General features: G+C 41.3%; 4 protein-coding genes across 5 annotated transcripts; 3 read left to right on the forward strand and 1 right to left on the reverse strand.

Annotated features, from left to right (window-relative positions):
- Positions 1–5,481: 5,481 nt before the first annotated feature.
- TMEM9B (TMEM9 domain family, member B) lies at positions 5,482–21,261 on the forward strand. The gene is made up of 5 exons (XM_004683063.2): positions 5,482–5,684; positions 7,635–7,726; positions 13,465–13,573; positions 15,635–15,769; positions 20,077–21,261. The coding sequence occupies exons 1-5, from the start codon at positions 5,580–5,582 to the stop codon at positions 20,230–20,232; spliced, it is 597 nt and encodes a 198-aa protein (XP_004683120.1). The 5' UTR covers positions 5,482–5,579; the 3' UTR covers positions 20,233–21,261.
- A 6,188-nt stretch (positions 21,262–27,449) lies between these two features.
- ASCL3 (achaete-scute family bHLH transcription factor 3) lies at positions 27,450–28,121 on the forward strand. Its single transcript, XM_012725272.1, has one exon. The coding sequence runs from the start codon at positions 27,456–27,458 to the stop codon at positions 27,999–28,001; it is 546 nt and encodes a 181-aa protein (XP_012580726.1). The 5' UTR covers positions 27,450–27,455; the 3' UTR covers positions 28,002–28,121.
- Positions 28,122–30,759: 2,638 nt separating this feature from the next.
- Positions 30,760–36,919, forward strand: LOC101629764 (chromosome unknown open reading frame, human C11orf16). Its single transcript, XM_012725274.1, has 5 exons — positions 30,760–30,926; positions 32,113–32,266; positions 34,583–34,826; positions 35,401–36,057; positions 36,690–36,919. The coding sequence occupies exons 1-5, from the start codon at positions 30,760–30,762 to the stop codon at positions 36,884–36,886; spliced, it is 1,419 nt and encodes a 472-aa protein (XP_012580728.1). The 3' UTR covers positions 36,887–36,919.
- Positions 36,920–37,803: 884 nt separating this feature from the next.
- Positions 37,804–45,122, reverse strand: AKIP1 (A kinase (PRKA) interacting protein 1). 2 transcript variants are annotated; one of them, XM_012725085.1, is made up of 6 exons: positions 45,034–45,122; positions 44,578–44,808; positions 44,156–44,236; positions 40,910–41,014; positions 40,040–40,111; positions 37,804–38,234 (listed from the first exon to the last, which is right to left on the reverse strand). In XM_012725085.1, exons 2-6 carry the CDS (start codon positions 44,800–44,802, stop codon positions 38,091–38,093), a joined length of 627 nt encoding a protein of 208 aa, XP_012580539.1. In that variant the 5' UTR covers positions 44,803–44,808; positions 45,034–45,122; the 3' UTR covers positions 37,804–38,090. The 2 variants fall into 2 exon arrangements, with proteins under 2 accessions (XP_012580539.1, XP_004683122.2); XM_004683065.2 differs by lacking the exon at positions 45,034–45,122 and having other exon boundaries at positions 44,578–45,002.
- Positions 45,123–50,637: the final 5,515 nt, after the last annotated feature.

Raw genomic sequence — 50,637 nt, forward strand, 5'->3', positions numbered from 1 at the left:
TTTGAAAGTTCTACAGAAACTGCCCCTAACATGTGTGAATTCACAATAGTTACTCTGTGGTGTTAGGAACCAATTGGGGAGTAGGAAGTATATTAAAGTGAATAGGTTTCATAAAGACCTATTAGACCATAGGAGTGTGTGAAGGGAGGCTATTTCTAAGATCAGAGGAAAGACAGCACCAAAAAGGAGGATACAGTTGTGTATATCCCATGGAGAGAATTTCAGAAATATTACATAAGGGTAACAAATATCAGCAAGTGAGAGGTGAGAAGGGCAGAAAAAATGGAGTTGGAATCCCAGCATCAGTTTTGACTCCACCACTGGGATTCAAATCTGTCTCTGTACACCATAAGTGTGGAGGGATGTCAGTCATGAGTCTTTGTGCATTCTGGGATGCACAAGCTAGTCGGACATGCCTGAATCCATAACAAAACTCTTGCTAACAACTTCTTGTTAAAAGGTGAGCTAGAAATACAGTGCCCTCCTAAAACCCCTCTAAAATGATAGTAAAGAAAATTTAAATGACATACACTAATAAGGGCAAAGAAAATGGAATGAAAGATAATAGCAGTCAAAAGCAATGTCAGTAAAGTCTTTGAGTCTGGGAAGTAAAAGACAAGCAACAAATGGAATTAACCAGAGAAAGCAGGTACCTAACTGTTAGGTTAAACTAACCTGACAGTAGTGAGCAAATGTGTGCCACAGGACCCCAGCAGAACATAAGGAATTGGAGATAACAGTTTTCTGAAAAGCAAGTGGTAGGAGAAGAGGGCTAAAAACAAGATTACTGGAAAAACTATAAATTAACTTAGACCTGAGGCCCCCATCCCTTATTCATCCATTTGTTCATTCATCCCCTGAAGAAACTGAACTAATTTGGAGACACTGAGAACTGGGAAGTGAGATGAGACATTAATGCTGAAAATACATGGTTTCAGATTCAGCATATGTAAGTGCCACCTCTTTTCCAGCTTGAATCCCAGAACCTTGGAACTTGGCTATTAGGCCATGCTTTCACTACAGTGCTCTTAAGGGTGGCTTCTTTCAGACCTCTGGTTACTGGTGCTAGAGATAGAGTAGTTGTTCCTCTTTACTATTTCCAGACATTTCTCTGTCTTCCCTTAAAACTCCCCAGCTTTTAGTCTCATGACATCAAATTATATCACTAATTTCCCTTCAATATTGCTGTCTTCTACAAAATCTGTATAGTCCCTGGTATGCTACCTCTCATTTCTCAGTAAGTTTAGCTCTTGGTTTATTTCATGCCAACACTATTCCTGATGTAATTCTTGGCAACTTAATTCCATACCTAGATCCTCTGAACAACTATAAAATTTAAATTTTCTTTATTAAGGTAACATTTACCTTGTCACTTATATTTTGGAAGTACAGGATCTCCATCACCCCCTTTCAGGTATAGTTACATAGTATGCCTATCACCAAAGTGCCCATAGTTCATCACCATAGTGCACTGTGCTCCCTTTTCCACTTAAGAATCACAACTTTAAAGTCAGCTCTTGCCTACTGTTACTATACATGTGCAGCAATCATGGTATTCACTCATTATATAGTATGTATATATGGGTATGTATATGTATAATGTGAAACCAATTTCACAAAATAATTTGTGTGATGTATTCTGATATAGTATTTTCTATTTTATTATCTCTTGATTTCACAAGCTACTAATGGGTTGTAACTAGTTTGAAGATACTGCTGTGTGTTTTACTAATTATATCCCTTGTCTATGTATACAGAATTTCCAATCAGCTTTCTAATGTCTCACTCTTACATATAAATAGCCAGGGATCTCCACATACTAAAGAAAAGCTGTTAACACAAAAGACAGAAACAAAGAGTAAAAACTTAACAATTTAAAGAACAAAACGTTAGCAATATCCTTAGAATCTATGGCCATACCACCATGAATGCGCCTGATCTCATCTGATTTCGGAAGCTAAGCAGTTTTGGGCCTGGTTAGTACTTGGGTGGGAGAAATATCCTTCAAAAAATAAGATATTGTATCTATCCCACAGATGAAACAATGCTAGTGGGGGAGGCACAGAAAATGCTATTATAAATTGAGAATATGAAAACATAAATATAACAATTCAAAATATGCACTGGGAGATAGAACTCTTTAAAAAGTTATAAATATCCTGGGATGAAAGTTTTGCAGTAAGTTTAGAGGACAACAGGGTGGTTGAGAAGGATGAACTCCCAAGGGAGTTAAAAAAAAAAGCAAAAAAACTGGCTACTTGTATTTGAATGTATTGAGAAGAGTTTGAGATAAATTAAGTATTTGCATACAAAGTATTTAAGAAAGCATGGAATAAGAGGCAATAGCTAACTTTAGTCAAAAAATGAATATATTATGCTAATAGGATAAAATATGGTAATATGTACCTAGACAAATTAAAGTCATTGGCCTAAGAAAGGTGACTAGATATATTAGTGTTGAGGATGGAGAAATAAGATATGTCTTATGAGAGGCTATTATGGTGTATTTCCTACAGCAAGAAGTAAAATAATAATCCAAAACAGAGGTGAAGGGGCAGTGAGAGGATTCACCAGAGAGAGTGAGGAGCAGTACAGTCAGATTGATGAAGTACACTGCTGAGCAGTGGGTGCAGGAGAGGTCTGCTGCCCCATGTGGGTCAGCTCCTTGGCTGGGGATTGAACTCATGCTGCAGTGGCTGTGCATAGCTTCATAGAGTTGCACTATGAAGGGAGTTGCACCACTAGGGAGGACCCTATTGTGGGGATTAACAAGCAGTATCATGGCAAGCTTAATATGGCTTTATAGGTAGCAGAGGGCAGAAAAAAAAATCTCACTAAAGGAGACCAAGTAAGAACATTCTAGCAATGGACATGGTAAAGGAGAGAACTTATGTAGTTCCAGCTATGCTCAGGAATAACTGGAAGAAATTGGGGGTAGAGTTGTAACCATGCAAGGCCTGCGGGTGGCAAAATGTATGGTTGATGGGTTCTCACCAGTGTGCCTAGAATTGCAGTTGCAGGATGCAATTCAGGCTCAGGGGTCCATAACAACAGGGTTTATTTATAAAGGGGAAAGAGATGGAGAAGCTGGGAGAGACATAGTGCTAGAGGCAGTGCCAGAAGCAACAGCAACGGTTTGAAGGTTGTGAGGAACTCTATGAAGTAGAACTACAGCAGTCAGCAATAGCAGTCTGAAGGCTGGGCAGAGCAGCATCGGACACCTGAACAATTAGCACCAAAGGCACCAGCACCAGGGGTTGGTGTTGAACATAGCACAGGCAGGGCCATTGTTAAAGCTATGCTAGGCCTAAAGCCAACAGCAACCAGCTTTTTTAGGGACATCTAGCACAGGGCCAATGCTGCATTCAGCACAAAGGTATTCCAGACAAATCTGATTGCCTCTGCAACCACCTCTTCAACTTTCCTACTTTCCTCTTCTTTTCTCAAGCTGGTTGGGTCCTGACTTACATGTTCTCCAGAGTGCCCACCTTTTGAACCTGATTTGCCCTTTTAATTAAGTTCCACTCAGGTCCATTGATAACCCCAGTTTTGTATAATTTGGGGGGTTAGGAAGGGACCCCAATCCCAACTGTTTGGTGCTGTGCATTTCCAAACAAATTGGTCTGTTTTCAAAACCCTGGAGCCTAATGTAAAAGGTGAAAGTCTGGCCCTTGCTTAGACTGGACCTGCATGGAGGTCAGGGCAGGTTCCTGGATTGGAAGGCTCCAAGGAGCCACAGCAGGAGCTGGCCTTAGTGGGGCATGAGGCAAACTGCACCCAATGCCTGTCAGCAGGTCTAAGTTTAATAATTAAGGGGGTCCTGCTTCCAGGGGGAGCATCCTATCAGAACCACTATAGGTCCAATCCAAGGAAACTATCATCACTGATACTGTACATGACTCTACTTGTTCTCCTGGACTGATATGGACCAGGAAAGTGCTGGGTAGATCAGAAAGAAGGGGGTTGGACACCAGACAGCTATCAAGTCACTGGAGGAAAAAGGAGGGTGAGGGAACTGCAGAGAAAACTGGCAAAAACTTGATACCAAATACATTTGTCCCAGATACATAAATTGTCACTTTTGCCCTACCCTTCTGCTTTCCACAACTTAAATATAGAGATGACTTTTATTCACCTGACCACCCCCAGCAGACCACACAGAGGGCCCAAAACAAGTGGGAGGATACACTTGGGCCTTTCTCACTCCTTAGGAGGAATGAAGTAGGTAAATAGTCACAATGAAGCGAAGAGAAAGGAAGGGAAAAAAAACCCTAGGTACTAAAGCCACCCCAGATTGGCCTCTGGTCAGCAGAGGACAAAGATCTGAAAATTTATTAGCTTGGTAGCATATTCACAGGGCAGCCTGGAAAGATCTTGGTGAAAAGCCTAGACCTGTCTGTAGTTTTGGTTGGGACTGAACACTACTTGCCATTTGGGACTGAAAGTAACTAAATGTCTGACATACCTTGAGTTAGATTCTAGCATCAACAAGAATCACATAGAAGTAAAATAAAAATGCTATCAGTTACTTAAAACATTTCCACAGGCTAGGTGGAGGCTGTCTTCCAAATGTGTTTAAGTGAACATGGGTATTCCATGAGACCAGAAATTCACAGATAAAAGTGAGCCAAGAACTTGAGGCCCAGAAAAAGGAAGTGTTCTAGTATCATTCAGTGATTAGCCCCACATTCTTTCCACCACCACCCCTCTCTCCACTAACTGAAAAAAATAATTGTAAAACATACCATCTCCAGAATTTCCCTAAAATTACTGCCAAGAATGATGATCTCTGCATTGGAAAGTGAGATCAGTATTTCGCCGAGTAGGATGTTGGCGCCCAATCCTCCACTTTACCTAGAGTCCTAGGCTGAAGGGGCTAGCATTTGAGCTAGAGCTGTTCTTTCTCTAACACCACTAGCCCCGCTGCTGTGGCCGGTCTGCGTGGCAGGCCGGCCCCGGCGGGACGCCCCCTGCAGTCACACCCACGAGGGCAGCACACTGCGGCTGTAAGAAACCCCACGGACAGCCGTGTCCCGCAAGCACCCGGGGAGTACCCGAAGTGCGGAGACGCCCCCATCACCGGGAGTGGGCTTGCCAGGAAGGGATGGCTGGGCCAGTCTCTTACCTATGTCCATACCTAGCACCCGCCTACCCGCAGCGGCAGGGACGGCCACCCGCACCGCAATTCCTGGGGCTTTTGCTTACTCCGGCTACGGGGTCTGGCAACAGGCAGCTCCAGTTCCCCCCGGCCCTAGAGACCCCATTGCTGGGGGATCTGTGGGTGGGAGGACTTGCCGGCACTACTTCTGTGCCCAGGAAAGACACCCTAGCCTCGGAGTTCTGCTGGGCCGCGGCAGCTCCAGCCAGACCACCCGCCTGGCGGGGCGCCCGCACCGCGCAGCCTCCCTGCCTTTCGCACCGGGAACCGTTTCCGGGGCGGAGGTTTTTTGTAGCTGACCCGGCGCGGTCAGTGACGCCAAGGCCCAGACGGAAGTGCGGGCGGAGGCGCCCGAGCCTGAGCCCCAACCGGGAGTGGGTCTCGGGGCTCCGGGCTGCCGGGACACCTGGGTCTTGCAGCGATGGCGACCCTGTGGGGGGGCTGCGCTCGACTGGGCTTCATGCTCACCCTGTCCTACGTGGTGTTCTCGGTGCTGCTGCTGGTGCAGCTGTCAGACGCCGCCAAGGTGAGTTCCACCCAGCCTTCGCTCCGCACCGGAGCCCCTCCCCTGCCTTGGGCCTGCTGGAATCTGGGCTGTCAACCCGTTCTACCCCCCACTTATCATCTCCTAGCCCTGACAGCCGACCTCTAGCTTCACAGCCCTGACAGCCCCCCACCAAGACCCTCCCGATTGCCTGGTAGCACCCTCGCCTTCCAGCCCAGACAGTCGGACAGTCACCAACCCATCCACAGCCTTGACTGCACCCTCCTGTTTCCAGCCCCCTGCTCCAGCCAGCCCTGACACTGCCCACCTGTAGGGACAGAAGCTCCTTTCATCTTCATATCCCCCCTCTCAGCTTCCACCCCGAACTTCACAACCTTTCTAACTCTCAGAGCCTTTAACTTTCCACTTGTAAGCATTGACAGCCTACTACAGCCCTCCACCAACCTTACAGACCTTCCTGTCCCCCAAACCAAGATGATAGGAAATCCTCTTGCCCCAGAAGTCTTCCCTTAGGGAAGGCTGAATAGATAAATGTTCCATTATGGGAACTTGCCCCTCCTGGCAGCCTTTCTTTCCTACAGAGACTCTCTCCTCACCCTAATATCCTCATCTAACTCCTTCCCATACCTCTTGGTCTCTTTCTTTTGGGTGATTCGTTGGGTAAGGGCCGGAGGGGATCCAAGAAACAGAGAGATGGGATTGTGGCTTTCCCCCATGTCCCATTTCTTGGCTCTTCTAGTTCCCTGTATGGTTCTTAAATTCTAAGCAGCCCCTTACCCTCCACACCTGCCCTGGCTGGGTGCACACTGTGTTTCCTCCTGATGAGTTAGCTCATTATTGGAGAAAACAAAGAATTCACATTAATGTGATGGAAAAGTAGAATGACGTTTACATTAAAAAAAATATGAGCTTTAATCTTTCATAACTTTAAATAGTCACTGGGAATTACAGGGCATTCACATCATGGGTTTTGGTCCAGGGTTCTTTTTGAAATCTTTCCCACTTCCTACCAAAAACAAGAAGGACAAAGAGTATCCTGAATGTCAAGTCTTTGCTGGCACCCTCTGCATATCTCCATCATAGCTTTATGTAACTTGTTATTACCATGTTTGTATTTGTCAGTGTCTTTTAGTAGGGTGTGTCCTAAAAGGAGGCAGGAACCACGTATTATGAACCATGCATGAACCGTGTGTGAGTGTATGTATTATGCTTAGGAATCCACCTTACTGAGCCTAGGGTCTGGCACAGAGCAAATGCTCTCTAAGTGGTTGCTGAAAGAGTGAATGGATTGTAAATAGCTCCGCCAGACATATCACCATCTATAGCAGCAGTGGGCCTGGTCTTCTCAGAGCAAAAGAGTCTCTGTCTTCTCAGATAGACACCCCTTTGTGGAGGAAGCACCTTCCATCCTTCAGCTCATATATTTAGATACCTCTGCCTCCACCTCTTGAAACTTACTTTATTTGTAGTTATCTTCTTGTCTACTAGGGATAAGAAAATTCCCTGGGCAGCCTTGCTAGACTTAATCTACTTCCCTTATGTACTTTATAATGGTCACTGGGTTTTAACATATCAGTACCTTTCTACTGAAGGGTTGAAGGATAGTAGGTAGAGGAATGGTTTTCACGAGTAATTTTTGGTTTGATTCTTCCCATCCTTTTGTAATCAGCATTTTTTGTTTTCAGGAACAGGTCTCTAGTGTGTGTGCTTTATACGGGCTGATAAATGGTGATGGCATTAGCACAGATCATGTTATTAAGTATTATTTCAAAATAATTTTATATAATATGTATGATTCAGTAACTTTACAAAAAGTGTGACTCTTAAAATTGTGTCTCAAAGTTAAAGTTTTAAATGAACAGTTTTAGAATATTTGGCAGATGGTTAGCAAAATACATAAGGCGCAGTTAAAAAAGTCTTGGTCATAACTTTTCAGCAAGCTATATACTAAGTTTCCATTTTTGATTACAGAATTTCGAGGATGTCCGTTGTAAATGTATCTGTCCTCCCTATAAAGAAAATTCTGGGCATATTTATAATAAGAACATATCCCAAAAAGATTGGTAAGTATTTTGGATTATTGAATATCCTGTCAAATTTCTTTCTGTGGTTGTTGCTGTTAATCCAGAGTGTTCATTCAATATTGTTTTAAGTTTTTATTTTTCAGTAAAAGTGTCCTATTCCGTTTTTATTTGAAAAACTGAGACTAAGGTCCCAAAGGAATATAGGCAAACTCCAAACCCCAGGTTGGGTGGGTATTAATAGGAATGGAGCTGAGTTTGTGCCTGAAACTACCCATAACTACTGCCCCATAAATTGTGGTCCCTCCTCTTATTTTTCAGCGGAAGATAAGGAAAGTCTCATTTATCTGGGTTACCATTTCTACCACTGGTTTGACAAATTGCCACAAGATGTATTTTTTTTTACTTTTGATATTTGTATTTTTTTGAGGTAACATTTGTTCTAAACTATATCATTTAGGAGAATAAATTTACCCCTTGTCAGATATATGTATCGCAACACACTCACCTCCAGCACACTCATAGTCCTTTATCATAGGCCATTGGTCCCCTCTGTGTCCCTCTGTGTCTCCACTCCTATCTTCCCTAATAGCCTCAACGCAGTCACATTCCTTGTTTTGGTATAGTTTTGTCAGTTCCTTTATTTTGTTTCTCCGTTTTCCACATGATTGAAATCATCCAGTATTTATTTTTTCTCCTTCTGATTTATTTCATTTAGCATAACCCCTTCCAGTTCTAGCCATGTTGTCAAAAATGGTAGGAGTTCATCATTTTGTATAGCCTAACAGTGTTCCGCTGTGTTTATGTACCACATTTTTTTTTTAAAGGGAGACAGGCCAGAGGTGTGAGGGCAGTGACAGGCTCCACCGAAGACAGAGTGGGGAGCAGAACAGGCAGATCAATGAAGTACACTGCTGAGGGGAGCAGTTGGCAGGTCAAGAGAGGTCTGCCGTGCCATGTGGATCACCTCCAGGGGCAGGGATTGAACTCATGCTGAATTGGCTTTAGCTTCTTAGTGCTGTGGTTTAACCTGATGCGCCACCAGAGAGGGCCCTGTACCACATATTTTTAATCCACTCCTCTGATATTGGTGTTTTAGGTTGCTCTGTAACTTGGCTATTGTAAATAGTGCTTCAATGAACACAGGAAAGCATATATCCTTTCAAGTTAGTGTTTTGCACTCTTTAGGTAGATACCAAGGAGTAGAATTGCCAGATCACATGGTAGAACTATTTTTAGTAATTTGAGGAACAAGCATTTTGTTTTCCATTGAGGCTGGACCAGTCTACATGCCATGAACAGTATATGAGGATTCCTTTTTCTCCGTATTATTGCCAATATTTGTTGTATCTGGCTTTTTTGACATATGTCATACTTATAGGTGTGAGGTGGCATGTTAGTGTGGTTCAGTTTGAGTTTTCCTGATGATACATGATTTTACACATTTTTCATGTTCCTGCTGTCCATCAATATTGTTTTTTGAGAAATGTCTATTTAACACTTCTACCCATTTTTTTGTTAGGTTCTTTGTTTTCTTTTTGTTTAGTTGCCTGAGTACTTTGTAGATCTTGGACATTAGCCCTTTGTTGAAGTATCATGTACAAATATTTTCTTCCATTTTGTAGGTTGTCTTTTCATTTTAATGATAGTTTCTTTTGTTCTGCAGAAGCTTTTTAGTTTGGTATTGTCCCATTCATTTATTGTTGCTTTTGTTTTCCTTGCCATTGCAGGCAAGTCCACAGAGACCTCCATGAAGCCAGTGTCTTTGAGTGTTTTGCCATTGTTTCTTCTGATTATGATATCTGGTCTTACATACAACTTTATCCATTTGAAGTTAGTTTTTATGTTTGCTGTGAGAGAATAGTCTAGTTTCATTTTTCTACATGTTTTCATTAAATTGGCCTTTCACCTCCTTTGGTAGGTTTATTCTTAGCTATTCAATATTTTTTGATGCTCCTATAAAAGGAATTGTTCTAGTTTGTTATTCAAATGTAGCAAAGCAACAGAATTTTGTATGTCGATTTTGTAGCCTGCCATTTGGCTATACTGGTTTATTATTTCTAGTAACTTTTTATTTCTAGTAGCTTTTTAAGAAGACGTTAAAAGTGTCAGAATTTTTTTTATTGTTTTATATATATATTTTAACATCATTTTTCATTTTTGTACAATGTATGCTTTTTCATCTTGGGTGTGGTCCCCATGCAGTTCCCCACCAGTTCACCCGTGCACCATCACCATAGTTTCTTGTGCTCTTCTCACCCATGTTTTGATCCTGCCCCCCTCTCCCCCTCTGCAGAATGTCTTTGGTTTATAGTTGTCTGTTAATTTTTATTTTTAAAAAGTGTCAGAAATCTTAGCAAGGAATGGTAATGAGCCATGTATATCTGAGTTTCCCACTTGGTGTGCCATGAGTAGGTTATGAATGTGTCCAGTTATTGATCCCTTCAGCCCTTGAGGTAAATCAGACAGGTCTGTGATAACTGGGATCCTTACTACTTAACAGTCATTCCTATCCCAATGGACCCTGAAAAATGGCATTTTTTTTCTACACATGCCATGAAATGTTGGGAAGCTGTTATTTCTTACCAGGATGGATGGGATCCTTCCGGTGAAATTGTGGTGTTTTATGGTTTGTAAACACAGTGAAAGTTTGCCGGGGTAGGCCTATAAAGAAAAGAGCTCCCCAAACTATATACTTTCACATGTACATGATTTCACAGCTAAATAGCTACCAAAAGATTATAAGCAAAATTAAATTCATTCAGTCATGTAGCCCAAGCTAACTTGAAAGGTAATCTTTGAAGTTACTTAATTTCTCTGAGGCTGTTGTCTGTTCTTTCCATGACATGCATTTATGTTCAATCTGATGTTTGCTAAGTGTTCTTGAAAACATCGTGAGCTTTGTGTCCCAATTTAAGTTGTCTCATATCACAGAATGATTTAGCTATATTTTTTATAGTTTTTATAACAGCGAGTTACTTTATATGATACAAGAAAGTATAAATATGTTTTTGAGTTACTTCTATAAATTTTCAAAATATATCGAATATTTATGATCAGCTTATTTTATTATCAGTGATAGAATATGATGTCTGTTATTCAAGTAGCAAGTGAACTCATTGTTTAAGTGTCTAGCTCCAGACAGAACCATATGTCATTCATCATTTGTCAAAATAGGGAGCTTTGAAAATAAGACTAACTTGGGATTTTTCTTCCTATTCTTTATTTCCTGTTTGTAGCTTAGCCTTTTACTGAATATCAGTTCACCCAACTGTCACTGAAAATTTTTAACTTGTTTTATATAGAAAGGTAGAAAACTTGTGATTAACCAGGACACTAGGACTTTATAAGTCTCCATATCGATGTGGCCTTCTATTTTGTACAGTTGTTCTTAGTTCTTTGTTGATTTATATTATCTGACCTTAGAAAAGTTTGAGTCCTCTGTTTTGTATCTGAATATAGTTTAAAGCTTATAGCAGAGCCCTGCTTTATAATTCTAATCCTTTCTACAGATGAGCTAGTATAGTGAAAATATTGTCATGTGAACCAAGTAATACACATTGATATTTCATAATTTATTCTAAGATGGCATAATTTGAAATTTGGGACACATAATTAGGCTTATATAAGACTACTTTTTATACTAAAGCAACAAAATACTGAGAATTTTGTTTTCTATTGACATTAAAAAGTTGAAATTTAAAATAAGTAAAGAAACTTAAATTGGAAAAAGCTATTTCAGAATCACTTAGAGTTTGCTGATGGAGTGGGTGTTTAAAATCAAAGTTTCACTAACATTGTGCTTTTTTATGTTTCTTTTTTTCAATTTAATTGAAATTTTATTTTTAATACATGGTTACAGTTTAGAACCATATTTTACCAACAAATTTGTATGAAAGCATTCATGAGGACTAAAAAACAAAACTAAAAAAAAAAGTGGATCATGTGACAAAACATCCTCAAAGTGATAAATGTGCTGTGATCGACTCCTATGCTAACAGTTATTCAAATGCCCTACCCACGTGGTCTATTACTGCCATCATAATGTGAATATTAAATCATAAAGTGATTTATTTTAATAGGGAGAACTTGTGAAGTGATTCAGTCCTTTTTTGAACCCATCCTAGACGTCTAACTGTAATGTCCTCATTTTGGCGCTAGTGGGAGGTATTGTCTAGTTCCTTCAGTGGTTAAATTCTGTATCTGGGTTCTGTTTAATAACTGGCCAGCCAGAACTGACTTTCTTTCCTCTCCATCTTGCACAGTTTTTGCACAGGCTGAATATCTCTTTGTTATTAAACTGTATTTGTACTTCAAAGAAACATTCAGTACTTAGCACTTAAGAGTCCCAATTAATTCTTAGATATTGTTACTCAAAGGCTTCTGAAGCTAAAACAGGAAGCTAAATAGGAGATTTTCTCTTTTTGAGGTTCAGAAAAATACAATAGCACTTGACTAATGGGTCTTTGCAGCCCCTAATTTGCTCTGACCTTGTGTAAGTTGCATCTCAGAGATGGTTGGGTTGGATGACCACTCTGATTCTGAGGTAGATACCCTTGTGATGGGATTCAGCTTCCTCTGCTCATTTATATGTTGGCACCCACCTACATGACATGCCTGGTCTTCTGTATGTTTGGGCAAATAGCAAATACTTGTATGGTGTGAGTTCAGTTTGAAATTCTACTAGTAGAGAGTTTTTTTCCCCCATTACCTTTGTCAAAACTAAATTGTCTATTAATGATAAATGATTACACCTTTATCATTATATCATTTTGGGTTTTCTTCCTATGTCACAGCTCAGAGGAAACAGAACATGAAGGTAAGTTTTGGTAGGACAAAATGAAGGAATCAGCATAGTGCATTGGATGCCTCCAAGAAGGATGCTTGGAGTGAGACAAGATATAACAGTAGAGCTCTTGGGCAGCCAGAAATGCCTGGCAGCTGGCAGAAGGACAGGAAAGCTTTGCCTGCTCTTCTAGATGGTTATCAGAGTAGGCTCTTCCTAAGTAAGGAGCATAATAATTCTAATTATTTTCCAGAATTGACAGATTTCTGAAGAATAGATTTTTTTTCAGATAGGTTTGCTTTTTTTGTCAAAAATAAATAATATCCAATAACAAAAACATTCGGGTTTTTGTTTTTTTAATTTTTAACCACCTTCTTCAAAGTATTGGTTTTATTTAAAAATAATTTTGTTGTCCTAGTGCTACTTGTCCATAGTTTTCAAAAGAGGTTTACTCTTTAAGAGACGTAATTGTTTCCTACTAGTTTTAAGTGTTCAGTTTTCAGAGTTTTAGAATTCACAACTATTGAGTGTGATTAGTCATTGACATACCATACTGTGACAGTTAAGAATGATGTTAGCTAATTTATAAAAAAGATAATCTCCTTTGGACAAGTCTCCTAGATATTTTATTCAAAGCAGTTTTGCAGTAACTGAACAAATCTAAATGTAGCTTGATCTACTAATTAATTTTCAGTCCCACCTGGGCTTTTTCAGGTATGTTCTTAACAGTTAACAATGTCACCTTTGAAAATAGAGAGCTACTATATATATATGTGGTTTTTTATGGTTTCTTAGACTGTTAAAATCTTACCAAAGTGCTAATGTTGAGAGGTGGAAATGATTTCACTTCCCTCACTGATTTTTTTGTTCCATATATTTGTTCATTGGTTAAATTCAGTGATTATTCTGTATTTCAGGAAAGTTTTGTGTGATGCATATAGGAAATCTAGCCAAGCTTAAGCATTATTTTATGTTCCTTTCTTTTTCTTGTCAGTGATTGCCTTCATGTTGTAGAGCCCATGCCAGTGCGGGGGCCTGACGTGGAGGCATACTGTCTACGCTGTGAATGCAAATATGAGGAAAGAAGCTCAGTTACTATCAAGGTAAAAAAACAATTCCATCTGTTCTGTTTCTGAAATAGTTCTTGATGGTATCTAGATAAGAAAGAAAACTTTAGACACCTGATTTATATTTTCGTTACCTAAAGGACTTCTGTCCTCCTCCACTACCTCCTCATCCCTCCCTTCATACCCCTAACCAAACCCCAAAAGGAACAATGGACGTGTTCTCTGCCTGTCTCATTGAGATGCCTTGTGGGTTAATCAGGATACATTAAGGGGTGAGCTGTCAACTAGCACATGGTGGCACTGTGTGTAATTAGAATATCACACAGACTTATCCCAGCTTCCCTGTGTATGCAAAAGGATAGGGAGAAACATAATTAGACCCTCTTCTTCCTGCCCTCCCAACCCTTAGAAAAAAATTATATATTAGTAACTACTGTCTACTAGAAATATAATTTCTGGATTCAAAATTTTCCCTTTTTTATTTCCTGTAGGAAATGTAATATAGATAACTCTTTTATCACCACTTGAACCTCTAATGAGTTCAATTACTTCATTATACAATTCTTCTTCCCAATTTCTTCTATGTGGTGTTTCCCATTCCTTTCCTGAAAATGGCTTCATGGGGAATCTATGGTGGTCAATTATAACAGTTTTAAAGACTTTTGTTGTGATTGCCCCTGTGAACACTGCAGCAGCAGGGTGCTGTTATGTACTATTTTATTTTTAACAGTTCTCAATGTATAATTTATATATCCTAAAAGTAACATTTTGTAAGTGTACAATTTCATAAATTTTGCAAATTTAAAACAACTTTTAAGATTCCCATCAACCCTGGTACCCCCAAAAGATACCTCATGCTAATTTACTTTTTTTTAAAAGATTTATTTATTTATGCATATAGGACTGGGGTGCAGGCCAGAGGTGCAGGGGTTGGTGAGAGGATTCCCCAGAGACAGAGCAGGGAGCAGAACAGGCAAATGGACTAAGCACACTGCTGAGGGGAGCAGTGGGTGGGTCTGAAGAGGTCTGCCACACCATGTGAATCACCTCCAGGGCAGGCGGGAATCGAACTCATGCGGAAGTGGCTCTAGCTTCTTAGTGCTGTGCTTTAACCCGTTGCACCACCAGGGAGGCCCCCAATTTACTTTTAATCCCATTCTTACAATTTGTTCTGCTTTGTATCTCTGTAGATCTGGAAATCTCATATAAATGGAATCATATAATATATGGTCTTCTATGATTTGCTCTTTCACTTAATATAGTGTTTCTGAGGTCTATTCATGTTCTAAAAGGTATCAAAACTCACTTCCTTTTTATTATTAGCATTCTATTATAGGAATAGACCTCACTTAGACTATCCTTTCATTAGACAATGGACATTTGATTACTTTCAGATTATTACTATTATGAATGAATGTAATCATGAATGTCTGCATACAAGTCCTTGTGTGGACATGTGTTTTTCTTCCTCTCAGATAGATTCCTTAGAGGGGAAAGTTTATGTCTAACTTTTTGAGAAACTTGCTGAATTATTTTCCAAATAATGGCTGGCACCATTTTACATTACCACCAACAATGTATGAGGGTTCGGTTTCTCCATAACATTCCCAGCACTTGGGAGGTGTCACACTGTACCTTTTAACAGCACACAAATTAAGATCTTAAAAAAAAAAAATCACTGGCCTGAAAAGTATTTTTGTGTATCTAAATTGATCATAGAGACTATTCTATTCAAATTCATCTGAATTACATTTTACCTTAGGGTTCTTTATGTGGTGTTGATAGTGCTGCTGAATCTAGGACACTATTCAGGTGAAAAAAGAGAACTGCCGTGCCAGTCGTGGTGACAGGTGATTAGCAGTAGATGAAGACAGAGTTTGAAGAAAGATCCCAAAGATACAATGCTTTCTTAACTTCTTTTTTTTTTTTTTAAGCTAATACTTCAGTATGGCATTGAGTTTGTTTCTTATGTTGGAATCTGGTTTGCATCAGAATCCCATAAGCTTAGCAGACAGATCAATCTTCAGCTGTAGTTTTAACTGTTACACAAAATTCTTGGTTTGAACAGAGATATAATTTATATTCCATTTCCTCTAGGTTACCATTATAATTTATCTATCCATTTTGGGCCTTCTACTTCTGTACATGGTATATCTTACTCTGGTTGAGCCCATACTGAAGAGACGCCTCTTTGGACACTCACAATTGATACAGAGTGATGATGATGTTGGGGTAAGTTCCCAGCCTTCCTAGCTGCTGATGGCCAGTCTCTGTTATCAACTGAGATAAAGTGCAAGTGAAAAATGATCACATATTTGCTGGATCTGCTCAGTTACAGAAACTAAAGACAGTTTAACTTTAGGATGTGTCTCTTTATGAGGAAATTGCTCTGTAAAGTGGTCAATATGGTAATTTAAACCAATGATCCTTGGTGAGTACCCTGTACAAGTGCTTACCCTCAGTACCAGGGTATACAGTTTTTATTGCCTTTCCCTGTTTAATTTGAAAAAAAGCATCTGAAATAATTTTCTCTACATGCTCCTTTCTGAACACATTTCTCGTCAGCATCACCAAATTATTTTAAAAGGCAGAGGGTCTTTAGTGAAGGCAAGTATGAAGACCATAATGTTTTGTTTTTCATGAAGAGCAACTTGATATCCTGCTTGGGTGTTTTCTGCTTCCTGTTTTCTCCCTTCTTAAAAACAAAATGAAACTGTTCTTTAGAGAAAAAAGCATCAATTCATATTCTCTTTTCTACCTTTAAGATACATTTTTTTATACATATAGTGGTACTATTAATGTATAAGTTTTTCTGTATTCTTTTTGTGTTAACATTGCTTCATTTAAAACTGTATAGAAATCAACATAATCCACAAGTATGTTTAGTAAAATGTAAACAGTTACATTGTTTTGTTGCTGTCATGTTTGGGCATGTATGTGTGTGTATGAATACATTTTATATGTATATGTGCACACACACATACATTTATATTAGAAATTAATTTTTATTTTGGATAACTTTATTGGACTGTGTTCCTTAAAGTGGATTAAGTTCAGTAGGGTTTCAAGAACCAATTCCAAAAACTAAAACCTAAATGAGCCTTTGCCAGCCAGTCATAAGTTCTTTTACCCTGGGATGGCTTATGGACCTGTCGGTAAAAGATGGTAAAGGAACCCTGACTGTGTGGTTTGAGTTAAAACAACAGCTTGTTTTTTGACCAAAATACTGTTCTCACATGAATATCAATTATGACACTTATTTGGGCAAGATTTCATTTTTCTTTTGTCAAGAACTTTCATAGAACACCTCTTCTTGTCCCTTTTTCCCCTTGTTTCTTTTATTAATTCAACTCACACATAATGAGTAACTTTTCTATACTGTGCTGGGTACCAGAACTGAAAGAACAGAAATAGATACGTAAAGCAAATGACTAATACTAGTCCTTTTTTATTTTTAATCATAGAAGAAATTTTTTAAGAATTCCAGGAGACTTATAGACTGGAAGGTCAAGAGTAGAGATCAGATGTGATCAAAAAAAAAAAAAAAGAAAAAAAAAATCAGACATAATGAGGCTAATGGCATGACAATTGGAACACTAGGTTTGTATTAGAAGCATTAGAATCTTAAATACCATTCCCATGTTAATTTTGTTTCACATAGGACTCAGACTTTTGACTGTGGGAAGCTGTCCTGTTCACTGTAAAATAAATTGCAGCATCCCTGACCTCTGCCTACTAGATGCCAGTAGCATCCTGATAATGACAATCCGAATTTTCCATAGATGTGGTAATATGTTCCTGGAGGGAGTAAAATCACCCCCAGCTAAGAAATACTAACGTGAAAATGCCAAAAACACATAAATTGTCTTATTATTGGATAAAAGAAAGTGTGACATAAACTACATCCTTTATGACATGAAGTATGTGGTTCCTGATTTTAAGAATAGACAAAGTTAATGTAATACACACGTAAGAGAAATGAATGCACAATGTATAAGTGGAAACATGTGGGAAAGACATGTGATTGATAGAGTCATGTGCTTAGTAACCATTTTGTTCATCATTCACCAGGGATTGATTCTCTGTATGTTGACCATTTGAAGACATAGCCTTCAAGGATCCAAGGATTTATTATTTATATATACAGAACTGGGGTACAGACCAAAGGTACAGGGGTGGTGAGAAGAAGATTCACCAGAGACAGAGAGGGGAGCAGAACAGGCAGGGTGACGAAGTACACTGCTGAGGGGAGCAGTGGGAGAGACAGGAGAGTTCTGCTGTGCCCTGTGGGTCACCTCCCTATTGGGGGATGGAACTCATGCTGAAGTGGCTGTGGCCAGCTTTGTAGTGCTATGCATTAACCCATTGTGCCATCAGGGAGGGCTCTCCTAGCTGATTCCTAATAAGCTGATTCTGGGCAGAGAGAGAGCTATGAATTTATGGTAACAACTCTGTACAAAAAGAAGCTAAATTTAAATACCTACAATTGTTCCTTAGAGAGCATTTTAAATCAAGTGAGAACTAGCACAAGAGTTAAGAAGCTCACTGCAAGTAATCACAATATTTACTGTATCATATATCCATGACACATCATTGCTATTTTCAAAGCATCACATTAAAACATGTTTTGTATTTATTGTAATTTTATCAGGTGTAAAAAGGACAAACATATAAAAGGGATAAATCTGTTTGCATTCTCCCAGCATCCATGACCACGAATAGCTAGTTCAATCTTGTTCTTATAGGTGGAGAACCAAAGGATTAACTTCTTTGTTTAGTCCTTTAAATGTATTTCTTATGAAGATTTTTCTCCCCCTACCTTGAAGGACCATGAAATTGAGAGGTGCTTTGCTGATAAAGAACATTCTTATTCCCAGTGCTGTTTATGTAAAAACCTAATAACAAAAAAGTAATAATATTTTATATACAAGTTCATTTAAGCACCATATTCTTATAATGTCATTTTAATCTACCAGAACAAAAGTCAATCTATTGAGATAATATGACAATAAGACAAGATTAGGTGAGCCAAGTTTTAAGGTTAGTGCTGATTTGTTAAGTGACCTTGGATCTATTTATTTCCTCCTGGGAAGTAAATCTCCAGTAACTTGGCCACCTTCTTCTGTCCTGCTTTTCTTTCTTACATCTTTGAAACACAACTTTATGGAGTTGTGTTTATTATTTTCATTTATAAGGTTAAAAATAAAAACAATAACTGGGGTTTGTGTAATCTTACCTAAATTAAGTGTACGTTGAAGGAATTTTGGTAAAGATAGCAGAGGAAGATTCTTTATAGATAATTCTTTGATGTCATCGAAATATAGACATTATATAAAAGTCTTGCTATTAAAAAACATATAGCCATTAGTAGTATAAATAGTTGTGTGTAGCTTTCCAAAGATATGCCAACTCCTGAACTGTATATATAACATTGCTTTTAAAAACAACACACAAAAAACAGCACATTGTTTCTTTCCTAGACGTAAAGTATAGTTTAAGAGGTAGGACTCCTGAGTTGGATCCTATATGGAACATTTCGAAACTTTGCTAACTCAGGGTTCAGGAAAAAGACATCAAGGGAAAGGCAAACAAAAGCAATAAATTAATATTGAATGCTTTTTTTGTCATTTAAGCAGCTGTGTTTATATCACATTCAAAGATAGATTAGCATGGTGGTTTCCTGTGTAATGACTACAAACATCCATTGACGTTGGTTTACTTTGACCAGGATAGGTTGGCTTTTTACACAGATAGCAGGGTAATCCTTTCAATAGCCTTTTTCCTTTCCTAAGGCAGCATTTAATATGGAAGCTACTGGATGCTCACAAATGAAAGATGCATGTCTTACTGAATGGAGATGCTTCCATTATAATAGTAATAATTATTGACTGTCCTTGGTAGTAGAGAATACATGTTAGCCTTGAATTTTGTCTCTTCATCACAGGTTGGGGGAGGGGGAAATGAGAACACTTTTGGAAACCAGTTCATTTAGTGTCTATGTTGAGGGTGCAAGGAAAGATTAAAACCAATCAAGATGAGAACCTGTCCATTCATCTCCCAGAGTGAATATGCCCCCAAGCTGGCAAGTAAATAATTTTAATGCAGTTGGAGTTAGTTTCTATACCTGTAACATGTAGATATTAACATGAAAATAGATTTACTTACCCCTACTGGTCAGGGAGGCCTCCCTTTGAATGACCACTGCCTCTCTTGGTCCTGTACCTTAAGGGAAGTGTCCTTGGAAATGGTGACTCCTGAGAGCATTTTACAAACACCTTCTCATTACTATCCTCCTGGGTCACCTGTTTCTGCAGTTAAATTCATCCCACTGCTGGCAGTTGAGGGCCTGGAAGTACTTGGCCAAATAGATGCTCTGTCACTTGAAAATGACAACTATTCCTGCTCTGATCTATCTGGCTACATAATTGGCCTGTGTGTGTGTGTGTGTGTGTGTGTGTGTGTGTGTTGAGTGCATATACATGTTCGTGCACTTACACTCATCATACCATCCCTGATGTTCTCCATTCTTGGACTTTCAGGATCACCAGCCTTTTGCAAATGCTCACGATGTGCTGGCTCGCTCCCGCAGTCGAGCCAATGTGCTGAACAAAGTAGAGTATGCCCAGCAGCGCTGGAAGCTTCAAGTTCAAGAGCAGCGAAAATCTGTCTTTGACCGTCATGTTGTCCTCAGCTAATGGGGAACTGAACTCAAGGTGAATAGAAAGAAAACAGTCAGATAACTGGAAAAGTTGAGTTTTCCTTTAATACCCTGTTGATTTTACCAAATCTTGCTGGAAAATTCAAAACTGGAAAAAAAATGTGCTTGGTATTTTCTTTTCTTGTTAACATATTGATAGAGACATTTTTAAAAGCAGACCTCAAAGTCAGCCAATGAACCTTTCCTATCTATGACTTTTACTAATAAAAATAAGTCTGCCTGTAAATTATCTTGAAGTCTTTTATCTAGATCAAACACTCTCTTTTTCACCACACAGTTATAACTTGATTTTCAAGATAATTTCCAGGTGTATAGGTTGTGTGTGTAATGTGTGTGTGTGTTGTTTTTGTTTTGGGCAGGTAAGGGGAGGGATGCGTGGGAAATGCTTAACATAACTTTTCTCAAGTCACTTTACTAAACAAATTTTTGTAAATAGACTTTACCTTCTATTTCCAAGTTTCATTTCTACTTTGCAGCATAACCAGCCTCATCAGAGCCCTGACTTACCCATTTGAATTTTGCACTGATGACATTATATAGGTATGTGGCTGGACTGTGGCTGCACTTCATGGTAAACTGGATCGGAAATGTGTGGCAGCTCTTCACAATATGCAGGTTTTCTTCATGCAACTGTGATGTCTGATGCAATGCATCCTAGAACCAACTGGCCATTTGCTAGTTTACTTTAATGACTAAACATAGTCTTGGTGTGTGTGTGGTCTTTCTCATCTTCTAGCATCTTTAAAGATGAATCCTTAGGACTTGGACATTTGCAATAAAGAAATTTTCTCTTAACCCAAATTTTCCTGAATTGATAACATACTTGTATTTTCAAAATTTCTGGTCAGTTTGAGAGGCAGCTGTTTGAGTTCTAGTGTGTACACATTGAACTAGGACTGGAGTTCTGGGAGCCCCCCTCTGAAAGGCATAACAGCTATTGGATAACTGGCTTTTTTCTTCATATGTTCTCTTTGAAATGTAACAATAAAGATAATTTTGAAACACCTCCCAGTATATCTATGTCTTCTAACTTTACTCCCTCTTTTGCTGTAGGATGAAGTTAAAGATACAGAGATATTTTGTACTCTTAATGTGAAATAACTTTTACATCAGATTAGTCATAAAACGTTAGTAAATAATCTCCGTGTGTGTGTGTGTGTGTGTGTATGTAGATAAAGAGAATGTATGTGTACTGGGATGGGTATCTGAAAGTATAAAAATAGCATTTTGATAAATTAAGAGATTACATTGTATGCAGGAGTGCTTGTTCTTTGCAAAAACTATATTAGAATTAAGTTACATCAAATTCATAAGGATGAAGTTTTAGGAACTGTTATTGTATTCTCTAATTAGTGAAAAAATTAGTTAATTTCTTTAATCCACAAATCTAACCCAAAACTATTGGTTTTATTATTAGTATTAAAAAAATGTGAGTTTAAATACAAACAAGTGAAATTTAGTACAGGTATACAAGGCTTATTGAAAATTCAAAAATTCGTTAATGAAATTATTACATCAATGAACAAAAAGAAAAATGATGTGGTTCTAGCAATTAGATATAATTGACAAAATCTAACATCTTCATGATAAAATATCTCAGTAAACTAGGAACAAAGAACTTCTTGACTTGATAAAGACTATCTATAAAAACCTACAGCGTACATACTTAATAGTATGTACATTCCTGTTAACATAAGGAACAAAGCAAGTGTCTCTCAACACTCCTTTTCAACTTTATTCTGCAAGTCCCAGCTAATGCAATGAGAAAAGAAAAAGAAATAAATAACTATAGATTAAAAAAGAAACAAGTCTTCATTTATAAGTGAAGGGATTTGTAGAAAATCTGAAAGAACTGGAGGGGGGAAATTCTGGAGTGGGCGATTATAGCGAAGTTGTGTGATAAAAACATAACAAAAGTTAATTCCTTTCCTAATTTCCAGTAATGAATAAATGAAATTAAAAACAAGCAAACCCCCCCCAATGAAATAAGTGTAAATATGAGGAAAACTACAAAATGGAAGAAATCAACAAACTGACTCAAAGGGCAAAAGACCCAGAAAAGCTGACATCATATTAATGGAGAAAAACACGTCTGACCTTATCTCACCTCAAGATTTATTATAAAGCTACAATAATTATGTATGTCAATGTAGTAGTATTAGCAAAATATTGGAAAATAGATCAATATAGCAGAAAAGAGAGCCCATATATAGACCCAAACAAAGATGGTCATCTGGTTTTTAACAGTGGAACAGAGGCAACACAATGGAGAAAAGATAGTCTCTTGAATAGATGGTGCTGGAACAACTGGAAATTTACATGGGGTAACAATGAAGTTAGACACAGCCCTAACAGTGTGCACAGATTAATGTCAAAATGGATCATATACTTTAAATCTGAAAAAAAAAAAAACAAACTATCAAACTCGCATAAGATGCAGGAGAAAATCTAGGGAAACTTTGGTTTGGCAATGATGTTTTAGATAAAATACCAAAAGCATAAACCATGAAATAAATAATTAAGTTGGACTTGATTTAAAAAAAGAAACCTATGCACTCTGAGAGACACTGTCAACAAAATAAGGCAAGCCACAGAGTAGGAGAAAATATTTGCAAAAGACATCTGATAAAGTACGATTATCACAAATTATATAAGGGATGCTTTAAAACTCAACAAATATGACAAGCAACTTGATTAAAAATGGGCCAAATTGCTGAACAGAGACCTCAACAAAGAAGATAACACAGATGGCAAATAAGAATATGACACCATGTTGGGCATTATATGTCATCAGGGAAATGCAAATTAAAACAGGAAGATACCACTGCACACCTAGTACAACAGCCAAGTCCGGAACACAGTAGCGAATGTGCCACGGATAATGGAGCAATGGGAGCTCTCATTCATTGCGTTGGAAATGCAAAATGGTGCAGCCACGCGGGAAACTAGTTTGGCCATTTCTTATAAAACTAAACATAACACTTACTATATGATTCAGTACTGTCACTACTTGGTCTTTGCCTAAATGAACTGAAATCTTACACCCACACAAAAACACTGCACATCAATATTTATAGCAGCTTTATAATTGCCCAGACTTGGAAGCAACCAAGATGTCCTTCAAAAGATGAGTGAATTAGAGCTATCAAAAGATGTAGAAGAAATTTAAATGGGTGTTACTAAATGAGAGAAGACAATCTATAAAGATTATATACTGCATACAATATTCTGGAAAAGGCAAAACTATGGAAACAATGAAAGGATAAGTGGTAATCAGATACCGGGGGAGAAATGATGAACAGGTGGTGCACAGTGGTTTTTTAGAGCAAGGAAACCATTCTGTATTTTGTTATAATGGCAATGTCATTATAAACCAAGTGAGCCTTAACATTATCTGGATTTTGAGTGATTTGAGATGTGTCAATATTGTTTCATCTATAGTAAAAATTTTTCCCTCGGGGGAGAGGTTTTGGGGGAGGATGCATATGGATAGGGGTGGAGGTCATATGGTATGTGATTTCTGTGCAATTTGGCTGTGTATCTAAAATTGCTCTTAAAAAATCTGTTTAGAAGAAAAAAGGATTTTTAACAGGTAGGGTTTTTTTTTTAAAGATTTATTTATTTGTGCATACAGAACTGGGGTGCAGGCCAGAGGCTCAGGGGCGGCGAGAGGCTTCACCAGAGACAGAGTGGGGACCAGAACAGGCAGATCGATGAGGTACACTGCTGGGGGGAGCAACGGGCGGGTCAGGAGAGGTCTGCCACGCCATGTGGTCACCTCCTGGGCAGGCAGGAATCGAACTCATGCGGAAGCGGCTTTAGATTCTCAGTGCTGTGCTTTAACCCACTGCGCCACCAGGGAGGGCCCCTGGGTGGGGTTTTTAAAAATGTGTTTTTACATTGACCTTGATCCTGACCCTAATAGCTATTTTAAAGAATATTGACTAATATTTGTATATTATAAGATTATTACTTATAGATTTTTCATAAATAATTTTTACATAAAATCATAAAATACAGATGAATGGGGAGCATTTTTTCTACAAGAAAATTTGCTACAAGCATCCCATTTTGTAAGCAAGCCTTTCTATGTAGTATTGTTATGTGTTGTCATACCTACCTACTAGGTAAGAAAAAAACAACCAGACCAGAACCATGCAGTTCTGTTTAACTGTAAGCTACTTTGCATATTGTCACTAAATGACCACCTATAAATCAGGTTAAGTCTGACTCAGCCCAAAATACAGCATCTTGTCAACAAAAGACAGGTAAGAGACTTCTCCAGAGTGAGCCACGGGACAGAATGACATGGTTTTTAAGAAAATACCTAGGCATGTTGTCGAATGATGAATTTGTTGAACTATCAAGTATGTCCTTATAAAGAAAGAATGAGATTTTTGCTTGGGAGTAAGACATTTGGAGTGCAGAGGATTTGTGTTTGGAATTTAGGGGACAGATCTGGAGTCTGCTCTGCTTCTAGCTCTGCTAACCTAGCCAAGACACAACCTATGAGACATCAGTTAGGATTTTTAGGGCTTCTTTCAGACTGACATTTCATAGTTCAGTAACACATGCAGTTGTAGCTTTTTGTTTTTTACATTGTAGATATTTTTTAATATTTCTGAAAGTTGAAGCTTTCATGCTCAGCAGAGCATCCAGAATCTCTTTGGACTTTAATGTTAAAACCTCATTATTTGTTTCCCAGACATGTTCTAAGACAGAAACTGGAGACTTTTCCAAGATGGATGCATTCATTAGCTGTGCATGTTTCTGGAACCATGGAGCCCCAGGACTAAGTGTGTGCAGCTTTTTTAAAAAAGCTTGGACCCAATTTCTATAGACTTGTTCAGCCTCTGCTAGACTGCCTATCTTGATTCTGTTCATTACTGCATTTTTCATTCTATCACTCTGCTGTGGTTAAATTTCTTCTTTGAATAAAACACAATCCCATATCAATGCTATTACATTGATTGGTGAACTTATTGGAAATGCTCATTGGTCTGTCTCCAGAGACACCAGGCTCTTTTTTCCAAGAAGTATGTAGTCTTTTTAAAACCAGAAAATTTTAACTACCTTTGGCATATAAAGTGTATTACTCGGGTTTCATCTGGGTCAAGGTTTAAGATATTATTAAAATAATCTGTCAGGATAAAACATACCAAAAGGAACAGTTGTGTGTAATTAACTTGGATGCTATCTGCTTTAGTTATTTATTTTGGGTGGAACCTGTTGCCTCTCTGTTTCAGCTATGGGCAGAAATAAGTCCCTGATGTTGTAGAAATGTAGTTATGAGACTCTACACTTCTTCTATACATGTCTCATCTCTGGGAATTTCCTAACTTTTTTCTCTCAGCAACCTTTTCTATCTGACAGAATTTTGGCTGGTTTATAATCTTCCAGAGATTTTTATTTTATGATAATTATTTTAGGCCATGAGGTCAATAATTTGGAATCTTTCACTTCTTGTTCCTCTGTTTTGATTTTTAATCGGACTTAACCACATTTATCTCATTCCCCCAACCCAACAGTTTTATTAGGAAGAATTTTTCCTGGCATTTACTCCATTCCCGGCCTGTTCCATGAGTTATCCCCTAACTCCTATCCACTACTGCCCGTTCTGTTTCCATAGTCATTTGTCTTTAGTAACCATGTGAGGTAGGTCAGCCTTCTTCACAAGATTGTAACATGGTTATTTTGGTATTTGAATTCTGGTGCTTAGAAGCTGCTCCCATAGTGCAGCCTACTGAATTTTTCCTCAGCTGGAAAAGCAAGTGCCAGTTTCACCTAATCTTGTTGGTAAACATTCAGGCTTTTTTCTTCTTCTTTTTGGTGAAAAAGGAAGTCATATTTCCTTCTTTTCTGGAGGTCCACAGTTAGATTTCATGTTGCTTTTCCTTTTCTTTTTTTAGATATGCTCCTCTCTCAACAAACAAATGAACTTTGGAAGCTCAGTTTTTTTATTTTCCATTGTTAAGGAAAATAGAAAGCAGGTTTTCTACAAAGTGCAGTTGAGAAAGTGACACTGCTCACATATTCATCTATTAAGGAAGGAAAGAGGAAAGGAACGAATGCCTGTTACATTATTTTTTCATTTAATCCTCACAACCAAGCTGCTGCAGAATAGTTAATAATACTGACTTAGAAAAGAGCTGGCACTCAGAGGGTTTGAGAAGCTTGCTTAAGGACACACAGGTAAGAAGGGGCAAAGCCAAGATTGGAACTTGAATGTATGACTCAAGGGGAAAAGGCTTTTTTCCACAGCACCATGCTGCTCCCCACTAGCTGGCTAAGTGTAATGTCCTTGTAAAGTCTGTTGTGACTCCATTATTACAGTCAAGAGCAAAACAAAACAAAACAAAAAAATGGTTTTTTTTTTTTTTAGATGCAGACCTTATCAGAAAGAGGGAATGTGTTGGAATGGGACCTCTTGGGGTCTTTATCCTTATATTCCATGAAAAAAAAAAAAAAGCTTTTTAAATGTAATAAGAAAGTTTCTCACTTAAAATAATACAGTGAATTTTTATTCCTTTCTTATTTTTGTTTTCAATTTTGCCTCTGGCACAGCAAGCACTATTTAAGAAGATGTTGCTTGTGAAGTTGCTTGATCACTAGTTCATAATTTATGCAATGTGTATTTGAATATTCTGCTGTGTTGGTGTTTCCCAAACTAAAGTATTTGTATAGAATTTATGATCTTCATTATATCAGTGTTCTACCTGTACTATTCTTTATTATTTTTCTTTAAATCAATTCACAATTTTTCCTCATGTAGACTTATTTAAAGAAACTTCGATTTCTTTTAGATTCTATATTTTATTTTGTTATTATCTTAGCTACATACTACTGCTCATGAGGACTTCCATCTGAGAGACTTGGAAGCATTCTAGTAGTATAGAAGACACGCTCCCTAGACTAGAAGTGTGTCTGTCATCACCAGGACCAAAGAACAATGAAAGGCACATGCCTTTTCTCAAGGAGATTCCATAATAATTGATGCTGGATTTGTGTACCATCAAAAATTATCTCTCCTACTACTCATAGAATAGTGGAACTGTCTTTATTTACAGAATGAGCTCAAGAAACTATTCATCAAAGCAGAAAAGTTTTTAAAACACTGATGTCTGAGAAAATTGGTAATATCTGCTCTCTTTTGATCCATCAAATTCATTAACTTGGTTATGTTTTCAGGCTAACGAGAAAATGATGGACAACAGAAGCTACTCTAATCTGCCAGACAAAGTGCCTGTCTTCTCTGATTCTGCCCACTTGCCACTGACCAGGTCCTTCTATCTGGACCCCATGGTCACTTTCCACCTGTATCCTGAGGCCCCAGTGCCATCCCCTTACTCTGAAGATCTGCCATTGCTGCCTTTTTCTAGTGATTCCCTGATCATGGAAAATTATGGTGAACCCTGCCCCTTCTCCTTCCCAATGTCTTATCCAAATTACAGAAGGTGCGATTACTCCTATGGGCCTGCCTTTATCCGGAAAAGGAATGAGCGGGAAAGGCAGCGGGTGAAATGTGTCAATGAAGGCTATGCCCAGCTCCGACATCATCTGCCAGAGGAATATTTGGAGAAACGACTCAGCAAAGTGGAAACCCTCAGAGCTGCAATCAAGTACATTAATTACCTGCAGTCTCTCCTGTACCCTGAGGAGGTTGAGGCCAAGAACAGTCCTGGGAAAGTTTCCTCCACAATGGCGACCACCAACCGCCATCCTGACCCCATTTTTAGAATCATTTGATTCACGTGTTTTCAAAGAGAAACAAATAGTGGGATCTCTCAGAGCACCATGAAAAAGCTTTTCTTTAATGTCACTCTGTGTGAGCAAGGTTATAATTCAAAGGTTAACTTCTGTCGAATATTTCTTGCCAGGGTTTCACATGTATTAAATGCTGTCTTATGTAGATTGAGAAGATGCTTCTCAAACTTTGTGATTTCTTGAGGGGAGTAGGAATCCTTAGGATTCTCTGTAGCTCTCAATTTGCCCTTCTCACACATTTGGCCAGCCTCACAAAAGCAGTGAGAATAACTAACGACTCTTTAATGTTGTCATGCAATTTACAGGTGCTTCATGCTAAGCAAGCACCATGAATTCCTTGATTTGTCAAAGTTTTGTGGGTTTTATTTTCAGGGGTTGACAAGAAATCTGGACCTTATCCAAGTCATGAGAGAAAGTGTCCCAGGGCTAAAGCAAAAGTAATAACAAAGTCTGTTGGCATTTGAAATTATTTCATAGTCATCTTGTTCCCCCTAGCAGAGACTGCCTCAGGCAGCTTAGAGCAGGGAGCAAGAGGGGCAGGCTGTGGAATCCACCTGCCTCAGCTGCAGGTGGATTGGTTCTTCTGCAGGAGATTAGGAATAAGAGCCACCACCTGATTTGTTTATCATGAGTATTAACATATCTGACACATAATGAGTATTCATGACTATCCTTCTTATTTTTATAATTGTGGTCATCTTGACCTCATTCTGACCGCCATTCCCTGGACTCTTTAGGCTGGAAAATGCAGAGCTTATAGTCACTAAGCTCTGCCAGGCTTATACTCACTCCTGGAAAGCACATCCACAACCCATATCTTGCAGTCCACCTGTCTGCATAATGTCTCTAGCTCTTTCTTCTGGCTTAATTTCCAAGTTTCATCTGTCAGTAAACCCAGCCAGGATTTCCTATACACAGCCACACTCACCTCCCTGTGAAGTCTTCCTACCCCAGACATTACTTCTTCCATTGTTTTTAAAACACATTTTCTTGAAGTTCCTAGCCTCTAAGTTAGTATCCTTCCTATAATTCTCCTCTTCAGTGGATCTTAAGTTATTGAAGGAATATAGTCCTTTAAATTCCTAGCATTCAGGAGCTACTTCGGATTAGGAAGGTGTCAATAGGCATTTGGGGTTATTTTCCTAGTCCAGTCCTGTTAGCTGTGTCTGGGTCACTGTTAACAGTCTCCTCCCTGGCCTCTGGACTCTGTTCTTAACTGGCTCCATCCTCAGGCTACTTGCTCTTTCTAAAAACACTTCACACAACTTTACTGTTTAAGCCCCTTGACACTTCCTTTTCACTGCGTTGTTCACATGTATCTGCTTGGTTTTCTAAATTCCCGTTAATCTCAACCCTACTGAAATAGCCACACCCTGATTTTCCCATTATATCCCACCTCCCACCTCAAAAGAAAATCAGTCTTGCAAATGCATTCTTCCCTCTTAGCTCATGCTTCCTATGGACATTGAGATAGTGTCCTGTTTACCCCTTCATTGAAATCCCACCTATTTTATTCCAGAATTGTTCTCTTACTGCCAGGGACTTGGTTGGTCTTTCTTGTGCTTTAACTTTGGGCAACCCTTAACATGGCCTTTAGGTATGTAGTCATTCCAGACTACAAAGCTGCACTTCCCAAGGACAGTCCTCAGATTTAGGTTGTAAGTTACAGAAAATCCCACCCAAAAGTATTATCAATAAGGTGAAATATATTGGTTATGTAACTGAGCTCCTAGCTGTAGGGCTGCCTGCAGGCAGGGCTCAGTACTATCACCAAGAAATTGTTTTCTTTAGGTTTATCCTCTTGTCTTTCTGTATAATATCTCAGTGTCCCCCAAAGTTTGTTAGGACCCTTTCTCCCCAATACTTCCTCCCAGTCCCTTCAAAGCAAAAGATGGGGAAGAATCCCTGCCCCCCCAGCCCCACCCAAAGGTCCCCTCTGCACATGCTCAATACACTCACTTGGCCCACAGCATTCCTACTGGCTAGAATCCAGGGCAACCTGCCTGGCAACCTGCCTGGCAACCAGGAGTCAGTTAGGCTGAGGCCCAGAGCTCCAACTGTCAGAAGGGGTTGAGGCTGCAGAGGAGGCAGGAGTTTGGGACTATGAGTAAGTCCCTTTGAGATCAGGCCTGCAGACTTGGGCAGGAACAGACTCTAACAGGACTCTGGTCACCTCTGGACAGGTCTGGACGGGCATGGTCCTGGGGTCTCAGCTAGGCCTGGGGCCAGAGGTAGTCTATTGGGTAACTGGATTAGGAAGGGAGTCTGTGGCTTGGGGTAGGTATCAGTCTGCCATCAGGATTTGTCAAAGGAAATATGATCTTACTGGGGAGGAGGAAGGAGGAAAAACCTAACAGAGTAAGCTACTTCTGTGCCAGGTGCTTTCCACCTAGTATCTCCTGAGCGGTAAGTGAAGTGCAGAGACGTGAGCACATAGCCAGCAGGCAACAGGGAATTGAAAGCCAGGCCTCTCTAAAAGTCACAGCTCTTTTGATCTCTATTTCCTGACTTGTGGTTCCCTAAGCAGGTGACTCAGAGGATACCCTGAGTATCTATGGAAGACAGTGGGGTGAACAGGGTAAACTAATTGCCAACGCAGTCACATTCTGGGGCACTAACTGTCCCCAGAGCGGTGTGTAACCCTGGAGCTGAGCCCGGCCCTGGCCAGGTGCCCTTGCTGGGCTGTGGGCCGCAGCCCAGGTACGGGTGGCGCTTGTTTTCAGGCGTCTCTCTGAAGGCCATGGAGTCGTCCGCAGAGCCCGGGAAGCCGTTACCCAAATACTGCAGTGTGGCCACAACCATGAAGGTCCCTGCCTGGACGGGCGCTGCTGCTCCCTGGGACCTCTCCTTCACCTGCCCTTTCGGCCTCCAAGTGCCCTGGCTCACCAGCCACAACCCCTTCACCAGGTAGGTATTGGTTTCTGCTCCTCTGGAGGAAGTGGGACGCACCTTCTTTTCTCCTCTGTTCTTGCAGATGAGATGGTGTACTATGAGGGAGAAAACTTGCTTCCTGGGAAGGCTGAGGGGGTTACTTGCTTGGGTTATTATATTATTCTAACCTGAACTGAACTCAAGCCTGGACCTGGTTTTTGTCCCACCTTAGCAGAGTGGCAAATGCCAGAGCTGGGTGTGACAACAGGCAGGCATCACCAGTAATAATTTCACCATCAGCTATGAGACTTTCCCTGGTACCACCTGAGAAATGAGGGTTTCTACAACCAAAGCTATGGAAATTCTCTGTATGCTCAAGTTTTCTCAGTTAGCCTGACTTTTCTGGATAGCTTCAGTCTGCTGCCTAGAGTATGACAACAAAAGGGGAAAGGAAACCCATCCTATAAGCACACATGCCTTGTGGGGTTCTAGGGCTTTGTGTCTGTGCTGTTCGGTTCAGTCTGCCCAGCTAGGGGCTTGCAATTAGCCTCTCGACTCACCAATGAGGACCAGGTCATTTAAAACCAGAGTCAAGCACCCCTGTGCTCAGGTTTGCCCACACAGGAAGCAGTTTCTGCAGAAATCCAAAACCTGATTCAACCCCCTGGCATGGCCCTGCCCACAAATCCTCCTAGAACTAGAATTCCCTGGTTTGTCCCACAGACGTTTAGTCAGCTGCCCTGTGCTTCCCCTACTCCCCTACTTGAAAACTTCCTGCTCCCTGCTCCACAGTGCCAAACCTCCTTACGGTTAAACTCCTTTGGCATTACCGTCCAAGCCTCCATGCCTCATCCTGGAATCCCACATACCACCTTAGGATTGACCCTCCTTGTGCACTTTCGTGGTCTGCTAGCTAGTCTCAGCTGCAGTGTCAAAAAGCTTGGCTCTATCAATGCCATCATGATGACCTTGAAAGAATTTCCAGTTTTCAAGTGAGGGTTCCCTGCAGTGTCTTCTCCTTCCGTCCCTCTGACAGTTTCCCTTGTCTTACTGGAAGCCATAGATCACCACTCTTCACTTGGGGTTGGCTCCACATACCCTGGATATCATACACACGCTGTGGTGCCAATAAACTGAAATTGGATTCTTGGTATTTGAGGGGCCTGGCTTTGATTCTTGGTGTTCTGGGGCCTGGTCTTTAATTGCATTTGTTCTTCCCCAGGTACACTTACCACCCATGTTTCCACATTGCTGACCCGGCATGGCAGGGTCCCAGCTGGCTGGGAAGAGCAGGCAATGCTGCGGGCACATGGGTCCTGGCAAGAAGGGAGGCAGATGGCCTTTACTACCGGGCTCAGATAAAGTCTGCTCCAGAGGTGAGTCCCCAGTTCCCCACATAGCCCCAGCCCACACCTGTCTGGATGTGCTTCAGCTCTGTGGTCTAGCAGTTCAGTTTCTTGGGCAAGCATTTTTTAGACAAGAGCTCGCAGGGTGCAAAAGTGAAAGTGTAGTGTACAGTGAGTGTAGTGGTTTGCTCGGGCTGTGTAACATCACTGAGTGGTTTAAACAACAACAAAAAAATGTGTTGTCTCAGTTGTGGGGACTGCAGCTCCAGCTGTTGAAGTCTGTGAGGGATAACCTGTTCTGTGTGCCCTTCCTAGCTTCTGGTGGTTTGCTGGCAACCTTTGGTATTCACTGGCTGAGAAGAGCACCAGCCTGATCGTTGCCTCATCCTCACAGAGAATTTTCCCTTTGTGAGCATCTATATTCAAGTTCCCCTCTTTTAAGGACATGATCAGGGTTGTGGCCATGCTGCAGTATTTGGGTAAAGACTTCCCAAGCTTGCTGACCTGTCCTCCCTCAAGTTGTCCCACTGGTCGTCAGCAGTGTTGTCCTTCAGACAATGACAGGAGGAGGTTTCTTGCTCCCTCCCTTGCCTGGCCTTTGGAGGGAGCATCTGGAAACAGCGCCACTGCTGCTGGGTTAGGGACCCACACATCTCAGCCGTATTCAGTATGGCCTCGTGGAAATGTTACCGGGCAGGGAGCGGGGCACCTCTGAACGTCCAAACCTGCCTGCTCTAAATAGGTTCTGCCATCTGCCGCATAAAGACAAAACATAAAAGACTTTAATGAAAAGGAACTTTAATACAGTGAGTATACAACACAGAAGACAAAGAATGTAATTTCTAAATCAAACACCTGAAGGTACACATCCCCTCGTGGGTAAAAGTCCCCAAAAGGGATTGGCCCAAAGCAAGGCCTGAAAGCCCACCGTAAGGCTAACGCACCTTCTGGCTGAGACCCACAGAAAAGGATCAGAAATGGCCAGACAAGTCTGGGAGGAAAAGAGCAAAATCAAAATGAACATAAACACTGCCATAGTCAATCTATCCCCGGGAAGTCTCACCCACATCTGTTTTAACCAGTCCAGGGCCAAGAAACAAGCACGGATTCTTCATCACATGCTTGTTGCTCTATGTGGCTTCCTCAGGTCTCCTTCTGGCTCTCTGTCTTATTTCCATCCTCCTCAGATTCCTTCTCTTTCTTTTTCTCTTCTCAGTTCCACCCTACCTCTGGGTGGAACAGGGAACCTGGAACTTCCCCTTTTCCTAGGGACCACCCAGTTACAGGAACTCTATCTGCAATGACCCTACTCCCTGATGAGGTGACATTCTGAGGTACTAGGTTTCAGACTTCAACATGTGAATTGAGGGGAGGTGAAGGGGGAGACAGTCAATATACAACTGTGAAGAAAATGTACAGTGAACGTATTTTGTTTGTGAAGGTTAATTGTGTTGAGTTATGGGCTCCAGCCTGAGGGAAAGAGGAACATATCATATCTGCCTGTATGTACTCCTATGCATGGGGACACCAGAGACATCGTCCCCACACACAGGGCCTGAGCCTAGTGGCTGCTTGATTCTCTGGGACTTTTCTCTTCAGTCAGACTTTGAGAGTGTGAATCCATGTTGGGAAAGACTAGTGTGAAATATGAATTATAGAATTTCTAATATAGTCATTTTGTCATTTTCACATACCTAAGCTATGAATTCAAATAAAACATGAGCAGAGTTTGGCTCTAGTATAAGTTCTGTGTAGTGATTTGATAAAAGTCATTTGTAACCAGACTTTCTCTTTAAAATCACACTGAGTACTCAAAACAGCTGTTAACTTTTCAAGAGCTTAACTAATTCTCCAGGGCTTGCTTTGATGCTGTTCATTTAGCCAACCCTTCCTGCAGTGGCAGAGCTCAGGGCTGCCCTAACCCTAAGGGCCATGCCCAGCTGGTGTAGGCCTGAGGATGGACCCTGGCTGTCTTGGACACAGAAACAACACTTGGGAGCACAGGGAGGAGGAGGAGGGGTACACTAGGGAAGGACAGAGGACCCAGGCTTCTCCTGGGAATTGCAGCCAAAACTATAGACAGCAGAAAACAAAGGAAGAGAATGGAAGGGAAAGACAGAGAGTGATAAACAAGAGTTGCCTTTGGCAAGAAGAGGTCTCAAGCATCCATCCCACAGCCTGCTTGTCCCTGCTATAACCAGCTCTGAGTGCCCATCCCTCTCTGGATTCCCTCAACACTTGTAAAGAAGACTTTGGGCCTGATTCTGGGCTGTCGTGGGGAACCATGGGGCCCCCTGTTGTACTTCTTAATGTCAGGTCTTGTCCTGTGTCTTTTCTCTCCCACAGCTGGAGAGGCAGGGGGCCCTGCTGGTGGAATTTGAGGTTCCCCTTTTCACAGGCCCAAATCTGCCAGCCCAGCGACAAGGTGTGGTCTTAGAAGATGATGTCATTCAGTTCTCACCACCCATGGAATCCTCACTCCAGCCTGGGGACAAGGTGCTGGCATCCTGGGAATCAGAACAACAGCGATATGGCCCTGGCACTGTGCTCTTGGGCTTGAAGGGGAGAGACCCCCAGAGAGGTAAGGGAAGCTGTTCTTACCACTCAGTCCTTGGAAGGAGCCGACTGGAGATCAGGAGGAGAAAGAAGAAACAGTTTAGGGACCTTGGAGGCATTAAAACCATCCTTACCCCTCACTAGCAGCTTAATCCTAGGGGTGGCAACAGATATGCAAATCATATATTTAGGATTACTAGTTTTCACCAGAGCAAATAGTCTAAAACCACAGTCTGTGTTGGTTAGCTGACGCGTAGGGGTTAGCCTGGGGTCACACCAGTACTCGTGACCTGTCCTCCATCAAGTTGTCCTGGCCAGTCATCAACACTGTTGTACTTCAGACACTGGCTTGAGGAGGCTTCTCCCTCCCTCTGTCGCCCTCACCCCTGTCCTCAACTCCCTCACCTTCCACCCCAAGAGGCATTTTGCTTTTGACAAGGAAACTGAGCCGGAAGCAGCTGCAGGACGCAGCCTGGGGGACTGTTCTGGGCAGGCTCTCCAGGGGAGGGTGCCCTGGGAGGCAGGGGCTCGGCTGAGGCTGAGGCTGTGGCTTTAGGACTCGGAGGTGAGGCATTTGTTACAAAATGTTGCCCTTTTCTGTGATGCAGCAGAAGAAGAAATTACTGTTCACTTCTGGAATGGCAAGACCGCTACAGTGCCTGTAGGTGGGGTCCGGTGGGTACCCCCAGCTGTCTGGAAGAAGGCCGTGGAGAGGCTATACCTGCCTTTCACTAGGGAGCGCCTGGGGCCCCTCCTCTGGGCCCCTTGTTGCTCTCTGCTGGGGCCCATCGCTGGATGTGTCACTAGTGGGTTTCCTCTGGGCGCTTCGTTCTTGTGTCCTCCCTGCCAACCCCATGCCTGCTGCCAGCTGCTGTGTGGGAGCTGCCTCTGCTGCTACCCCTACCCTTTGGCTGGACCCACCTGGTGGCCGCTAACCAGGACCTCAGGGGTCACAGTCCGAGAACATCCAGAAGAGGAGCTGAAGCCCACAGGCCAGCTTTTGCCGTTAGAGGGTCCGAAGAATGAAGAAGTAGCAGTGCGAGCTCCCATGACTGTTTCTTCCTCCTCCTCCTCCTCCTCCTCTTCTGAAGAAGAGAATTTGGAGAATGATCTGGTGATGGGACTCCCCCAGAGACTGAGGGTGAACAGCACAGTCAACACAGACCCCATCCTGCCTGAGACGTCTCCGAGACAGGGAGGCCTTTGTCAGCCCGTGTGGAGGTACTGGAAGAGAAGTGGGCCCGAGCCACAGCCAGGGAAGCCAGGTAAACCTCCCGCCAAGCAGGGCCCTCAAGGATGATGCTGCGCTGTCAGGCTTAGACCCCGCCTCTTAAGAACCCTCTTGTGTGGGTCCCTCAGCCTCTCCACCTTTGTCCTTTCAGTCACAGGTAGTGGTTTACTGTTGGATCCTAACCTGACCTGACCACCCGGAGCCTGACTGTTGGCTCTCTGCCCTTGCTCATGACCGAGACAGAACTCCATCTGTGGATGGATTTCTCTTATAGTACTCCTCCTTTTTTAGTTTATTGTCTTATTCCTCAGGAAGTCACATCTATTATTTTTGTTTTGTTGCTTTCAAGCTCTCAACACTTGTTTTTCCTTCATCTTACTATCTTCTTTGTAGTCAGTGTGATTTACAAGCTTCTTCCACTGGTGGCAATTGGTTAATTTGCTTTCTTGACTAGCTGTTTTGGAAAGGATGTCTCACCCTCCCACCCTGTCCCAGCAGCATAATGGCCAGGAATGATAAACTATTTCTCTTTAGAAACAGAATGGTACCAGGAGTTTACAGATAAAATTGAGAAACTCAGTGGTCTTCCTCTAGTACTTAGAAGTCAAGTCTAATCCCATCAAAACGGTAGCATAGGGAGCCCAACTCATTGAATTTTGGGTTTAGGAACAAGATTTTGCAACGTCTGGAAAGAAGAGAAGGACAACAAACAGCGAGCACAGACTGCAGTGGTGGGGAGCACCCAGGAGCTGGTGCTGGAAGGAACCAACATGCAGCCACTACAGACGCTGCCCCAGGAAGCGGCGCACCCAGCACTGAGTCAAGGCACAGCCACACGTCAGAGGGGCCCCAACTCCCCTTAGACTAAAACCCCTGAGGATCTAAGGAAAGCAGGATGTCTGGGAACGGGCTTCTTAGGGGCATGGCTACAGTTCTGACAACTTGGGGTCACATCCATTTTGAAACTGGTAAGAATCCATGGTTCCTCTTCCTAGAAAAATGTTGCTTCCCACAATTCTGCAATTTTCAGAAGGCTCAAATAACCCCAAATTCATCCTAACCCTCTTGGGGTATAAGGCTCCCTGTTTAAACGAACCTCTGTGCTATGGCGCAAGGCAGGGATTCACTTTCCTAGGCCCTCTGTCCATGGAAGTCTGTTCTTCACTAGGAATGCTAATGTTGCTCCACTGAAACTTCAAGTTCACTGTATAAAATGTTGCATTTTTCCTGAGGAAAGAGATGTTCAAAACAAGACCAGCTGCAGGGCAACTAAGCAGAGATGCAGCAATACTGTTGGTGTGGGGCTTAAGGAACTTCAGGACACGTCAGTGACTTTAACTCAGCGCCTTTTCATCCCTTAAAATTACAGCCAGCCTACAACTCTTGTTTTTCTCTCATAGGAAGTTAAAGTGTGATGGTAAATACCTGAAGGGGAGTTACAAGGTGACTGAGGAGGCCTTCAACTGCAGGAGGTAGAGTTAGCCCAGGTCTGATAGTCAATAAGCAGCAGTATCTTTACCCCATTAAAATTTCCTCAAAAATGAAGGCAGGAAGACCCTGTCATGAGGGTACAGACTGTGGCAGCACCCAGGACTCCCTGCCCTGGGCCTGGTGAGATCTGCTGATAGGTCCCTCTTCCTCCGAAGTTACAGGGTGTGGCTGGTCTGCTGGGCAAATGGGTCTACAGACTTTCTGCCTCCTTTTCACAGTCTACTGTAGTACATGAATGGCATTTTGTTTCACTCTTAATACCAATAAAAAGGAATTCTCTTCATTTTCAAGTCTCTCCTTTTATTATCAATAATTAACCTTTATTTGGGAAACAAGCAGCAAAAACTGATCAGACAGCATTATTAAATAATTACATAATTACTGGAGGGTAGGGGACTGCTATCCTTTCAGGTTAAAATAGGCACTGAAGGAGACTAGCTCCAGTTCCCAGGAAGGCTGGCTGACAACAATCAGCACTAAAAGCAGGATGAATGTGTAAGTTAACAATAGAATCATATGGTGGCTTTATTCTTCTTGCTACTTAAAAAAAGTGATGCAACCACTGTGATGTCAACATCACACTGGGAAGACCAAGTCCACACTCTGTCCCGAATCAACTGCTACCACGTGAGTCTTCTTGGTTAAGTCCTTTCCGCTCACAGTGACCGAGTAGGTACCCGGATATACTTCTATGTAGAGGTCCTTGGAGATAGGCTCAGCCTGAGAAGAAAAGCAAATATAAGCAGCTCAGAGAGAGATATCTCAGTGGCCCCAGGGCACCTCCACCAGGCCATCTGTGCGTGCCAGGGGTGTAACGGAGCAAAGCACTAAGGTGAGAGATGGAGAGTCTGCTTTCAAGGCCCCACTTGGTCACATAACAGGACTGTTATTTTAGGTAAGTCTCAGCGTCTCCTTATGCTTGTTTGCTCATTTCTAAGAGTGCTACAGAAAACTCTCAAAGCATGCATATGAAAAGGCATTTGTAACTGTTCAAGTGCCATAGAAGATGGGGAAGGGGAGGTCATGAACACTAGAGTAAAAGATTAGAATGAGAAGGAAAGGCTAATGTCCACTATTTTGTGGATCAAAAGTAGACAGGAACAGGAATAAAGAGGAATAATTATGCTGTGGAATAATGAGACTGATTCTTTTTTAATTATGCTTTTTTAAGTTCATTATTAAGAAAATATAACATTTCTCCTAAAGCTGAGATACTAGGAAGACACTCCATTTTGTCATGTAGTCAGGCAGCTGGAGGATTAGTTTTCCTCCAGGGCAAAAACACTGGAAGCGGAAGTTAATGCAAAGACGTACGTTTAGAGCTGAGCTGCACGCAAACCACTTGCCAAGGAAGAATGGCTGGGGTGTAGGATGTGGTAGTGTGTGCAGAGGGCTCCTGGTAAGTGCCAGTAGGGCAAAGTCACAAGCCCGAAGAGTCTGAAAGAGGTAAAGCTCCCATCCCACAGCAGAGATACCACCACTACTACAAGCGCCCGAGGAGCCACAGGCGGGAGAGTCACTTCTACCCTCACACCCAAGAAGAAGGAAACAAACTAGTGGCCAGTAAATTGCTTCAGGAGGAATAAATGATAATACACCTACATACTACATACGGACAGGTTTGAAGCCATTTTTGCCCAAAGCTTCATTATGTTATATACTTTGTGCCCAATTACTGAAAAATTAGAGAAAGTAAAGCTGTATCCAGATTGCAGAAAGCCAGGGATGCTTCCTGTGTCTGCAGAAAAGGAGACACTGGTGACGAGACAGTGTTGTGATTCCAGTGTTGTGAACATCAGGAAATTAGCATTATCAAAATCCAGCAAACAGGAGACATATAAGTTTAACTTACATTTGTACTAGAAGCGAATGTTCCTAGTTGCCACTAACTAGTATATCCTGATTGGGGGTAGTAAGTAGCACAGTATATACACACAAAACTCATCGTAGCAACAGACTACATAGATCTTGTCCTTCAGAATTCCAGCCCTTCCAAGTCTCAAAAGATTCACTAGGTTCATGAGTCAAGTATCCTAAAAATTAAAAACCCATTGCTATGTTTAACAGAGAAACATTTGCAAAATATGGGGACAGATCCCTTCAAATGTTTTGGAACCTGATCTAACCAAATGTGTATGTTTAAGAATTTCAGCAATGGTTTTCACTTTGTAAGCAAAAGGGTCAGGCCCCTCCTGCTGCTTGAACAGATGGTGGAATTCCGGTAGGACACAGTGCCAGCCCAGCTGAGCTGGAGGAACTGAGATATGAATTCCTAACATTCTTTCCAACCACAACTATGAGTTCAGGCACAAAGAATATCCCTGAGGCTTCAACTGAAAGAAGGATACCAAGAAAACATAATTTTACACTGAACCAAAATGTTGGTTACACTCTTCCCAAAGGGTAAGAACATCTCAACTAACATGACTACAGATCCAATACCAACAGCCTGATAATAACCGGTCAACCGGTTCATAGAACTACAATGACGGTGAAGGGCCCTTCACTACAAGCTCAGTACTCACAGGCTTGGATGCCTCCAGAGCATACTCTGATATTTGATAGTTGCTTCCAACTCCAAGGGATGTGTCTTTTCTCTGAAGAGACAATTAGAAACAGTATTAGTGGCCACACTTTGTAAAGAGACATTCTTCTACATTATTAGGAACTAGTAATTGTTCTGTCAGGTTTTTTTTCTATGCTGTCTAAGTATTGTGGTTCTCAGTGAATTCTGTCAGGTATTTTTAGTCAGAGGTTTACCATGATCACATTTTATCCTTACATGGGTTTTGGCCTCAGACAGACCTGATGGATCCTACCTTTGCTATCTGCTGAGAGGCCTAGAAGGAGTTCTCTGAGCTAGATTTCCTAGTCAATTACAAGGTCTCAATAAGCAGAATCTTTGGCATCCCCAGAATGTCATGTGGTAAACCAGGTAAATTTGTAGTAAGAGGTCTGTAAATATCTTTAGGAAAAGTATTTTTGTTAAGCGAAAACTTCCTTGTACTTCTGTATTTCTAATTACTGAAGACATTATAGTTATCATTACCTTAAAGTTTATGATTCTTTTCTACCCTAGAAGTAGAAGAGCACATTTAAAGTTCTTTTTTTTTTTTTTTTTTTAAGCCAATCTAAGAATCCCATGGCCCAGGACAGGTTCAACAAAGATCCTACAGTGATACAGTGACACTGATCTTATATTTTGAACAAATTCTAGTGTCACGTTCACTGCTGTGAGTTCTGGAGGCTGAGAGTTGACACAATTCTATTGAGAGCACCATAACAGTGAGGTAGGCAGGCATCCCATGGTACAAATCCACCAGGGCCTCCTGAACATAGGGTCCCTGTCCCTATTCTTGGGAGGCTGAGGGGACAGGACAGATGAGGGTACACACCTGATCATTCCCTACGTCAGGGCACCAGTGCAGCTCTGACTTCCTTCTGTGATAACGTGAGACGTGAGTTGCCCCTCCTTCCTCTGGCACAGATGAATAATATTTCTAGAGAAGAAATGTGAAAGATGTTGATAACCAAATCTGATCAAATTTTCAAAAAACTGTTATGTGGGTCAAGTACATTAAGGAGGGAGAGCAGACAGCAAAAGAAATTACTTGCCCTGTTGACAACCCTCTGAAGTCATATAACAAATCAGAGCCTATGAAACACAGCTGTAGTGAAGGAAACTGCATCTGGCATTCCTCTGCTGCCATCTGCTGCCTCTGTAGGGCAAGAATTCTGGCCAACCGAAGCTGGGAAGGACCAGTCTCTGCTAAGCTAAAAAATATTCACATCTCAGCCTCAATGCCAAATACATATGCCCTTTCATCTCTTCTCTGACAAGTTCTAATAAATAGGTCCATGTTTACTGTCTTAAGTCAGTCAGGACATGGGAAGAAAGGGGTGCACCTCACTGAGATTAAAAAATTCAATAGGCGGGCTCTCCCTCGTAGCACAACAGGTTAAAGCATTGCATCATGAAGCTCTCCGCAGCCACTGCAGCACGAATTCAATCCCCAGGCACGAAGCTGACCTACATGGCATGGCAGACCTCTCCTGACCCACCCGCTGCTCCCCTTAGCAGTGTACTTTGTCAATCTGCCTGTTCTGCTCCCCACTCTGTCTCTGGTGAATCCTTTTACCTACCATCCCTCTGGCCTGAACCCCAGTTCTATAAGCATAAATAAATAATTTTTTAAAAAAAAATTCAATATGAAAGGTAACGGAGCACCTAAAGCTATGCAGCACACTACTAGGAGGAGTATAAGGTCTCTAATTTAAGAAGAATAATACAAAGGCCCAGGAAACAGGTGCATTTTTCTTGTTTGCGTTTATCCTCCCCCTAGAAGTTAACCTTAGACGTGCAGACGTGCCCTGATTATGACTAATTTGAGGCCATCACAATCTGCTGGTTTTGAACATGTGTAGAGAGATATCCAAGGCATGTGAGCAAAAGAGTAAGAGGATGGGAAATGTCTCAGGTCATGGATCTAATAATCTATTTTAGAAGCTGCTGCAAAACTGTGAAAGCAAACTCAGAATACTGCTCTTATTTCTATCTTGAAAAAAGCCATGGGGGTTTGTAAATCTCCATTCCAGAAAGAGACATGAATTGAAGCATGAACTGAAAACCAAAATGAAGAATACCAATTTGCTAAGCCTCAAACCAAAAACAAATATTATTCCTTTTACTGAACCACGGACCAAAGTGTTTAAGTTATGGATTTTTCTAAAACCATTTAACAGAATAAGAACATAAAAACAATGTGAACCTTATCTCATTGGTTGGAATGCTGTTCTTGGTGTTAGGATTTTATAAAGATGTAGACTTTAACATGTACACTTGCAAAGAGGGACAGAACAAGGTATTTTCTTTCTTCTTTGTAGAGCAGCCCCCTTATGGGAATAACAAAATGTTAAGGTTGGAAGAGACCAGTCTTCCATGCAGCTGATTTCCTTGAATATTGGCTGGCCTGCCTTCACATTCTCTCAAAGTACTTAGAGATGACTTTCGTGTATGGTTTTGGCTATAAGAAGAGGGTCTTTTAGAACTTCGGTGCACCCATTTCAGTGAAACTTTCACTTGTCTCTCATGCTACAGATGATGACAACTTTCTAGTGTCTCATCTCTCAACAGGAACCAGTACTGTAAAGGCTGGAAAAGAATTTGGAAGTGTTCATTTTCTAACGGGGAAGATAAGGCTAAGAGAGGCTGAACTGTCAGGTAAGACTAACTTAGTAAGTGACAGAATCTGGGTCTGTTTCCCAGGAAGCTGCTCCTGCCAGTAAGCCACACTACCTCCAATGAGGGTGCTGCTTCTGTTTCACTTAACCACTTTTGTTGCCAGCAAGAGACATGGACCCTTGGTACAGACTTAAAAACTGTGTTGCCAGGGGCTTGAAACAATTTATAATGTACTGTCATTTTCATTAGGATGTGAAAACAGAAGTTTAGTTCCAGTTTAAAGTAAACCCTCTTGTTTTTTTTTTAACTTTAGTTCCTTTAAAATTTTAAGGAAAATAAATTTTAGTGAAGAAAGGAGAAAAAAAATAAAATAAAATTTTAAGGAAAACTCCTATTTTTCCCAGTAGACTGAAAAAATGGTAAAGGCAAAATCCCTTTCTGGCTTGTTCACAGCTGTATAGTTAATAGTACCTACAGAGTTAGACATTCAATAAAGATTTGTTGAATGAATTCTAACTTGGATTTATCACCTGGTTTAAATTTTTTACTGATTACAACTTGCCCAGGAGGTGCAATCACTAGGGAAGGATGTGTGACGGTTTCTCAAACTGCTAAAAATGGAGCTTCCATATAACCTAGCAATCCCAAGCCTAGGTATCATACCCAAAGGACACAAAAACAACAATTCAAAAGGACACATGCACCCCTATGTTAATTGCTGCCCTATTTACAATAGGGAAGATGTGGTTGCACTCAAATGCCCCAGAAAGATGACTGGATCAAGAAGAAATGGTACATGTATACAATGGAATATTACTTAGCAATCAAAAAGATAAATTCATGCCATTTGTGGCAACGTGAATAGAACTGGAAAGGATCATGTTTAGTGAAATAAGCCAGAAAGAAAAAAGAAAAATACCAGATGGTTTCACTCATAGTAGGAGTGCAAGGGATCAGGAAAAAATATATAAATATATAGAAAGAGTAATTGTAATAAAGTAAAAAAGAACATCAACTAACATATATAAACCACAGACATTCTATGGAGGAGGAGAGAGGAAGGAACAAGATCAAAAAACTGGGGTGGGAAGAGCACATGAGACTATGGTGATGGCACATGGGTGAAGTGGTGGTGGGAAGTCCATGGGGATTACAACAGAGATGAAAAAATGGACAAAATGAGAAATAATGTAAAAATGTATTTATAAAATTATTTGAAAATGAATATTAGTAAGTTGCTATGTGGCCATGTTATATCACATCTTTGTGTTTCAAAATTGGGCTCAGTAAATTCAATATTAAACCTGATAAATTACTAAGAGCAAAAAAAAAAAAAACTTGCCCAGGAGGTAGGGTGGGATAAAGCAATCTTCAGATTCTCCTTAAATTCCAGAAAGATCCACTTTCTGATCCATCAGCAGGCAGAGCAAGGGCATGGCTTTAGTTTACATCAACTTACCCCACACTGACTTGAGGTATAGTCCATGAATTCAGCCATTATTCTGAAGGAAGCACTGAGAGTTGGGTATCTTTCTTCTCTCTGTTTGAACAAACGGCAAGTCACAGGTGAGCGCTCTAAAATATACAGACATATCATTTCACCAGAAAACAGTTTTGCTAGCTATCTCTGTACCTGTTAACAATTTTTTTTTTAAAAAAAAAGTAACCAAGACCCAGCACTAGCGAGATCCTAAAGCTACCAGATTGGAATCTGTCAAATGTCAAGATTCTTCAAAGGACTTTTCCTTTCACTGTCCTGTCACTTTACAGCTTCTCCCAAAGACCAGATCCCTCAGACTGTACGGTGCGTGCTCGACCCTAACCTAACGGGCCTCTGCGGAGGGGATGAATGGGCTGGTCCCCAAGCACAAGGGTCCTCACCTCTCCTGGAAAAAGGTGCTGGGGATAAGTTGCGGGACGTCTTTCTTCGTAGGAAGGTCTCCCCCCGGAAAAGGCACCCACGCCGCCCACGGGCAGCTCCAGCGAACGCCAGTCCACCGCTCTCCTCTTGGCCCGCTCCAGTACTTCTTGACCCAGCCTGGCCGAGCGCTGCAGGGAACGCCGGTCCATTCCGTTCAGCGCCGCTATTGCCAAATAGTTCTCCATGGCTCCCTGCGCGGGCACAGACACACCCACACCAGCGGCTCGCCCGCAGCCCAGACCAGCTCCCATTCCGGGTCGGAACCCAGACCAAAACCGCCCCAGCGACCGCCGCCCCCCGGGTCCGTCTCCAGCGCGCTCTCCAGCGGACTCCGACGCAGGAGCCCCATGATTTGGTGCGCCACGACCCCTACTTCCGTTTTCGACTCCCCCCCCCCTTCTCTCCTAGCCCCTCACCCGCCCGGCTTCTCAAGGCGCATGCGCTCAGTGTCGCCTCGGAAGCGGGAGAGGAGGTGGGCCTGGAGCACTCCACACCCGCGCAGCAGGCTGTTGGCGATAGGGTAGGCCTGGGGGGCGGGGGCATTATGGGGCGGGGTCTGGTTGGGACACGCCCCCTACGTCCGCGCTTCTGCCTCTGCGCGCGAGTTTCTTGGTTAACAGCCGAGCGCCGGGGCCTGAGAGGGGCGGGCCCTGAGGTGGGCGGGGCTCGCAGCGGAGACCGGCAACCCGCGCTGTAAGAAGTCTCGCGGCCTGAGGCCAACCTTCACACGACGTCTACTGCGCCTGAGGAGGCAAAGTTAAAGTCCAGAGCTGCGGTCTCTGTAGGGCTAAGAAATTAGGACGGTGGGGGAGAGAGGCGGGGAATAAGACGAGAGCGTCCATAAGCCTCTTTCAGGCTGATCTGTATTTTGGGGTAGAGCTGCTCTAAAACTTTTCGTTTGAAGAGATTTGGTGATAGACCGAACAGGTGACTTTACCTGGCCAGAGGCTGTAGGGCGTATGGTGAGCTGTAAGTAGGGAGTACGGCCTCTGTTGGAAGGCGGGTGTTCCTGGCCACGGGCTGAGAGGCAGCCAAGTTACGTGTGGGCCCCTCATAATCCGCGCACAGCTGCCTCCCCACCTCGCCCCTGGGAGCCGTCGCTGCGGGAGTTAGCCTACCTTTCAAGACTGGTCGCGTGTGCTTAAATAGTCCACTCTGCTTCTTTCTGATAGCAATGTTAATAGCTTAAGGCTTTACCGCCGGTCAGTGACTCCACTGCAAAGCTCTGCGTGCGGCACTGCATTGATGCTCAGAAGGGACTGCTGTAAGGGACACTGCTGAATGGGGTCGCTTTCAGGGACACAAGAAATCCTTAATGCTTGGCTAGTCTCAACAGAAGGTTTGATTAGCAACTCTGAGCTACCAGGTGTGTATTAGAGTGCTGCCACAACGTCCTTTTTTTCTTCTTCTTCTCATTTTCTGCTTTCATCTTACTGAAGTTATGGAAATTTTTTTTGTTGTAGGAATATTTGAAAATTTTCCCTTTAATAAGTTTATCAAGTGCCTTTAGAACATAGAGGTTAGGAGCACAAGGTTCCGACATCCAGTCCAGATAGCTGGATTAGAATTGTAGTTTCCCCGGGTTTTCCGCTGCATTATTCTAGGCAAACATCACTTAAATTCTTGAGCATCCCTGTTCCTATTTCTGTACTGGGGAAGACTAATCATACCAACCTCCTCAGATTCGAGCATCTTGAGGGTAGAAGCCATATATCGATCTTGTTTACTGAAGTTAAAGTGCAACAAGTATTTTATCTGTCACAGAAGGGACTAAAAATTGATGCAGCATTATTTACAGTAGCTAGGACATGAGAGAAACCTAAATACGCATTAATAGGAGACTGGGTCAAGAAGATGTGGTATACTAACACTTTGGAATTCTGTTCCGCCATAGAGGTCAATTACTGCAAAATGGAGGGAGTCTGAGTGAATTATGCCTAATAAAGCAAGTCAGAATGACAAAAAAATTGGATACTTACATAATGGGAAATTTGACAAAGTAAAATACAAAACCTAGCAGACATTAATAGAAGCAGTAAGAGCTAAGGATAAGAGGGGAGGGGAGGTAGAGAGGGATGCAGTTATAAGGGAATGTGTTGGGTAGAAAAATAAAAAATAAAATAGATGGTGAGTGCATGAATTGAGTGGCTGTAAAGATTTTTATTTTTTTCCTATAAAATACTTAGTACAAAATAAGTGCTTCATAGATTTAGCTAGCATTATGTGTCAGGCATCATCCTAGGAGTTGTAGAGAACGAAAGTATATCTCACTAAAGGAAATTAAGAAAGAGGAAATGATGGACGTAAAACCTGTAACGTCATGAACAAAATATTAAGGTTTTGTTTACAAAGTGTTTGCCATAAGATTAATACAAGTTAAATGCTATGAAGCTTAGAGGAAGGAGAAATATTGTTCACTTGGGATGGTGGGGGTTTTGTAAAGAAGGAAACATTTGAGTTATGCCTTAAAAGATAGCCTAGGGAGGACCCTCCCTGGTGGCGCAATGGGTTAGGACGCAGCACTGCAAGCTAGCCACAGCTACCTCAGTGCGAGTTCAAACCCCTACCTCGGAGGTGACCCACATGGTGTGGCAGACCTCTCCTGACCCACCAAACCCCCACCTCGGAGGTGATCCACATGGTGTGGCAGACCTTTCCTGACCCACCGCTGCTCCCCTCAGCAGTATACCTAGTCATTCTGCCTGCTCTGCTCCCCACTCTGTCTCTGGTGAAGTCCCTCACTGCCCCTGTACCTCTGGCCTGCACTACAGTTCTATATGAATAAACAAATCTTTAAAAAAAAAAAAAAAGATAGCCTAGGGATTAATGCATGTTAAGGGTAGTTAAAAGCCCTGTTAACTGCTGTTATGATGAGTTTGGTTAGGGCTAAGACAGAATTTGCTTTTTTATATTATTATTATTTATAGATGTTAAGCTCCTGACCCCATAGCTTTATCTGCATAACCATGAGCAAGTTACTTAACTATGCTAATTGCAGCTTCATAATCTATGAAATGGGACTAATAATACAATATTCCTCATAGGTTTGTTGTATCAAATAAGTTAATATATGAAAATCTTTTCAAATAGTACTTGGCAAGTGGCAAATAAGTAGTATTATTGGGCAGGGAGAGGGATACCCCTGAACCCCCAAACCTGCCTACTCTAAATGGGTTCTGCCATCCACCGTATCAAGACAAAACATATAAGACCTTTAATGGAAAGGAACTTTAATGCAATAGTGTGAAATACAGAAAAGACAGAGAATATAGTTTCTAAATCAAACACCCAAAGTTACCCATCCCCTCGTGGGTAAAAGCCCACCCTAAAGGGATTGGCCCAAAGCAAGGCCTCAGAGCCTGCCACAAATCTAAAGCCCTTTCCAGCAGGGACCAATAGAAAAGGGTCAGAAAATGGCCAGACAAGTCTGGGAGGAAGTGAGCAAAATCAGAATCAAGATAAATGCTGCCATAGTCATTCTCCCCACAGGTCTCTCACCCACATCTGTTTCCACCAGTACAGGGCCAAGAAACAAGAGCCGCTTCTTCACATGTCTCTCTGCTCTGGTGGCTCCTTTAGTTCTTCTGCTCTCTATCCTGATTCATCCTCAGTCTCCTCTCTAGATTCTCTCCTCTTCTCAGCTCCACCCTCCTTTTGGTGGAGCAGGGAACCTGGAACATCCCCTTTTCTTGGGGACCACCCTGTTATCATAACCAGACTCCAGCCTAGGCTCCCAGTATGTTCTGACTTACACCATTCACAGCCACAACACAACTCACCATACTCAGCTCACCTCAGGATTTAAATCCTAAATCCCTCTCCATGTTGTTCCAGTTGAAGTATTACTCTCTTTTGTTAGTGTTTTAGAATCTGTTATTTTCTGGGACAACTTCTATTTGCATGGCTTTTTGTTTTACTTAACCAAACCTGATTTAAGTTATATGTAGTATGGTTCATTTTCTTCTAACAGCTTATGAACTCCTTGAAGGTGAAAACTATTCTTTATTTGTCCCTAAATATCCAGAGCCTGTTAAGTGTAGTAGGTGCTCAGAATTGAATTTATTGATTTAATTTTTAATTTAAATAGACTCCTTGTGAATCAGATTAAGTTGGCTCAGTTGTCATTAATTTTCTCAGACTTTAGAAAAATATGGAAAAGGTAATGAAACAGAAACCTTAAGACTGGTATGTGATTGAATATTTGTATTTATATGTATAAATATATATTTTTTAATTTTAAGGTATACAAATCATAGATTGAGCGTATCCTTGTCTTTTTCTAAGACTGAATGGGAACAATGAGGGAACATGACCTACCATCAGTGCCTTCATAGATTAAAGCAACCTGATGCAGGTACCTCTGAAAGTCGCCTGTGAAACCAGGAAATGAGACCGTAAACGGAGGGAGAGCAAATAATCAGGAAAGTACTTAGAAGCTGTCGATGTATATCTTTCATAATCTCTCTCTTCACAAGGGTAAATTCATTACAGATAGGTTATTTGTCTAAGATTATATGTTTTAGGCATTAAGTGCATTGGAGGAATTCTTTATTGCTTGAGACTTGAGAAAAAGAGTTTTGTTTGGAACTTTTTGAGCAGGAAAAAAAGATCTATTGAAGAGCAATGCAAATTCTTTTTCTTTATGTAAAAGGGGCAAAAAAAGAGTTAAAAAACTCAGATGGGAAAGTGGGTATCATGATGGAGTTAGACAATGATTTATACTGTTCATACCAGAGAACATATAAATCACTTTGTTTGACAGGTGGTATTTTTATTTCTTCAGCAGACTTAGGGAGCTTTAGAATCATTACAGCTTTGTAAAGTAGTATTATGGTTTGACTCATTAGATCATTCATTTTGCCTGGTTACATCAACTCGTTGGGTTATCTGGGAATGAAACTCATCATCAAAATTGTCATCTTGATTATATAGGTTAAAGAATATGAATCAAACTTCTCAGGAATCATTTTCACAACTTGTTAAAAATTGCCTGGAATTTAAGAAAAACTGTAGCAGAGCTGAAATGATAAGGGAAAACCTATATAATTTTAAAGACTGTCATAGATAAAAAAAAAAAGTAGTTATTTTGGAAGATATAAATAACAGTTGGAATCCCAGGTAGAGTTTTGTGTGTGTGTGTTTTAAAGATTTATTTTTATGCATACAGAACTGGGATACAAGCCAGAGGTCCAGGGCCAGTGAGAGGATTCACCAGCGACATAGTGGGAGCAGGACAGGCAGATCAACGAAGTACACTGCTGAGGGGAGTAGCAGGTGGGCCAGGAGAGGTCTGCCACTCCATGTGAATCACCTCTGGGGCTGGGGATTGAACTTGCACTGAGGCTGCAGCCAGCTTGCAATGCTGCATTCTAACCCCTTACACCACCAGGGAGGGCCCCCATGTAGAGTTTTTTAATAAGCTACTTTATTAAAAAACAGTTTACATATCATAAAATTCACCTATTTTAAGTGTACAATTAAATATTTTTTAGTGAATTTATTAAGCTGTGCAGACATCCTCACAATCCATTTTTAGAACATTTTCACTACCTGGAAAAAAGATTCCATCTGCTGTTATTTTCAAGCAACCACTATTCTGTTTGCTGTCTCTATAAATTTGCCTTTTCTGTACAGTTTGTATAAATGAATTGTACAATATCTGACTTTTTTGGTCTGACTTCCTACATTCAGCATAATGGTTTTAAGGCTTATTTCATGTCATACTGTGTATCTGTGCTTTATTGCTTCTGATGACAGAATAATATTCCATTACATAAATATTCTACATTTTGTTTATTTACTTAGCTGTTGATGACCACTTAATTATTTCCAGTTTGGGGAGAGGGACACCCCTGTAGCCCCAAAATCCTGCCTGCTCTAAGTGGGTTCTGCCATCCGCCGCAACAAGACAAAACATATATAAAACTTTAATGAAAAGGGACTTTAATACAGTGAATATACAATACGGAATACAAAGAATATAACTTCGAAATCAAACACCTGAAGTGACCCATCCCCTC

The sequence above is a fragment of the Condylura cristata genome, unplaced genomic scaffold (assembly GCF_000260355.1).
Source record: "Condylura cristata isolate star-nosed mole 26May11 unplaced genomic scaffold, ConCri1.0 scaffold00015, whole genome shotgun sequence".
Lineage (NCBI taxonomy): Eukaryota > Metazoa > Chordata > Mammalia > Eulipotyphla > Talpidae > Condylura > Condylura cristata.

Coding starts and splice junctions, on each gene's coding strand:
- TMEM9B (XM_004683063.2), top strand. CDS start 5,580: ATGGCGACCCTGTGGGGGGGCTGCGCTCGACTGGGCTTCATGCTCACC. Junction 5,685..7,634: donor AGCTGTCAGACGCCGCCAAG/GTGAGTTCCACC, acceptor TTTTGATTACAG/AATTTCGAGGATGTCCGTTG. Junction 15,770..20,076: donor AGAGTGATGATGATGTTGGG/GTAAGTTCCCAG, acceptor TTGGACTTTCAG/GATCACCAGCCTTTTGCAAA.
- ASCL3 (XM_012725272.1), top strand. CDS start 27,456: ATGATGGACAACAGAAGCTACTCTAATCTGCCAGACAAAGTGCCTGTC.
- LOC101629764 (XM_012725274.1), top strand. CDS start 30,760: ATGGAGTCGTCCGCAGAGCCCGGGAAGCCGTTACCCAAATACTGCAGT. Junction 30,927..32,112: donor AGCCACAACCCCTTCACCAG/GTAGGTATTGGT, acceptor GTTCTTCCCCAG/GTACACTTACCACCCATGTT. Junction 36,058..36,689: donor GCCACAGCCAGGGAAGCCAG/GTAAACCTCCCG, acceptor TTTTGGGTTTAG/GAACAAGATTTTGCAACGTC.
- AKIP1 (XM_004683065.2), bottom strand. CDS start 44,868: ATGGGAGCTGGTCTGGGCTGCGGGCGAGCCGCTGGTGTGGGTGTGTCT. Junction 44,237..44,577: donor AGCACCTTTTTCCAGGAGAG/GTGAGGACCCTT, acceptor TTGTTCAAACAG/AGAGAAGAAAGATACCCAAC. Junction 41,015..44,155: donor ATACCTCAAGTCAGTGTGGG/GTAAGTTGATGT, acceptor TTTCTTCTCTAG/AAATATTATTCATCTGTGCC.